Below are 72,089 nucleotides of genomic sequence, written 5' to 3'. Positions count from 1 at the left end.
TTCTCTGTTTGCAACTTTTCAATGGTTTGCATTTTCTTTTAGGAGGAAGTCTATACTCCTAAACCTCACTTATAAGAGCCATGATGATTTGGCCCCTTCTTCCTTCTCCAAGCTCGCCTCTTAAACTAATATCCTTTACCCTCTATAATCCGCTAACTATCCCTGGATATTTATTTCAGTCCTTTCATGGTCCTATGTTTTTCTCATCTAAATCTTTATGCTCTCTCTCTGCCAGGAATATGTATCGCCACTCTGTGTGATGAGTATAGTGGGATGGGGGAAAGCATGTCTGTTGTATTACCATTATATCCCTACCCACAAGACAGGGCTTGGCATTGAGTTCGCACTTGGTATAAGAGTGCACAGAAATACTCACACTTATCAGTTACTCTGTTTCTGGATATTTTGACCCTAGAAGTTTTTGTTGTTGCTGTTATTGCGAACTTTTTGCTTGCTGGTTTTGAGGCAGACTGAAGAATTTTTTAATGTGCCTTTATGGAATGCTAAAGAAGCTTGAGAAAGAGCAGGTACAGAATTTATCACAGTGATGTTCTGCAAAGTCACCTTGTTTTGTTTTGCTTTGTTTTGTTTCCCTCTGGTGAGGATTCGCTCTGAGCTAACATCTGTCCCAATTTTCCTCTTTTTTTTTTTTTTTTCTTGTGGGATGCCTCCACAGCATGGCTGATGAGAGGAGTGTGTCTGCACACGAGATCCAAACCTGCGAACACTGGGCTGCTGAAGTGGAGTACGGGGAACTTTAAGCATTCAGCCGCTGGGCTGGCCCCAAGTCTCTGTGTTTTGATGAAAAGCTCCAATCTTATTTTTTAGGGTCAGAACTCCAACCCTGGCTGTCCTTACTGTACGAGAGCCACCTTCCCAATGACAGCTATGGGGAAGAGTGGTTACCCTTAAAGGCTGCTACCTTGGACACCACAGTTCCTGACTGTTCTTTCAAGTATCAGAAAATTATGTAGATTACGTAAGCCAACGTCATGATATACCTGCACAGGAAAGGTCATATTTTCAATGATTTTACATATGTTGCAAATATTTTGTCTATTCCCCCCACCTATCTTACTTGTTGGGTTTATTATTTGACAATGTAGTTTTAAAATTTTAGATGCGTAGACTAAAAACAAAGAAAGAATGTTAACATTATTTTAACTTTCGTATTTCTAGCTTTAAATTGGTGTTACTAAATATGAATTTGAAATCGTATATATTTTATTTACTTTGTAATATTCATTTTTTAAAATAGCTGCTTCTGATTTTTAACAAAGAATATTCTATATTCATAATGGTAATAATAAACTTACCCAACATTTTTACTAGTTTAGGTGGTTGAGGTGCTTGAAGACGGCAATGTAAACATAGGCAGTATGCTCAGCTTTCTTCCACATGAGGTAATACAGACTTACAGAAGTTCTCAGACATTGAAACTGATACACGCCCGTCCTACCAATGCATTAATACTGCTACCTTTCCAAGCAAGTAGTCCTAATTTTAGTCTATTAGATTCTATAACTGCAACCAAAATAAATTAAAAAAAATAGGCATCAAGATAATTTGGAATGACGTGTGCAATTCAGTTCAAACCCAAAATATTCCTTCCAGCTTTTGCAGATTTTGCCACTATCACTCTTAGATTTTAAAAGTAATTTCAATAGCAAGATGATTATGTCAGCACCACTGAGCCCATCAAAGTGAAAGAATATCTTAAAGAGATACTAATACATGTGTATCATTAACCATTAAAAATTTCCCCCCCTAGTTATGGGACCAGATGGTGGGAGAAGCACATCTTGGAAACTACTTGGCTAACAGGATCATAACTTATCCAGAAGAAATAAAAATGCAAATTGACATACTTTGCTCCAAATCTTATTGAAAAGATATTCAAAAATAGAAAGAGTAGAGATTTGAAAATAAAAATTACTTTTTTAAAATGCAAGGCAAAACAAAAGATGGAATATGACCTAGGAAAAATATAGAAAATTAAATGCAGAAATGAAGGCATATAATCCACATGAAAACAACTATGGTAAGAGGTGGCTATATCTGTTGAATACACTATGGCAGTGGCAGAATGTCCAGACAAAAGCAATAGTATTTGATGAAGACAGTTACTATTTAAGCAATGACTACTTTCGATGCTGCTGCTACTAATATGAACAGACTTTTAACTTCACACAATTCAGCGAGTGATTGGTGATACACATGCCTATTAAATTTAATTCTGTCTATAAACTTTAACGGTGTTAGGGTTGAATAAACACAAGTTTTTGATGTAGATAAGGCAGTTCAGTGTTTGGAAGAGCCACAAATTTATCAGCTGACCTGCTGACTTACTACATAAACTTATCAAAGTTAATTATTTCCTGGACCTATATGATGAGCTCTTAAAGCATGGTGGTAATACATTATTTGCATAAATTGTGAGAAGGTGTGAAATTCCATTTATTTTATATCAGAAGGAACTTTTGTTCATTATAGTAAAGATGCTATGATAATTAGAAGGTATCGTGGATAGAATGTTGTAGATGACAACTATTTTCTTCCATCACGGCCCAGGTTTATGATTTATATATTAAGTTAGCACGTACATATCACACCTGTGCAAGTAAAAATAACGTATACTCCTAAGAGATATAACATTTGAATTATAGAATGTATAATACCATAAGGTTAATTTTCTTGTACTTATTATTTTTTAAAATGACAAATGGCTTAGAAAATTGATCAGCTTGGATATACGAGCCTCACATGCTCCTATAAATCTTCAAATATATTTGCAAAGGTCTCATGTTCCTGTCACAAATACCAAGACCCGTCACCTCTCTGGTTGTGCTTCTCTCGGGACAGAAATAATTCAGCTGCCAGAAATAAGGATAATCTATTGATCACCCCTACCTCTACCATCTGCCACAGCAAAGAATTTGTTCTGAGTTGGAGACAGATTTTAATCAACAACAAATTTGATTTCAATAACTTCTCAGGAAAACTTCTCACCAATTCCATTTTCTCGCTAAATGACAGACTAATGATCTCCTTTCATATTAAAGGGTTGGAGAGGAGAGTGAGTTTGTCCTAAGGCAGAGAGAACTTGAGCAGAGAGAGAAACTGATGCTGCAATTCCATCCCATCTCTGTCCTACTAGTGGTTTCTCCCTCTCTCTCTTCATTCCTCTTATAATACTTTCTTTTCCCCTAGTTCTTATCATCTGGCACACTATGTAGTAGTCCCTTTATTTGCTTATTATCTGTCTCCTTTCTAGTACATAAGCTCCATAATGCCAGGATGTTGTCTGTTTGCTTGACTACCATATGCCCGGTACCTGGAACATAGTACTGCCTGCCAAATAGTACACACTTAGTAAATATTTATTGAATTAAACCTTTCCCTTTATCCTGAAGTTCTTACCTCCTTAATTAATATCCCAAGTCACCTATGACCAGATTGTTTACTGCCTTTGCCACATTTCAAAAACAAGCTGGCTACTTAATTTATTGAGCCCAATAAAAAATAAAATTTTTCAAAGAGTTCTTAAGAATTTCAAGACAAAGAGAGCAGAGCATTCTACCAAGTGTGGGCACTTCTGAGTGTGGGGTCCTGTGCAACTGTAAGGGCTCGCACATCTGAAGCCAGATTTGTTCAAAATCCTTTATGTTTATATTTTTATATAACCAATAGGGGAACAAAGATATTCTTTCACATTCCTGGATATGCCATCATTTATGGATACCTGGCTAGAAAAGGGATCAAACTTTGGATAGGTGTTTGTTTAAGTGAAGTAGATGAATCAACAGAGAAGAAAAAGCTTACAGGGAAGTCAAGATAGGGTGATATTGCCATTTAAAGTACACTTAAAAAAAAGGAATTTTATGTACCTCCAAGTTCACTGTTAATTATACATTAATATTAGACCTCTATAAGATTAATGATATTACATCTCAAAACTACACACATGTTGAGCTATGACATAGGGTGCTGTGCCAGCTGATGGTGATTCTATGTAAAGTGGTGTTTACTCTCAGTTTAACAGCCAGTGGATACCCAGGACTGGTGGAGTTCAACATCTTTCTAACTTGAGGGGACAAAGTTGAAAGATTGCAAAGAAGACAATTGATATGCCAAGTAGGACTGCCTCAGCAGAAGAAGAGACAGAGTTAATCAGGACTCAAAATTAGTGTGGTACAAGGGAAAATGAGATATAATGGATCAAATGAGAAATATTGGTGCTAGTGTCAAATTCCCCATTCTGTTGCAGCCTTCCTTTTGTGAGCCCTTTGGCACGTCACGCAAAGGTGAGCCTAGCAGGGTCAGAAGACAAAATTTAATCATGTGCATTTCAGAACCCAGATTTTTCCTGGAGTTTAGCATTTACATAATCACAATCCCATAAATGCCAATCACAATAATTGCATAAGTGTATTTAATCTATTGTAAAACTACTTTAACTTAATAAAATGCTATGTTTAAACTAGATGTACAATTTCAGACTTACACCTAGGATTTATTCCAACGCCTTTAAGTGTCACTCCAAAAGAAAACCCATTTTGCTCAAGCTTCCACTCCAGGACCTTAGAATCCCATTCTGTATGTGGTGCTTCTGAATATTCCAAGTATCTGGAATTAGAAAATATAGCTAGTCAAAGGACACTATGAAGGAGAAGGAGCACTTCCTTTTTAACGTATAAAGAAATGCTAACTATTCATTTTAAAAAGAAAAGACACATTCAGGATAATGCAGTCTTGCTTTCTTATTCCAATGTGAAGTTTGTGTCTTGTCTATAAGAGTAAAAAGAAGAAAATGCTATAAAGACGTGAATTAAACATGTTTATACGAATTTAACCATTTAATGATATATTCGTAATATGTTTTGTTTCTTCAGTCTAGAAGTTTCTCTACCTTAACCTTCTAACAATAAAATACTACCATGCCTGTTTCTGGTGATTTACTTTATAATGATGTGACAGATCAATAATAGTTGTGAACAGCATTTAGTGGCTAATGTTAAGAATTTCCCCAAAGGAAAAGGATTTATGTGTAAAAAAAGGATAAAAGAAATTCTCATGGCAAAATTACATTTGAAAATAGGGTATTTAGAGGTGGGAAAACCGGTTTTCACAAAGCAGTGATCATACAAGAACAGCTGTGATGACTGGATCTCAGCCAAAACCTTCACAAAATCTCAACCCTGTTAGGACATAGCGACAAGGTGTCAAATTCCTCCATTAGTTAACAGCAGATAGGTCTTAATTAAATATTGGGCTCCTGCCATCATCATGTTGAAGGCAAATTAGACAGTAGACTTACGTGAAAATAATCATAAGACAAGGTGAGAAATACACCTTTGTAACAATATTCAATTCAGGTGACTTAGAATTGTGCCCTTTCTGACTTACTTCTTACACATTTTGTCACTTGATTTAGAAACTGAAAATCTAATTTTGCGATTAGACCATTGAGGTTTAAAGAGAAGGTGATGAATCCTTTTGTAAATGAGCCACGTTAGGCCTATGGTTGCATATTTTCTCCTTGAATATTTTTGTCACTTGCGTGGAAGCAAGAAATCAAGAAAAAAAAAAACGCTTTCTTCATATCATTCTCCGCTTTTCAAAGAAAGCCTTTTTGTTTTTTACTATCAGAAAATCAAAAAGTTAAAAGAGAAGGCTGTAGTATCTTTCCAATCAGCCCAAATGTCTTTTCTCTCCTAAGCTTCCTGTGCCTTCATTCAAGCTGCATCAGTGTTCCCTTACATCAGGGTCAAAACGCGATTCACTCTTCATTGAAACTCTAACTTTTTGGAAAAGTTAAGAAGTAACTTGTAGTTGTAAGACCCATGGTGCTCTTACAAACAAAATGTGGGAAAAATGCGGCAAATCATAATATCTAAAATTTTTAAATAAAGGTAATTTAAAACAGAAACTCCACCTTTTAATTTAATTTAATGTTTGTTTTGGCAGTAAAACTCTTATCCACTAGTTACTGTGTGAGATGTGTACAAAACATATAACAGATTTCTGTCTTCATGTACACCATAATCTTAATGAGAAGAAATGATATACCACACGTATTGTTTAATAAAAGGAAAAGAACCTATGAAACAACTGCTCAAATGACTGTCTCCTATACTAGAATGTAAATTCCACATAGGCGGGATTTTGAACTTTTTATTCACTCCTGAATCCACAAATCCTAGACCGGCAGTAAAACACACCCAGACAGTATCTCAGACACATGCACACACGCGCACACACACACACACAGAATAACTAATTTGTCACAGACAATAAACGCCATAAGATAGTAGTTAAGATAAACATAATCAAGGATTAGAGTACTCAAGAAAGTGAATATCCATGCTCGGTCTAGCTCTATACATTTGATTGTTGAAATATGAGCAGTATTTGGATAGATAAAGTCCAGGTGGGCATTTCAGGAAGTAGAAACTGTAGAAAAAAGACATGGGCCATAAAATGGACATTATGTCATTGTAGGATGGTGGTGCAAGCAGACTGGTTGAAAAGGCAATCAGCAGCAGACTGGAGTGTGTTTATGTATGTGTGTGTGTGTGTGTAGAGAAGGTGTAGAAGGAATACACTGAGGACAGATAGCAAAGAGTTTCCAAGTCAGTTTGAAAAATTAGTCAATAAAAGAATAGTATATATATTTCAGGGTATTTTTTCTTAACATTTTATTTCAAGATAATTTGCTTTCCTGATTTTTGTATCCTGGACTTATATTTCTAGACTATTCAAACTGAATATACGTGTAGCAAAAGAAGACAAATGATATAATGATGCTCTAAATCAGAGGTTAGCAAACTACGACCCATGGGTCAACTTCATCAGCCACCTGTTTTTGTAAATAAAGTTTTATTAGAACACAGTCACATCCATTCATATTATCTATGGCTGCTTTCACACTACAATGGCAGAGTTGAATAGTGGTGACAGAGAACATCTGGCCCATAAAGCCTAAAATATTTAACATCTGGCTCTTTACAAAATAAGTTTGTAAGCCCTTGCTCTAGATAAAGAGCAGAAAGCAAGGTGCTCACTGGAGGGGGTGTATTTCTACAAAAATTTATGCACCGTATGAAGATAGTTCACAGAAAAAAGAGAAAATAACTCTTTCTGAATGTGGATAAACTGGGTTTCAGGGAGTGGATTAAGTTCCTAGAGTCACAGTCACATCTTTAATCCTTGAGTCTCATGTCTCAGGACATGTAAGGCACTGCCATCTGTTAAAGTGAAGCCTAGTGTGAGGGACCTCACAGCTGGGAAGAGATGAGTGGTTTAGCAACTACTGCAAGAATATCAAAGAAGCCAGTATGGCATAATCAGTATGATAGCTGTTTTCTGCTGCTTAAGATAACTCTTTGCAGGTCAGTTTCTGTCTCTGTCTCTCACACACATATGAAAGCAGTATTTTACTAAAAACCCCCAATACACTGATAAATTTCATCAATTCAGGGAAAAACATCAGATAATCTGCAGTTGAATTACTTTAGCCCTTCATTTCTGTGTAATTCGGGAAATCTACATTTTAATAAATAGTATTGGAACTTTCGATTTGATTTTGAAGGCACCAGATGTGTGCATTAGGTTTCTTCCAACCCAACAAGATTTGTTTCAGAGTGAAAATATCAAGGAACAAATGGATAAGTAATTAAGTTTAAACCCTTGCTCTCAACTGATGCCCAGTATATATATACATATATATACACACACACACACACATATATATATATATATATACACTGCAGATTATGATACTGGTAATAAAAAATATGACAAAGAAACACAAAATATTATACATGATATTATTAGCCATACTTGCAAAGTTAATCTTCGGGTCTTCTGTATGTCTTTCTTCAAAACATTCCATGATGGAAAGACCATGGTCTTTAGAAACCAAAGAGATTTGGGATTACATTTGAGCTCTCAGTTATTAGGTACATGATTTTTGCAACTTGCTTAAACTCAGTGAATCTCAGATTCCTCACCTGTAAAATAGGGATAATATTCCTGTCAAGTTGGTATTTCAGAGACTAAGAAGATAAAATGATGGAAAGGTCTAACACAGTGACTGACACAGAATAAATGCAGGTACCATGGTTTTTGTTGGCAGGTGCTTATGCCATTTATTTAGCCTCATTTTTTTATAAAAGTTTTGTTCTCTAAAAGTGTCATTTTTTAAGGCCTTGTCCCCCAAAACACAAGCCCACTTATTGTTAGACAGCTATGTATAGAGTACACTATTGACGCTGACATCCCAACAGGCTGTATAGTCCGTGTGGGAGCTCTCACATGAATAATCCTGCAACAGATTACTGGTCATTTTAAAGTGTCAAGTTTTAATAACATATCAGGTTTAATTTAATTTCTTCAATGCCATAGTTTGTATCATGTAGTGCAAACCCGCAATCCAAGTAAGAGCAGTAATCTTTTAAATGGTCTCCCTGCCCCTAATCATACCCTTCTCCAACTCCCGTTCACAGTGTTATCAACCAGGGTAAATTTTTACTACCAAAACCCTGCTTGGAATAGAGAGATGGAAATCCAGAGCCAGTGCTGGCTTTATATTGATTCATTTAAAACCTAAGTTCTTTCTCTCTCTTCTGCTTGCCAAATTGTCAACTTTTTCCTAAAGTAGTTATTTCCCCCCCCACGGTTCTAGGATGGTTGCCAGTAACAACCAGGGCAAGACAGTACTTTTATAAGATTGGCTAGCATTACATTGTATTGCATGATGGATCCAATTTCTTGGGTTGGTTTATCTTTAGACCAAAAGTTGCAACCCTAGAGCTGAGACTACAGCCTCCTCTTAGACACTGGAGCTGCGTGTTATCTGTTAGGATGAGGAGGAAGATAAATGGATGCTAGGTAATATTCACAACACAAAAAACATTTCTTACAATATTGCTTTCATACTCCCTTAGGTCTAGGAGGTCTAAGGCTCTTGCCCATTTGTGGCAAAGATATGGGCCACCTTCAGTTTACAGAACGTGTGGATAAACACATCTCTTATCCTGTGCAGCCCTATTGTCGGCAATCAGAAAATTCAGCCCATATCTTTTGCGGATTCTGTGCCACATGTTTTTCTGTCCCACAGGGGTGACTATGTGTATCTCCTGCAAGGGCTTTTGACACTGTTGCTCTGCAACACCAAAGGGTCCTTCCAATTGGTGTCCTCGATTGCCTTCAATTGACGTGGTGGTGATGTGCTCTCTTGGGTTAGTCTTAAGCCCCGTCCAAAGAGAGTCTGACAGTCCTTTTGCAATTTGGACTTCACTTCATACTCCACCCACAGGTCCTTTACCAATCCTCCTCACTGAAGGAAGGCAGGGGTGCCATCAATAACAAAAGAGACCGTATTATAGGAATGCAATGATTATGACCTAAAGAGCTGGAGAAGACATGGTTGGAAGATAAGTTGTTCTACATTTACGCTATAAAATTCCAAAGGGTAGATTTAACATGACCAAAAAATGAGTCATCTTGCAGTTTCCTGCACACTCCACGTAAGACTTCTATTGTAGTCATCATCAATGAATCTCAGTGACAATCTTTGAGAGAGTCGTTGAAAGCCAGTACTCATGGGTGACATGTTAGATGATGAACATCATCAGTGTAGCAGTTTCCTATGACTGCCATAAAAAATTACTACAAACTGAGTGGCTTAAAACAATAGGAATTTACTTTTTCACAACTCTGGAGGCCATATGTTCAAAATTAAGGTATAAACAGGCTTGGTTCCTTCTGGAGGCTCTGAGAGAGAACTAGTTCCATGCCTCTCTCCTGGCTTCTGGTGGCTGCTGGCAATCGTTGGCATTCCTTGGTTTTTAGCTGCATCGCATCAATCTCTACCTCCATCTTCACATGGTCTTCTCTCCTGTGTCTTCTGTTTCTGTGTCCATATTTCCCTCTTCTTATAAGGACATGAGTCATTAGATTAGGGCACACCCTAATCCAGTATGATCTCATCTTAACTTGATTATATCTGCAAAGACCCTATTTCCAAATAAAGATCACATTCACCAAGGGTTAGGACTAGAACATATCTTTTGGGGAGACACAAATGAGTAATGATATAAGTGACATTAAATACATAGTATTAAGGAGTTTCAGAGGCGTGCAAATCTATATAGTTTAAATATAAGTAGATCCTGAAGCACCATGGCATTATGAGTGCTAACAGCATTGTTGCCTGTATTTCTTGGTAAAAGATATGAAATTAACCAATTATGGCATAATTGACATTAGAGAAAAGATGGTGCATGGGCACTAAGAAGGCTCTTCATGTGTACTGGTTGGGTGATAAATACATAAGAACCTCATCTCTACCAATTACTCAATCTTCATTGACAGATCCCTATAGCTCACACTGTCCTATAAGTCTTTAAATCTAATTGTTTATATAGAAAGGACTATCAAAAAGTATTTTGCTGAAGCTTCAGTCACCTGGCAGACTTAGTAGCAGCCCTAGTTACTCCCTTGATAAAATAATACCAAAGATCATGCATTTCCTGTGGTATCGCCTAAGTTACACAACATTAATTTCTGTTCTTCCAGTACATGAACTAATTCAGAATAGTATTGTGTTGGGTTTAAACAGGTAGCCCATGGAATCTCTGAAAAGACTTTATATCTCCCAGAGTTATTCCTAAGAAAAAACATAAAAAAATTTCCATTTTATCCCACTACACATTTGTAACAACATATTCGTGCATCTTTATTCACACTCACAAATTGTAGTTAGATTACATCTTCCTCTATGTTCCAAATTTGATTTACAATGACAGCTGATTACGTATTTCATCAAGTCTTCTAAGCAACTTATTTGTAAACTATTTCTTTGGAAAGGCACACTTGTGGGTGGTTACGCCATTTGTTTCAGCCTAATTTTTTATAACAGTTTTGTTCTCTGAAAGTGTCATTTTTCTAGGCCTTGTCCCCTAAAGCACAAGACCACTTATTGTTAGATACCTACGTACAGAGTACAATATTGACACTAACATCCCAACAGGCTGTGTAGTCCATGTTAGAGCCCTCACATGAGTAATCCTATAACAGATTATGGATCATTTTAAGGTGTCAGCTGTGTGCTGACAGCTAAACCATATCTTACATGCAGCCAAATCTCTTCATAAGGGGTACAGCACGGAAAGCTGTCATTGAATTCTCATGCTTCAACAGTAAGCTTTTAACTGATTCATTGAAAGTCAAGTCAAATCAAGAACTGAAAGATAACATGAAGCAAACCAGATCAATAACATCCTCGTGTCTTTTGGGAGACCCACTGACAGACTGTGGCTTCAATGCAGCATGAAGCTCCCAACCCAAAAAATGTACTCTTCGCACTTGTCTATTCTACAGCTGCCCAGGCAGGAGGCTAATGCTACAGTTGGACAGACAAGGGACATACATAATGGATGGGGGGAGTGGGGGTGGGGTAGTGGTGGTGAGATTTTTAGGATGCTCCACATTAACTAAATTTTATACCTAGAGTACAGAAGAGAGTTGCAAGAAATATTACCAAATATAACCAATTAGCAGCTTTCAAATCTAATATTTCGGAATCCAACCATTTAGGATGCATAGATGAGGTTTTCCAAAATAACAGCTTAACATTTATAGAGATAGAGGCCTTTAATTGGTTTTAGCCTATCTTTTCTAATTGTAATTCAACTAGAATATAATGTTTCTTTCTAAAATCAGTAGCATATTTGAAAGATTTATGTGACGACATTGGGAAAGGAATTTGGAGAAGAAGTTCATAATGGACAAGTGGTTGTAACTCCAGTTGTAAAAATTAGGCATCCTCTTTGATTTTATCTTCCTGTCACACACAGAACAAAATGACTTTATTATTTACTTTGAAATGTCTCCTCCATGCATTACTTCCTTTCCTATTTGGTGGTCACAACTACAATACAAATGCCATCACTAATGAACTTTTACATATTTTGTAGGACTATTAGAAAACCACTTTTTCAAGTAAGAGATGTAATATAAAGGTAGACTATTTTATTTGTAATAAAGGATAACACATTCAAAGTTACCGTGATAACTGAAATATGAAATATAAATCCATACATAACAGAGTACCTAGAATTAAGTTCTGTCGTAAATCACCTAGAATTTGGTGCTGAAAGGAAAGATATTGACAATGAAGTTTTTTAGTCTAATGGGGTAAAGAGATATCTTGAACAGATAGCATGACATCATGCTGTTTTGAGGCATACAATTCTAACAGCCCTTTAGAAAATTAGGAAATCAAATTAGAAGGAGTTAATTTCAGATACAAAGCAGACATTTTTAAAAGTTTCTCTTTCAAAAATTATTTGATTAGGAATCTCAAATAGGGACATTTAACATTCAGGGGTTCTTTAAGACTAATAAGCTTATGAATAATCTGTCCCAAAATGCAGAGTTAGGGCAAGTTCATTTGTGAAAATCAATCCCTCTTCACAGGAGAGTTTTGTTTTAATGGCAACACCAAGATGGTCAGAATTTTAATACTGCCTATGAATTTTAATTAAATTAAAAATAATTTAATTATTAAATTACTAGAATGTAATAGTTTTAATACAAAATTTTGACATTGACCTAATACTATCTTCTGTTTTAATTTCTCATTTATTTTATACATGTTTATTGCAAACATGACATATTCAAATGCATATAGGAGCCAGGTAGGTAACTCACAGCAGTGAAATTGTTGAAGGAAAAGATGTGAGAATCTCTGGAGAGTGACAAACTGGATAAATGACACAAGATCGGTTAAGGGTGAGGAAGAAGCTTCTCTTTGCAGATACCATTTGGGAATGTATCTAGGTGGGACTAGTGTTTTGCAAATTTTTTTCTGAGAAGCCAAATTATTGTGTAAAATTTCACAAATATTAAATATTTATTCAAAATAAAATTTAAATACTATGTAGACCCAACACAAAAAGTCTGCAGGACAGATCTTGCCCAAGGACAATAAGTTTGCTAGTTCAGGCTGGAGAAAGTCTGCTAAATAATAATAAAAAAATGCCAGGCCTTGGCATAAAGATAATTAAGTTTCTTTTTGTCTTTCAAGAAGTTCACAGACTTAGGAAGGGAGATCAGGCCCATCCATCATATCTGCATTTTCAAGGCTAAAACAAGAGTACAAATGTAGGCACCCGGTTGTCCCCTCTCTTCCTCCAATCCCTGCACCTTCCCTCACCAAACGGAACATCTTAGCCCTCACATCCAAGCTCCATCCACAACCCCTTAGTCAACAGCGGAGGCTCAGGCCCAACATTAGGGCCTCGGGGTGAGCACATTAGCAGTAAAGTTACCTTTATATAGCCTTAGGGAAAAGGACTATGGAGAGACTATAGATGAGTCTAGGGTCTAAGTTCCATGGTGAAGGAGCTGGGGCAGGCAACGGGTTTCAGGTAAGCATGTCTGCTTAGTTCCTACAGTTTACTCACAGTGAAAAGAGTAATGACCACTGGCAGGCAATATGGAGGTCTGTAAAGCATGCTACAGACGGCAGGTTCGCAATGGCTGACTGTAAGGGTTGCACCAAGGGAGAACAACAAGAAATCACATATTTTGGGCATTGCTTGATCACTTACCCTTTGTCCTCAGCTTTTTGTCTAAAGAGCTTTATCCCCTATGTAATGTACTTTGTGGCCACTTATTCTTTCAACAGGACATTCTGTTTGTACTCGGAGGTAGAAAAGTCTGTATAATCTGCTTTCTCATAGCTGAGTGAATGACTAACCTGCTGCATTGTAAAGAAGAATTATTTATTTTGCCCAGAAAATATTCTGCTAAGGAAGCAGCTTATGAATGTGTCTTAGAGGACACAGTTACAAATAGTTTCTCTATGGGGTTTCTTGTCTCTCCATGTTAAAGCGCTCTGAACTCAGTAACACTTCAAAGTCATAAAACATCACCTTCAGAGACATAGTTCTAAATGTTAAATTTTTGCTACCTCCTATATGTGAGTTGCAGGTGTTACGTTTTTGTACCTTTGAAAAAAGAGATTTTTGTAAGATGTTATTAAGGTAAAGAAAGAAAGAGAGGAGAGAGAGAGGAGGGAAAAAAGGAAGGGTGAGAGGGAAGAAGGAAAGAAAGAAAGAAGGAATCTAATATTCCATTAAAAAGAAAGGATGCTTTTAGGGTTGCTTGAAAACCTAGTTTGGAAATACTTTCATAAGATGAACAGAGCTCTCCATTCCCCCTGCTAATGGCTTGTTAGTCCACAAGGAAGACAGTGCAAGAATGAGGTGCACGGGTTAAGCATCTCCGATAGCATAGCAATAAAATTGAACCAGCTGTTCTGAAACTCGTGGCAATTTTCAAGCAGAGTCAGTAGCACAGGTCCAGAAAAGAGCATTCTGGCATCACAGGGAATAATTTTAATAGTTTCGCTTATGCCCAGTGACTTGAGCATCCTCATTTGAGGGCTGAAATAGCAGTCATAAAGGCAACAAAGTTGTGATAAAAATGGATAATGAAGTTTGTTTGCCAGTATTTTCCTGTTCATTTTAATGTTATATTGTTCATAAGCGTTGAAGCATTGGTGTATTTGAAAAATCATTTTCATGAATGTATAAACCCATAAAAACCTTGAACTTAAAGTTTTAATTATTAATATATGTATGTTGTCCCACATGGGAGTACTCAGCAGAATTACGATCACAGGCACTTGTGGAAACTGAAGTACTTATAGGGATAAATGTAATGAATACAAATGATATTTAGAAACAATTTAAAGTTCAAATGTAAATGAAACAATTCTTTAAAAATTTATGAGCATTTTTTGGGTTCAAGAAATATACAGGAAACTTGGTTTCCCGTGCTTGAAAAGTTGAACTATTCATTTATTCAAATTATTTCAGGAAGTCCAGGGTGGAAAATCTCCTTCTGACAAAACCTTGAAATAAAGAATTACATTATGTAGGTCAGATTATCCAGAGGGGACCAAAACTGATTTCCATCCAGTAAGATATTCTATTGGCTGGTTATTTGAATTTTTTAAAAAGTTGTGATATTGAAATATCTCAACTGAAGCTAAGATAATACACCTGTTTGACAACAGAAGTAGCTGAGACTAGACATGAGAAGATAGAAGAGACAAATAGTGAATACAATATTTGTATTCTTAACAATACAAAACCAATTGTAAAATGGCATATGCAAAATTCAAGTACTCTCTTGTGTAATGTTTTATGTTGATTTTTAATTTTTTCTTCTATGGAGATAATTACTTTCATTAATTAATGAGATAATTTAAATTTCTAAATCAGGTACTAAATGTATATGAATAATTATGGGATACTCCCTCTAAAAGTATTGCTTACTTCATCTACGTTTTCATGTCTTCTGTCATTAAGAATACTCATGTAACCGTTAAATACAATTTTATAGCTTAAAGTGCCTAGCAAATTTTACTATCAAGCATTTGGCAATGAACTGCTTATCTATTTGTTTCTAGACACTACTACACATTTTTCCTTACACAATATGTTAATGTAGCACATTGTCATATTGTTTACAAATAAACCACAAAAATAAAACCCTGAAAATGTGGAAATTGCATGTGCAATAGAAGCTTCCTTAATGACCTACTAATGCAGCAGCTTGCTGGATTCCAACCTATTTCCTCCATTCTCTGCAATATATTTACTAGTAAGCATGCCCTTGGAACACTGATGACTATTAGGTTACTTACAAACAGATCTTGGCACCTGTAGTTACCAGGACTTGAGCTGAGTGCCAGTCAAGAGTCCACTGAGGCTATTCTCAACTCACTCGTGCCAGTTAAAACTGCAAAAGGTACTAGGTGATTTAATTAAGTACTACATAGTTTGCAGATATCTATGTGCCAAAGAAACGAGTGTGTGTGTGTGTATTTACATGAAAACTATTTCTAATGCTTTGGAAAGACTCAGTAAAAGAAAACTAATTTTAAAATGCTTTTAAAATATCTGTGGTTATTACAACTCTAAAATGTTGGAGGAAATGATAAAATTTTAAAAAATTTGTATTCAAATTTAATTATGAGTTGACTTGTAAAAGATTTTTTGTTTTGTTTTGTTTATCTCTCCTCTTTAATTTCTCACCTCACTTACTCTAAAAAAGCCTTAAAATCACTGACACCATCTTGAATTATGGGGAGAACACCAATCTATAAATCCATTTTCAATAAAAAGGCTTTGGTTGCACTTAAAAATATTTGCCAGTAACTGTGTATTAACATGCTTTAAACCAAATATTCCAAAAATATGCATGAACATTTAAAAAAATTCAAACTTGTTGTGACTATTTCAATTCAATGGCTTCAGAATAAAATGGTTTCTTCTCTGTGTTCTTTTGGGTCTTTTTAATGCAGGGATGTAAGATGAACTTCTGAAAGAGGAATTAATACTCAAAGAATTTAATATGATCATATTAATTTTCTACAAAGATGAGATGACTTCAAATGTAATGAATTAATCTATATATGCATGAGTAATCTTTCAGAAATAGTTGTGAAAAACATGGAAGCATACCTCTGCTGGGTTTAGTTGGCTCCATGCTCTTATGTTATCCTTCTGCAAAGCAATGTTCATTTTCACTGCATTTGTTCATTTTTCTATTCAACCATTTTACTCATTGCCATGCAGATATCTTACTTAAAAGAAATCACTTTCTCAGTTCAGAGACCTTATTAAGTTGCATTTAGAAGGACTTGGGCAAGGCCAAGATCCATTGTCCAGTAAGAAACAGGTTGAATAAGCTGGTGGATTCAACACGCATCAGGGGAACTTCTGAGGAAGATGAAAACATGAGCAGGTCCTCTAACTTTCTTTCCAAGACCAGAACTAAATGATCAAAGAATATAAGAAGAAAAAACCTTTATCTGTATAAATGTGAAAATCAGAAACGGCCGCCACTTTCTATGCCAAACTCCTAGGAATTTCGTCCTATTAAGTCAAGATTTAAAAAGACCATAAAGAGCAACCTCAAACTTTTTTTCAAAAGAAAGCAGGAAGTCTGTAGAGAAAAGCCTAGCAGGGCCTCTGCAAATGTCTTTAATTGTAGAAAATTAAAGGCTCTGAGAGAATGAGGGACAGTCTAATTTAAATAATTTTCCATTGAACATTAGACAGCATCTGTGGAAGCTAAGAAAACACATCCCTCAGACCTCCCCCCACATAAAGCATAACTGATTGATGACCTCATCTGGTGGTCTTTCTGGATCCATCATCACTTTCACACAATGGTCACCCTTTCCAAAGGCCTCTGCCCGCTAGTGACTAGGCACAGCAGTGGTCCTAATGCAGTTCCAGTTCCATTCCTCTGAGACATGAGACTCCTCCAACTGGAGATTTTGGTTCCAGGACTCCCTTTCAGCCTGGCTGAACCTGCTTTGGAATTGTGTTGCAACTGAGTTGCAGTCTGCATCTCTACAAACCAAGCCCCCTTCCCTCCCTCTCTCCTTCACTGCTGGAAAACCTACATGGTGTCTGAAGGCTCTCCCTGCCTTCTTTGGTTTCCTGCTAATTGTCCTTCACAGTTGTTTCCATACATACATCTCTTGCACATGTAATCTCACTCACTACCTGGCAGGCAAAAAGATACCATTGTGTTCAGTATGTGAAAAGGTGGCGGCCCAATTGTTAAAGAATTAACATGTCCCAGGGTGACCTGAGAAAACCTCTTAACATAGGGAAATGCCCCTTCAGGTGCAATATTTCAGGCATTTTGAAAGATATGGGGGAATTGTGACTACAAGGAAAAAGTGGAATTGACTAGTGACTCTTATACTGAATTGATGCCTATTGAGGAACATTAACAAACAGTTATAAGTTAAACACAAGGACTCTTATCCCTTGCAGTGAAAGCAGACACAACAGACCAAAAGACTGAGGAACTGGTAGTTACAACCACAGAGTTCTAGAGACACTTACATGTGAAATTTAATGTTCAGCTAAAGCAGGTCTAACAGGCTAAGATCAGGGTGGCCATTAGGAATTCCTGAGGTTCTAGAACATGAAATGGGGAAATCTGTAAGGATGCTGTAAGGATTTTTGTTCTGAGGATCTCCTTGGAGCCTTCAGAGCTTGTAGAGGTGATGCATTCTTCCTTAGTAAGAGCTAAAACACATCCATTGTTGGCAGATACTGCAGAGGCCTCTCCCCAGTAAGTCAACAGTTACTTCCCAAAGAAGACTCTCCACTTATTGTCCTCACTGCCAGGCCAATAGCTAGGGTTAAATCCCACCATAACACTGCTGAGGACATGCTGGGCCTGAAGATGGAAGAGAGACATTATTCACTGAAAGAGCTACAAGCATTAGCTAGAATGTTCCATAGGAACCTAGGCAGTAAGAATGGGAATAGATTTTCAGAGTGCTCTATCAAGAAGGGCCGACTGCAGGACTGGATTAAAGAATTCATTGATTTGGGGGTACATTTTTGGGGGACATTGGCAAGTACACCAATGGATGGGGAAAACTGTCTACTAAAGACAGTTTGTCCCTTAGAAACCCAGAGAAAAAGATGTCTGGAGTGAGTAAAATGGAAAGAATAAAGAGGCTGAGGGAAGTGGGAATGCTGGAGTGGAAATATGCAAGCCTAGATAAGCTACTAGAGGATTTCCTTCCATAGGAGGCCCAAATGCGAAATTCACCAGGACCACTAAGAAGTTCAATAGTAGAATTCCTCTGAAGACCAGAGATGACAGAGAAACGGGATTCAGAAATGGAATTGTTAATAGTCATAGGAATGACAAGGTCACCAAAGTAACAGAAGCCTGGGAAGTGAGTACAAACACTAGAAACCAGCAAGCCACAAGTACCCTAAAGACAGGCAAGCCTGTCCACAGGAAGTGGTGGAAATAGCTGATAGAGTATGGATGGAGTCTCTAGGAAGAAAATAAGCATGCAGCCAACAGTCTACCAAGCATGTGCAACCAGAAATAGGAAAGCATAGGAGATTAGACTAATGGCAGCCACCTCAATAAAAAGCTACGATCCCTCATTAAGTTCTCAGACTTTAGACCCAGAAGCCATGAATTGAAAAGGTGTCTGTGTCCCTGGGAGGAAGACACCTATAGTAACATGGCAAATATAAACTATAATGACTAGTCCTTCCCTCAAAGGAGTCTCTGGTCATTCATTCAGGTGACTGTACTCCTGAGAAAGTATAATATTTAGACATTTTAGATTATTGTACATATGTTCTGAATTGACATTGATACCTAGAACCCCAAAGCATCATCCTGTGCCTGCTGGTAGAGTGGGAGCCTATGGAGCAAGATAATAAATGGAATCTTTGCTAAGCCTGGCTCATATTGAGCCCAATGGGTCCAAGCATCACTTAGCAGTTATTTCTCTAGTCACTGAATGTATAATTGGAATTGATATACTAGGCAACTTGCTTAAATCCCACACTGTTTCCTTAGTCTGTGGATTAAAAGCTATTTTTTTTATAAATACCAAATAGAAACCTCTGAAACTGCCCTCTCAAGCCAAAATAGTAAATCATAGATAATAACGCAGGGGTAGAGGGAACGGCAAAGATTAGTCTTGCCACTTGTGTTAGTTTGGTAAGGCTGCCATAACAAAATATCCCAGACTGAATGGCTTAAACAACAAAAATGTATTGTTTCACAGTTTTGGAGGCTAAAAGTCTAAGCTCACGATGTCAGCTGGTTTGGTTTCTTCTGAGACTTCTCTCCTTGGCCTGCAGATGGCCACCTTCTCGCTATGTCCTCCCATGGTCTTTCCTCTGTGCATACATACGTCTGTGTTCTAATCTCCTCTTCCAGCAGGCATATTGGATTAGGGCCCACCCTATAATCTAATTTTACCTTAATTATCTCTTTAAATCCATATTCAAATACAGTCACTCTCTGAGGGACTGGGAGAGAGGGCTTTAGTATATGAATTTAGGGGGACATATTCTAACCCATACCACCACTGAAGCATAAAAGCTGCAGGAGTGGCAGGTGGTCTTCAAAATATCTCTATTTACTTCTCCAGTCTGGCCCCTGAAGCCAGTGGGTGGCTCCTGGAGAATGACTGTAGACTACCACAAGTACAGCAAAGTAGCAGACTAATAGCAGATGCTGTGCCAGGCATGATATCATTTCTAGAGTGCACTGAGAAAGCCTCAGGTACGTAGTATTTGGCCATTGATTTCTTGACTGATTTCTTTTCTATTTAGATTAGCAAGATCAGGAAGAGTTCACAATCACGTGGGGCAGGCAACAATATTTACTCACAGCTTTGTGTCAAAGCTCTGTTAACTCTCAAAGCTTCTATTATGACATAGTCTGAACAGACAGCCTGAAGTAAGTAGTCTGGACAACTTGGACCTTCCACTAAGCTTATAATGATTCATTACACCAGTGGAATCACGCTGATTGGACAGGATAAGCAAGAGGTGAGTGACCCACTGGAAGTCCGGTAGACAAATGTGATCCAGACAGTGCCTGATAACCCTATGAAGATTTGCGAACCTGCAACTTTTGGGGGGAGCAGGGGTTAAGGATGTGCTATGACATACTCTCCAAACTAAAAAGCATGATTGTGCTTTACACTCCTTGACAGAATAATCCTACTCTAGTCTACACAGCAAGTAACAAGGAAGACAGCTGACTTTGGATGAGGACCGGGCTGGGGAGAAGCCTTTCAGAAGACTCAGGTTGTGGTGCAAGTAGCCCTGCTGCTTGGGCCACACAGTTCAGCAGGTTCTTCAGTGTTGACTTATCTATGGTGGGAAGATATGCACTGTGGAGCTGATAGCAAACCCCAGCTAGAGCATCACAACAGAAACCCTCTGGATTTGAGAACAAAGCCATCCATCTGCACCAGAAAATTATATGCCTGTTAAGAAACAGGCCTGGTAGAGACAGAATGTTTGACTATGCTGCTCTAAGTCACAATGTGCACAAAAAAGCCCGTTTTGAGTTGGGTTTTATAAGACTTGGCAAATCATAAATTTGATGAAGCCCAGTAACTGACCATTATAAAATGGAAAAGATGCATCTGGATTGAGCCTCTGTAGGACAAGTGGGCACGAGTAAGCTATATGACCAGATATACCAGACCTTCCTGTCATCTGCCAGGGTTGCATCAGTGCCCTTCTCCAAATTTGTGCTTTTGGCTGTATTGGAAAGGAAGAGGTCCCATTCAATCAGCTGAAGGAGTAGGAAAAAATCTGAAATTGGTTTATGGGTTGTCAATATCAGAATATGAGTGCAAGATGAAAACTGGCATCAGCTGTACTTTGGCCCCATTTCAGCACAGCCTTGAATGACAGTAAAGAGGAAAAATAATCAATATTTCAGAGCTGCAATCAATGCATTTGTTTATCCACTTTATGTGAAAAGAGAAGTCACCTGCTGTAATAATATATATGGAAGTCTGGACAAGAGTAAAGTGGTTGAATATATAGGAATGGGCACAAGGAGTGAAGACTTTTGTATTATAGGTTTATGCCCACCAGAGAAGAGGCACTGAGCAACTAAGTAGACAAAATTACGGAAAAGACAGTTGGTGATAACCAGTCTTTGTCGTCAGCCTCTCTTAAACTGGTGGAGTAGGCAGAGGAAAATAGTGTGACAGTGACACAGAGGGATACTATATATGGGACCAACAGTATTAACTACCATTTATCAATGTTAATCTAGCTACTGATGCCTTTGAATGTCCAGCAAAGACCAATGCTAAGCCCCCAATATAGCACTATTCCTCAAGGAGATCAATGGCCTCTTGATGGCAAGTTGACTATTTCAGCTTCTTTTCATCCTAGAAGGGCTTGTGGTTTGTCTTCAGACATATGGATACCTCTTCTAGATAAGTATTTGCCCTTCTTTTCAGTAAAGTCTCAGTCAGAAGTACTCTCCAGGGGCTTGTGGAATGCCTCATATACTTCCATTGTATGGAATCCCATCTAATATAGAATCTGATCAAGTGATCCACTTCATAGCAAAGAATGTGTGGGAGTGGACCAATGCCCATAGTGTCAATTGGTCATATCACATATTGCACCATCCAGAAGCAGCCAGCCTAACTTAATACAGGAAGAACATTCTAAAGGTACAGTTGAAGTTCAAAATTGAAAGGACTGTTCTAAAGACATTTATATGGTACTTTATCTTAAAAAGCAATTATGTATGGATTGAGAAACCAAGGGGTGGAAACAAGGCAGGCCCTGCTTACCATCATCCCAGTCGCCTCTTGAGAGATTTTGTGCTTCCTATTCCCACAATCATAGGCCTTGAAGGAGTGGAGATCCTGGTCTCCAAAGAGGACACACTCTTACAACAGAATATTGCAAAGATCTCTTTGGACTCTATGTCCAGAGACTAGCGGATGAGAAGAGAAATCATCATCATGGCTTCCTTAACACAACAAGGGCAAGAAGGAACACGTGTGGAACCCAGGTGATCCATTTTGGCACTTCCTGTACTCATTGACCCATTGTATCTGTAAATGGACAGAGACAACAACCTTAGTTTGAAAAGGGCATGATGACCAAGGGCTCAGACATCACAAATGAATGTTTGGGTACAGCACTAGGCAAATTACCGAGATCTCCCAAGGAGATGTCTGAGGATGAGAAGAATTTTGAATAGATAGTGTAGGAGGAAAAGGATAAATATCAGCTGTGACCCAGAGATCAGATGCAGCAAAAGAGGCTATAGTTTGTTCTGCTAGCCCCTTCTTCTAAATTTCTTTTCAGGAAGAGACGTCAAGGAAATCATGGAGCGGCTGCATAAATCTACATGAAGTAGATCTGTGCAACAAAAGGCATGGACTATGGTGGCCAATAAAAAGCCCCAGCAGCCACCTTTTGGGAGCTGTAATCACATTCTTACCAAGGCCACACTTCCCTTGGCCTACTTCCAGTGAATGATGACTGAGCATGGCAACAGGACAAAGGCAGGATAATTCCTACAAGATGTGAAATTCTTCCAATGGGTGATTTTGACTTGAGGCTTCCTCCCTATTTTGGCCAAAATGTTCATAGAACTATGTTATAATCTGAGCTTCTTCTCTACTTTTTCTTATCTCACTCTCCTTCACAAAAGTCAGAACTGCATCACAGACTGAAGGCTCTCTCCAGCCTCACTAGCTTGTTCCTCTTTAACTTTTAAAAGCATTTCCCTCCAATAAATCTCTTTCACATCTAAACCTATTGTGTATTGTGTCCGCTTTTTAGAGGATCTGAACTAACACACCATCTTAGAAGTTGCTCTTGGAAGACTGAGCATTGTGAAATCAGCTTATTTATATTAAAACAAAACAGCTCTTATTTTTACTTGAAATCACATTAAAGCTATAGATCAATTTAGGAAGAATTTTGTTTGGAGTTTTGTTTTTAAAGATTGTCCCTGAGCTAACATCTGTTGCCAATCTTTTTTTTTTTATTTTTCTTCTCCCCAGAGCTCTCCAGTACATAGTTGTATATTCTAGATGTAGGCCCCTCTAATCCTGCTATGTGAGATGCCACCTCAGCGTGGCTTGATGAGCAGTGCTAGTTCGACAGCCAGGATCCAAACTGATGAAATCCTGGGCTGCCGAAGTGAAGCGTGTAAACTCAACCACTCGGCCACAGGGCTGACCCCTATTCAGACATTTAAATCAACAAAACACGAAACGGTTTCTTGAAACACTCAGGTCAAAAAGAAAAGGATCATTTTGAAAATATTAATATAAACACGATGTTTCATAATATATGGCATATAGCATGCTTTGCAGGCAGAGGAATATTAACATCAAATTTTGTACTGTTACATAAAAAATGAAAAAAACAGTATTAAATTCAATAGGTTGGAAAACTAATTAATGAACTTAATGATAGTGAGATAAAGAAAAGTAATAAAAAATGAGAGCAGTATTAATAAAAAATAAAAAAGATGAACTATAAGAATTCAGTTGAAAAATCAAGATCTGTTTGTTTGGAATGGCCAGTAATATTCACGAATCTCTAAGCAGCATAATACAGAAAACAACCTTTCCTGCTCCAGGCTCCACTCAAAGTTGGCTGGCTTCTCCATTACCTGCTCTATGGGCTGCAGCATATTCCTAGGTGTGGAAATGTTGCTTTCAGAATCCAAAGTGGACTGCCAGGAGCTGTGCAAAACCGTAAGTATTTTAATTACGAATAAACTTTACACATAGCTCTGCACTAATAAATGCTGAATGGAGTAGACTGTTTTATGTAAAATATGAATCAGCAATTCATATTGTCTCAGGGAGAAACCCAAAAAGACTAAGAAGGAATAAAATTAGAGGAAGAGTTCAGAAATATTACTATAATTAAAGGTGAGGATTACCAGCTAATTTTAAAAGTATGTTACTTCAACATCTGAAGAAACATTTGACTGATGTTACATAAGCACAACCTAGAAAAGATGAAAACCTTCCCATATCATGTTAACAATTGCTAGCACTCTTGGAATTAGGAAGACATATATATGAAAGGACATTCACTGAAACATTGTTGTGGTTGGGAGAACTTAGAAATAGTATAAATGTTCAATAATAGGAGATTGACTTAATAGATTTTGATACAACTCCATAGTAAAAACTGTATTATAGCAGAGATTTCAATGAGAAATATGAAAATGTTTATATTTAGTTGAGTGAAAATTATAATGTACAAACTTAGATATGCAGCATGATTCCATTTTCTGAAATATGATCATATGCATATGGACAAAGATCATATATATTTGTGTATATATTTTTATATTTTTCATTTTTTTCTGGATGAGTAGCTTATTGATGTTTAGATAAAATTTGTGTACTGAGAGTGGGAAAAATCAGTTCTTTGATTTTTCCAAGCTTATTTGCAAGGGATTAAGTGGATAGATATGTCTGAAAAAATCTCCTGGACGTCCTTTCTTTTCCTATAAAGAAACACAACGATCACTTTCATTGAGAGCTTTTGGTAAAGCAAAATTACTTTCTTGTTTTTTATCCATCGGAGAGCAGTTATACACCCAAAATCAATCAGAGTGAAAAACACCACACAGGGTTCTTTAGGCATTTGTATGCTATACAAATGTTGTACTGGCATTTTGCTGAATAGCAGCACAGGGTGATAAAATCATAAAATAGTCCCTGAAGTCCAGTAAAATATTGGACATAGGACACTGGTTACTGTGCAGAGCTGTTGGCCAGCACTACTTTGCAAATCGATAAGGCAGAAACAATAAGGCTTAATCCAGGAGAGAAAAAGACAAAAATACGCAGAAAAAAAAAACTGTGTTAAAAATTAAACTTTCACAAAGCAAAGAAGAAATATATTCCACAACACTGAAATTAAAGGAATGATTATTTTAATAGTATACAGTGACATTATATCTACTCACCATCAATATGACGTTTTTATAAGTAGACAACTAAATTATTTATCTATTCTTTATCAAGAAAGCTTTCTTCAGTAATTGATACCTGATACTAACCAGCTTTTAGTACAATTTGGGCCAAGTGAGCAGTGGACCAGGAGAGATGAGGGCTGGCGCCAGTGCTCTGAGGCATTGTTACATGGGGAACTTAGGTTTTAACCTTTGTGAAATCATGGAATCGTTAGTCTTGACTTTACAATTATGCTCAGACTTTCTCTCCTCTCCTTTGTCTTGCCCCCAGCAGAGAAGCAATTCAACCTTTTAATATTTAAAAAGTCTATTTCTGGGCTATTAGGAGAGAGATAGAATGTTGCAAAGGATTGTTATTAATTTGATCTGTAGTTTTAGGAGTAGCCAGGGGTGAGAGCTGGGGATCAAGTGTAAGGATTTATAATACAAGAATAACTTAACCAGGCTGTTCTGTGACTCAACACACACAGACACAGACACACACACACACACACACACACACACACACTGTTAAGCTATTTATCAGAGAGCTTCTGGGAACAAGAGATATCTATACACTCAGTTTCTAGGAAGACAGTAAATATGGAAAAAGGGGTAAAGGTCATTATTTTACAATTGAGTGCAGAAAAAGAAGACCCCTAAATACCAATTTCTTCTCGTACTTTCTGCTCCCTTGCAAGATAGGAAATAGCGGAACCGAGTGCCCAGAATGACTTTAGACTCTTGGCTTATAAAATATTGGTGCAGAACCACAGTATCTCTAATAACTGAGGGATATAGATCTTGTTAGATAAGCATTAATTCATGACCAAGCAATTGTATGTTAAAATGACATATTTAGGGTCTAGTTTCCAGTTCTGCATATAAGGATCTTGAAAGTTGCCACACTGTCCTAATACTAAGTAAAAAGCTGAACAGATTTAAAAATTAACAACTCTTCTTGGATCTCTCAGAGAGGGGAGGACACAGGGCATACCACTGCCCCCTAGATTGGAGAGTCAGACAGAATCCAGGGAGTCTGGGCTGACCTGACAGAGATCCCTAGATGAAACCACCGTGAGGACCACAGTGGGGAGGGAGGGTAGGAAACCTGAACTGTAATTGAAGACTTGCTGGAGGCTCAGTGTGGACAAGGCTGAGAGTTAAAAACTGCAGGGGAACCCAATCATAGAGGTGCCCCCACAAGACTATAAAATGTACTTTGAGGAACTTGACCGGATTCTCACAGTAAATATTAGAGAAAAATCATCCGGCAAGAGGATAGAAAAAGGAACCATTTTTAAATACTCCAGGGCACTCTGTTCTTCTTAACAAGACATGCCCTCTGGGGAAACTAGTTAACTAAAGCCTAAGAAAGAGAGAAAGGAACCGAAGGAACAATAATGACTGAGAATCTCCCCAAATTAATGACAGACTCCAAACCACAGATCCAGGAATCTCAGGGAAAACCAAGCAGAATAAATGCAAAAACCACCCCACAAACTACACCTACGCATATCATTTTCAAACTACAGGAAATCCAACATAAAGAAAAGTCCAAAAGAAGCCAGAGGGGGAAAAAACACCTTACTGACAGAGGAACAAATATAAAAATTACCTCTGACTTCTCCTCAGAAACCATGAAAGCAAGAGGGCAGTAGCAAGAAATATTTAAAATGTTGAGAGAAAAAGACACCAACTTAGAATTCTGTACCCTACGAAATTATCTTCAAAAGAGAAGAAATAAAGACTTCCTCAGACAGATAAAAATTGAGGGACTATGTTGCCAGGAGGCTTGTCTTGCAAGAAATATTTTGAAGAGTTCTTTAGAGGGAGAGATGCAGCTGGGAGGCTGGCCCAGTCTTGGCAAGAGTTACGCCCAGGGCTCTGGGGTGCCCTCAGGCAGGCCTTACCTGAGCAGTGGAGCATCCTGCGGCAGCAACGAAGGAGCTGAGGCTGCCAAGTGCCCTGGAGGCCACAGTCTTGAACTGAAGAGGAAAGCTCTTCAAGCTGGCACTGCCCAGCAGAGCACTTTTCTTCCCATAGCATGGCCCAGCCAGGCCCATTGAGGTGGGTGCAGATCCTGTGTTTTCCAGTCCCGGGGGGCCGGTGCACAGCCTTCCAAGCTGCCTAAGCTCATGGAGACAGCAGGCAGAGATGAGTGGTCCTTTCTAGGCCAGACCTGTCTCTTGGTCCCTCTGGGTCCTGGCACTTGGGTCCGGACCTTGCCCCCAGCGGGACCCGAAGTGAACACCAACTAAGGTGAAACTATTTCAGGATGCCTTCCATCTTTTTTGTATTTTGGGGGAAGATTAGCCCTGAGCTAACATCTGCTGCCAACCCTCCTCTTTTTGCTAAGGAAGACTGGCCCTGAGCTAACATCCTTGCCCATCTTCCTCTACTTTATATGTGGGACACCTACCACAGCATGGCATGCCAAGTGGTGCCATGTCCACACCTGGGATCCGAACCAGTGAACCATGGGTCACTGAGAAGTGGAACATAGGAACTTAACCATTGTGCCACTGGGCTGGCCCCAGGATGCCCTCCATCTTAACTTATGATTTAAAAAATCTCCTTAGTACCCAAAATGGGCCCTCAGGTTTTCTATAAGACCTCTGAGTTGTTCCTCCCAGCCAGAAGATGCCCCAGCCATCCAGACCAAATTGAAGAAGACTCTAGCCAAATCTAATATAAGGAATATTGTGGTGGTGGATGGAGTTTGACACTCCATTTTTGCTGTCAGGTACTTCATATAAAGACCTGATGCCACATGATTTGGCTAAAGCAGCATTTTCAAGTTTGTTGCATTGGACCAGTGTCCCAAAGGAAGCTGTTGATTACATCATCTTTGGCACACTTATATTGGAAATGACAACAAGTAATGTGGCTAGAGAGGCTGCCCTCGGAGCTGGCTTCTCCAACGAGACTCCTGCTCACGCTGTCACCATGGCTTTCATCTCTGCTAACCAAGCCATGACCACAAGTGTTGGCTTGATTGCTTCTGGTCAGTATGATGTGGTCATGGCAGGTGGTGTAGAGTTAAAGTTGGGTGTCCCTATCTATCATTCAAGGAAAATTATTCCTCATCTCAATTTGCCCAAAACTCTGGCTCAGCAACTATCTTTAATCCCTAAATTCAGATTGAATTTGCTATCACCTGAGTTCCTTGAGGTGGTTGAGTTGCCCACTACTGAGACTGTGGGCCACTTTGCAGACCTATTGGCCCCTGCCTTTGATGTTTCACTACCAGCACAGAATGGGTACATGCTGCACTTGCACAGCCTGGCCAAGAGGGCACAGGATGAGGGACTCCTGTCTGATGTACTGTGCAAAGTAAAGTACCAGGAAAAGATACAATTACCAAAGATAATGGCATTCATCTTTCCTCCCTGGAGCAGATGGCGAACCAAAAACCTGCATTCATCAAGTCCTATAGGATAGTGACTGCTGCAAATTCTTTCCTGACCCATGGTGCCTCCATAGTATTGATTACAACAGAAGAAAAAGCTCTTGCTATATGTTATAAGCCAAGGGCATATTTGAAGGACTTTGTGTACATGTTTCAGGATCCAAAAGATCAACTTTTACTAGGACCAACATACACTACTCCAAAAATTTTAGAAAAGGCAAGATTAACAACGGCTGATATTGATGCTTTTGAATTACACAAAGCTTTCTCAGGTCACATTTTGGGTAATTTTAAAGCCATAGATTCTTATTGAACAAAACTATATGAGTAGAAAAACCAAGGTTGGATTGCCTCCTTTGGAGAAGTTTTTTTTTTTTTTAAAAGATTTTATTTTTTCCTTCTTCTCCCCAAAGCCCCCCGGTACATAGTTGTGTATTCTTCGTTGTGGGTTCTTCTAGTTGTGGCACGTGGGACGCTGCCTCAGCGTGGTCTGACGAGCAGTGCCATGTCCGCGCCTAGGATTCGAACTAATGAAACACTGGGCCGCCTGCTGCAGAGCGCGCGAACTTAACCACTCGGCCACGGGGCCAGCCCTCCTTTGGAGAAGTTTAACAACTGAGGTAGATCACTGTCCCTGGGACACCCATTTGGAACCACTGGCTGCCAATAGGTAACAGAAGCAAGGAGGCAGTATGGTTTAGTGGCTGCCTGTGCAGCTGGATGGCATGACCATGCTATGATAGAGGAAGCTTATCCAAAATAATAGATCAAGAAGAGGTGACCTGGAGTTTCTGTGCAACACTCACACTAGGCAATGCCATTTCAGTGTTTTACTAAATGGCGTCTATGGTTCCTAGAGCCTCTTAGGAAAGCAAAATTTGTGACCTTCTGTTAAATACTTTGCAATTAAGCCTTGCTAGTGTTCTGAGCTTTCCAATAATAATGGCTTATTACTCTTTCCGGGATTTCTTAATCACAAGAATTTCGCATAGTGATATGTTTAAGCAATTGTTTTTGGCCTCTATGTTCATTAAAGACTAAATGAATGGTTGCAATTTGGGAAAGAGTTTAGCTGAGACTCAGAATCATCTTTGTAACATTTGCACATCATACTTATTCCTATTTGTGACCTAAAGATAAGTGTTTTCTATAAAATATAAACCAATACGCCTAAATTAGCTTAATTATGGAAATACAATTCAGAATCTAAACATCACTGAAAACTTACAGTAAATGTTTATATACATAAATACCATGTTGGTTAACCTTAATAAAGTGGAGAAGTATTGGGGAAAATAAAAGTTCTTTAGAGACAAAGAAAATGATGTAAGTCAGAAACTAAGATCTACATAAAGAAAAGAAGATCATCAAAAAAGGAATATGTGAAGATAAAATAAAAACTTTTATTTTTCTTATTCTTAATTGGTCTAACAGATGTTTCATCAAAATAATAATACCAACAATGTGTTCGATTATGTATGCTTATGTATATATCATATGTGTATGCTTATGTATGCTTATATATAAGTAAAAAGAATGGCAGCAATAATACAAAATATGAGAAGAAGAAATTAGGATCATTTTGTTATTATAAATTACTCACACTCCCCATGAAGTAGTATACTGTCATTTGAAAGTGGGCTCAATTTAGTTGTATGTGTATATTGTACACCCTAGGGCAACCACAAAACTAGTAAAAAAACAAAATCCCGCAACCTCCCCCAACACAAAGAAGTGTAAGCTATATGCTAAGAAAGGTGAGAAATTGGAATCATATAAAATGCTCATTTAAAACCACAAAAAGCATAAAAAGAGTGAAAGACAAAAACGGAGACAAAGAACAAGAGCATCAAGTAGAAAACAGTAGCAAATATGGTAGGTGTGATTCAAATATGTCAATAATCACTTTGAAAATCAATGACCTAAATGCACCAATTGAAAGATAAAATTGTCAGAATGCACCAATTGAAAGATAAATATTGTCAGAGTGAATCAAAAAAACAAGACTCAATTATATGATGTCTCCAAGAAACTCATTTTAAATGTAAAGATGCATATAGAGTAAAAGTAAATGGATGAAGAAAAGTATACTAATTCTAATTCTAATCAGAAGAAAGCAGGAGTAGCTATATTAATTTCAGACAAAGTGGTTTTCAAAACAAAGAAGCTTATAAGGGATAAAGAAGGGTATTATGTAATGATAAGGGAGTCAATTCTCGAAGAAGACATAACAACCTTTAACATGTATATACCTAACAATAGAGAATCAGACTATCAGAGGCAAAAATTATGAACTACAAGAAGAAAGAGATGAATCCACTATCACAGTTGGACACTTCAAGACCCCTCTCTCAGAAATGGACAGATTCCTCAGGTAGAATATCAGCAAGGGCATAGTTGAACTCAAAATACAATTGACATCTATAGACCAAATCCTCCAACACCAGCAGCATGCACATTCCTTTCAAACATACATGGAACATTCCTCACTATACACCACATTCTTGGCCATAAAACACACCTTATCAAATGTAAAAGAATAGAAATTGTAAAATGTCTACTCTCAGATCACAATGGAATTAAGCTAGAAATCAATAATAGATAACTAGAAAATACCCAAGAATGTAGAGATTAAGCAACATACTTCTAAATAACACATAGGTCAAAGAAAACATCTCAGGAAAAATTAAAAAACATTTTTTCCTAGATGAAAATGAAAAAATAACATCAAAATTTGTGAAATGCAACAGCAGTGCTTATATGAAAATTTATACCATTGAATGCATATATTAGAAAAAAAGAAAGCTCTAAAATCAATAATCTAAGTTTCCACATTACGAAACTAGAAAGAGAACAGAAAATTAAATCCAAAGGAAGCAGAAGAAAAGAAATTATAAGAATTAGAGCAGAAGCCAATGGAATTTAAAAGAGGAAATCAATAGATTAAATCAACAAAACCAAAGCTGTTTCTTTGACAAGATCAAATAAATTGATAAGCCTTTAGCCAGGTTAAATAAGGAAAAAAGAGTGGACACAAATGACTAACATCAGAAATGAAAAAAGGGACATCACTATAGACCCTATGAACGTTAAAAGGAACGTTAAAGGAATACTATGAACAACTCTACGCCCACGAATTTGATAACTCAGATGAAATGAACCAATTTCTTTAAGGATCTAGTTTGCCAGAATTCACACAAGAGAAATAGACAATCTGAATAGCCCTACATTTATTAGAGAAATTAAATCAATAATCAGTAACCTTCCAAAACAGGAAGCACCAGGCCCAGATAGGTTCACTGGTGAATTATACCAAACAGTTAATGAATAAATCATACCAATTCTCAAAAACTTTTTTTAGAGGATGGAAGCAGAAGGAATACTTCCTAATTCATTCTACGTGGCCAGTTTCACCCTGATATCAAAACCAGAGAAAGACATTATAAGAAAAGAAAACTGCAGACCAATATCTTTCATGAACACAGATGCAAAATCCTCATCAAAATATTAGCACGTGGATTGGGCCAGCCCAGTGGCATAGTGGTTAAGTTCACGTGCTCTGCTCTGGTGGCCCGGGTTTTGCTGGTTCTGATCCCTGGCACGGACCTATGCACCAATTATCAGGCCATGCTGTGGTGGGAATCTCACATACAAAATAGAGGAAGATGGGCATGGACATTAGCTCAGGGCCAATGATCCTCAGCAAAAAGAGGAGGATTGGCAGCATAGGTTAGCTGAGGGCTAATCTTCCTCAAAAAAAAAAAAAAAATAGCAAGTTGAATCCAACAATGTATAAAATAAATTATGCACTACAATGAAGTAGTATTTATCCCAGGTATGCAAGGCATGTTCAGCATTCAAAATCAATTAAGGTAATCCTTCAATAGTCTAAAAAAGCAAAATCACATGATTATATCAATAGATGCAGAAAGAGTGTTTGATAAAATCCAACCCCGATTTATGATAAACACTTTCAGTAAACTTGGAATAGAGCCAAATATTCTCAACTTGATAAAGAATATCTATAAAAACCCTCCAGCTAATATCATATTTAATGGTAGGAAACTTGAAGTTTTCTCACTAGGATCAGAACAAGGCAAGGATGCCTCCTCTCACCACTATTTCTCAATACTGTCCTAGAAGTTCTGGCTAATGCAATAAGACAAGAAAGGAAGTAAAAGGTATATAGATTGGGAAGGGAGGAATAAAATGATCTCTGTTTTAGATAACATGATAACTTGTGTAAAAAATCTGAAAGAATTGACAAAAAACTCCTGAAACTAACAAGCAATTATAATAAAGTTGGAGGGTACAAAGTTAATATACAAAAGTCAATCACTTTCCTATATATTAGCAATAAATAAGTCTAATTTGAAATTAAAATCACAATACCATTTGCATAAGCACTCAAAAAAATAAAATAGGTATAAATTCAACAAGATATGTCCAAGATCCATATGAGGAAAACCATAAAAAATGATTAATAAAATAAAAGAAGAATTAATTAAATTGATAGTCCATGGTCATTTACAGGAAGATTCAATATTGTCAAGATGTCAGTTCTTCCCATCTCAATCTATAGATTCAATGCACTCCCAATTAAAATCCCAGAAAGTTATTTTGTGGATCTGGAAAAAATGATTCTAAAGTCAGAATAGTCAACAAAATATTGAAGAACAAAGTTGGAATACCAAAAATACCTCACTTCAAGACTTATTACAAAGCTACAGTAATCAAGAAAGCATGAAATTGGTGAAAGACTAGAAAACTGATTGGTAGAACAGAATAGAGAGCCCAGAAAGAGACCCACATAAATATAGTCAACTGATTTTTGACAAAGGTGCAATGGCAATTCCAAGGAGCAAAAATAATTTCTTGAAGAAATGGTGCTGGAACAATTAGACATCCACACACAAAAAAATGAATCTAGACACAGACCTTAGACCCTTCACAAAAATTAACTCAAAATGAATCACAGATTTAAGTGTAAAATGCAAACTTATAAAACTCCTAGAAGGTAACATAGGAGAAAAACTAGATTGCCTTGGGTATGGTGATGACTTTTTAAATGCAGCACTAAAATCATGATCCATGAAAGCAATAATTGATGAGCTGAACTTCATCAAATTTACAAGCTTCTGTCCTGTGGAAGACAATGTCAAAAGAATGAGAAGACTAAGCCATAGACTGGGAGAAAATATTTGCAAAAATCCATCTGATAAAGGATTGTTGTCCAAAATATACAAAGAACACTTAAAACTCAGCAGTAATAAAACAAACTACCTGATTAAAAGATGGGCCAAAGACCTTCAGTGAGGTATACCTCACCAAAAAAGATATATAGATGGTAAATAAGCATATGAAAGATGCTCCACATTATGTCACAAGGGAAATACAAATTAAAATGAGATACTACTACAAACCTATTGTAACGGCCAAAGTCCAGAACACTGACAAAACCGAATGTTGATGAGCATGTGGAGCAACATGAATTCTAACTGATTGCTGGCAGCAATGGAAGGTGGTATGGACACTTTGGAAGATGATTTGGTGGTTTCTTAAAAAACTAAACATACCCATACCATATGATCCAGCAATCATGCTACTTGGTATTTACCCAAAGGATTTGAAAACTTATGTCCCTACACAAAAACCTGCACGTGGATGTGTATAACAGATTTGTTCATAATTGCCCAAATGGGAGAAACCAAGACTTCATCAGGAGAATGGATAAACTGTGATACATCCAGAAAATGGAATATTATTCAATGCTAAAAGAGGCCAACTCATTGCCAAAACCCATGTTTTCATAAGATTATTTGGAAGACCTCTAGGCCCCTCTGAAGTTTGCTTTTATTTTTGTCATAAGACATTTCCCATCAGTAGCCTCCAGAACAGACATGTAAACAATAGTCAGTTAAGAAGATCTTTAATTTGTCCTGCAGAAGAATGATGCATCAATAAAAACCTATTACACAATCAATATTTCAGGAAGCCTAGAGAATATGTGCTCGCTGGTGACACTACATAATTGTTTTAAAAGAAAGGTGAACGTTCCTTCCTAGCCTTTTTTATGGATGCTAGATATCCCATCAGAGAATATCAAACTACCCATTTCACTAATAAGGAAGTGCTGTTTGATTGAGGAAGCTATTGGTAGTCCAATGAAAAAAGCAATGACACATTCAGGGGAAAATGGTCACTTATAAATGAATATCCCCTCACATTACTGTAGAACAATTATTCGAGGGAAAGTATCCTTAGCAGAACTAAGGCCATGAGAAATAAGATCTCTACAATTGCCATTCTGACCAATTCCAGTCCTTACATACTTATTCTAAAACTTCCACTTTTCAACAACAGTTCTAATTTCCAAATTTAGGAAAAAAACATCATCAGCACCTTGCTATTTCTTCCTATCTATTTTGCACATGCAAGAGTTTAGGATTCTTAAATACTAACTTCCTAAAACATTTTCAAAGAATATTTTGCTTCATTTATCTCTCCAACCATCTTTTCACCTACCCAACTTTCTACTGCCTACTTACCTATCTTACTTGCCTTATCTCTCTCTCTCTCTCTCTATCTACCTATTTATCTATCTATCTATATCTCTGTCTCAACAAGAGTTTCACATGGCACACCTTATCACAAATTATTCTTTGCTAATATGCTTTAAAACTCTATAAGACTTTTAAAACTCTATACAGAAATTGTCACTGCAATATAAAACTATCAATGTGCATTCAATGTTTTGTTGGGTAAAGTCCTTTTGATTTGTTATAATATTGGTCTGAATTCAAAAATTTACTTGTTTTGAAATTATATTTTCTCTAAGTTTATAGTCAAAATTATTCTTATTTAAATGAATCTGCTATCATTTGAGCTGAATTAATTCTATTCTTAACAGAATGAGAATATTTTTCTTACTAAGCTAAACTCTGTTGAAGACATTTGTACAATACTTAACAATAAAGATGAAAAATTCTTAGGTAGGATTATATCTGATAGCCTTATGTATTTTTAAATCCTCTTTATTTTTAACGCTCCTTGTACATATTCTTACAGAATGCAATTCAGTGTTTGAGGCAAACTCAATTACCAAAATTCACAGTGTATGAGAAACTTTAAGCTATGTTTAAAGATACTATTGAGATGTGGGAAAAAATGTGGACTGCTACAGAAAGCCATACCCAGAAAGTAAGATAAATATTTATCTACTCAAGGAGAGAATGCGTAACTTCTCTTAAGATTTGCAGAATTATTTGATATAATCTGTAATGCTGTCTCATATTATAAAGCAAATAATCGCTGGGGCTTTAAAAATGTTATAAGCACCCAAAAGTTAAAAAATTTCCCTTTTTTTACTTACAGTTTATATCTGCAGTTACTATGTTTTGTAGATTTCTAATATATTTGTTTCCCACTATTTTTATATTATTCCAGAAAGTTTCTATTTATCAGAAAAATTTTATAAATATAAGGATTGTTTAGTATATCTACATCTGATGTTTTATCACCAAGAAGAGGAGAAATGTAATTACAATAATAATGTCAGTGAATACTTTAAATTCCCCTACCCCCATGTACCCAAGTGACTGGAAAGAGGAGAGTGTGGATAGGAAATCAGGACGGGGAAATGAAGAATTTTTTAAAATCTAGTGGTTCTTAGAGTTAAGTAAGAGAGGAAAAAGAATGGAGGGAGGTAAAAGCAAAACACAAGCTTTTGTTTTTAGATCAAACGCCTGCTATTGGGGTAGAGTGAATAGGAATGATTAGACAGATAGATAGATAAATAGATGTGTATCCCACACATTCATATGTTGAAGTGCTAACCAGTACCTCAGAATGTGTCTGTGTCTGAAGATTGGGCCTTTAAAGAGGTAATTAAGTTGAAATGAGGCCATAGGGTGATCCCCAATCCAATCTCACTGTTGACCTTGTAAAAAGAGGAAATTCGGACACACAAAGAGACACTAGGGGTGCACTTACACAGACGGACAACCACCTACAACCATCTACAAGAGGGAGGCCATCTACAAGCCAAGGAAAGAGGCCTCAGGAGAAATCAACCCTGCTGACACTTTAATCTTGGACTTCCAGCCTCTAGAACTGTAAAAAAATACATTTGTGTTGTTTAAGTCACCCAATCTTTGATATTTTGCTATGACAGCCTAAGCAAAATAAAACAATAGATATTTTTCTCTGTCCCCACGTTAGATTCTGTGAGGAGACTGCCTTTTAGAGTGTCCCTCTGTTAACTGAGCAGGCCAAACAGAGAAATGTCCCACCAGCTGTCATGCCCACAATTTCCCTAAGCTCCTGCAATTTAGGTAAGACAGATTTTCCTGTGTGTTCCCTGTGGGACACATAGAGTCAAGGGACTTGTCATTGTGTAGGTCCTTCACTATGGTAAGGGGTAAGGTGACCCAAAATGGAGGTTGTAAGGTCAGATGTCCTAAGTCATAAATACAATAGAGGCTGTGACTGGTGACACAGAAATTTGCAGTGTCAGCAAGAGCTGGCCAGGAACCTAGTATTTAATATGATATGGTGTCGTCAAAACTACCAAAGACCCACAGGGCAGAAAAAGGACAAGCACATGGATCTAAAGCCACCTTCTCTTTGCAGTAGGGGCAAGTAAGATTTCCTCGTGACATAGATACAAATCTGAGAAGGAGGAGGGAAGGAAACATCCTAAAAAAACAGAAAACCCTATGTATTCACAAAATACCAAATAGTGTTTAAAACGGAAGGAATCGTGATATCTTTAAATTATAGCAGTGAGCCCACTGTCCATGTAATGCCCACTACCCTGGCCTAAGAGGACTCATGAATACTGCTGGGTACCTTGATTTTTGGTTAAATCACATACGCAAGGAAAGAAACCATAATCCCCTAGACACTCTCATTTCTCCACTACAAGTGCACATTTCTTTTTTGTTAAACTCATCAAAGGTAATCCTAGGCTATTCTATTAGATGTGTTTGAGCTATTGAAGTTGCTGCTCACAGTAATGTTTGAGTTGATGTTAAAATAACAGAACATATTTTATTATTTCATAAGAAAAGAAGTCTGACAGGAGGCAAGGAAACGAGTCTCTAGAAGGATGACGAATTCCTAACCCCCACTGAATGGAGCGTCTAAAGGAGCTTAAGCACAGCGGTGCCTGCCATGATTGTCTTAGGAAATGGAGTGAATGTGTCTTCAGTGAGGAAGCATAAATAAAGCTAATTATAAGGACAGGAAAGTAAAGAATGGAAAACAAATATTGGGGGTGGGTGGGTGGAGGAAGGGGAAGAAAAATTAGTAAACATTAATGTTTGCACCTTATTTAAATTATATGATTTCAAAATATTCCCATCAAAACATCTTTCTAAACCTTTGTTCCTCAAGGGTCTAGGGCAGGGGTCAGAAAACTATAGTCTGTCAGGAAATTCAAACTTTTGCCAGGCCTTATATCAGAAATGAGGGGCTGGCCCAGTGGCACAGCGGTTAAGTTCGCACGTTCCGCTTCTCAGTGGCCAGGGGTTTGCCGGTTCGGATCCCGGGTGTGGACATGGCACTGCTTGGCAAGCCATGTGTGGTAGGTATCCCACATATAAGTAGAGGAAGATGGGCACGGATGTTAGCTCAGGGCCAGTCTTCCTCAAAAAAAAAGAAATGAAAGAGGGGGCTATGATTACTGATTCAATGGACACTAAAAAGGTAATAAAGGAATATTATGAATAATTGTATGTCCACAAATTAAATAACCTGGATTAAAAGGACCAATTCTTTGAAACACGCAGCTGCCAAAACTCACACTGGGATAAATAGAAAGTATGAATAGTAGTATAGCTTTTAAAATAATTGAATCAATAACTAGTAACCTCCCCAAAAAGAAAACATTAGGCCCAGATGGATTCACTGGTGAATTCTACCAAATATTTAGGGAAGGAATGATACTAAATCTCTATACCTTGTTTCAGAAAATAAAATCAAGGGGCCTATTCATCCTATGAGTCCAGCACTACCCTAATACAAAACCCAGACAAAGACATGAAAGAAAAACTACAGATAAATATCTTATAACATAGATGCAAAATCCTCAATAAAATGTTAGCAAGTGTAATCCAACAATGTATAAAAAGAATTATACACAATTATCAAGTGGGATTTATTTCCTGTATGCAATGGAGACAGGAATTGGATTTATGTAGCCACAAACCAAGGGATACCTGGAGCAACCAGAATCTGGAAGGGGGAACAGAGGATTTACTCCTAGAACCTTTGGAGGAACCACAGTCCTACTGGCACATTGATTTCAGACTTCTGTCCTCCGGAACGGAGAGAATAAATTTGGTGATAATTTGCTATAGCAGCCACAGGAAAATAATACAATGCTTAGTAAAGTAATCCAAGTTTTTGAAACCAAATGTCTTATATTCCTTTGTAAATGTCCGTAATGTGCTGAGGATTGTTGAGAGAGCTGCTATCCTAGTCATTCTGGATAACCCTACCCAGCATCTCTCTTCGACACAGGTTCAAGTGGGGAAAGGAAGAGGATTTCTTTGTGTTCTGTGTTCCAGTGTACCACTGTCAGAGCTCTTCTCAAAACCTCCTCTCTGATGAAATTTGGAAAGAATAAGTGTGATTTGGATATGATTGCTTAGTGCAGAAAAATAGAAAATTCACAGCAGGCATGATATAAAAGCTGGAAGTGATTCTTTCAGCAGGGAAAGGAAACAGAGTAACAAGTAAACACTACTGGCCTTCTATTTAAAGATAGTAAGAAGACGACTAATTTTACTAGGCCTGAGCTAATTGCCATATTCTGGATTGAAATTTAAAAAGTTGGAACAAAATCGTTTTTAAACTAGGAAATCTCTTATGTCTTTTTTTTTCTTTTGAGGAAGATCAGCCCTGAGCTAACTGCTGCCAATTCTCCTCTTTTTTTTCTGAGGAAGACTGGCCCTGAGCTAACATCCGTGCTCATCTTCCTCTACTTTATGTGTGGGACGCCTACCACAGCATGGCTTGCCAAGCAGTGCCATGTCGGCACCCAGGATCCCAACCAGCGGGCAAACCCGGGGCCGCCGAGAAGCGGAACGTGCGCACTTAACTGCTGCGCCACCAGGCCGGCCCTCCTATGTCTTTATTGCAGGTGGGATGTGAGTTTTGGAGACGTCTTTAGTAACGTATTGAAACAGATTGTTTGAAAAATATGTTAAACAGATGGTGTAATGAATACAACAACTCAGCAGAGTTTGTCCAGTCTTAAAATGTCACAGCAACACTGGTTGTTGTGATTTTATGGACTTTTTTCCTAAATTTTTCAAAAGTATTTAAAAACATATTGTGCAAAAAAAATCATTCCACAATTAGGTATAACTTATTAATGATCAACAAGATAGGTAACCATCTCTTTATTATAAATTTAACTACTTTGGCCACTAATAAAATTAATGTTAAGTATCTTTTGAATTTGAAAATAAATCTTTACATACTGGGGTATTGTGTGCTTGTTTTATAATAAGATCAAGATTAGTTTTAGATAGTGCAAATAAATATATTGATGTCCGGCAATCTGCGATAAGTAATATTTCTAGGATACATTTGATAAAGTACTATGGAAAATCATGCTGAAAAATATTACAATAACAGAAATATTGCAGTAATATGTCATTAAGAGAAAAAATACAAAATAGTTATATGACATGATCCATTATGAATAACATATCTGTATGTGTATACATGTACATTTGTGCATTTTTCCATAAAATACACTATAAGCTTCAACATATTCACAACGATCATCTCTATAGTTGGTTTTACTTTTCATTGAATTCTGTATTTTCTAAATAATTCTGCTTCAATAAAAATATTATGTCTTTGCATTCTAGGTCATTCTAAAATAATTTTGATTTGCTAAATCTAAGTTTCTCTGCACATCCTCCAAAAAGCCATACAGATCAACAAGGAGAGCAAATAAAACTAAATATAACCCATATCTCAGCAGATCAGGAGACAGAGATTACTACAAACCTCAATTTATGCATGATTGGAGAAGTAAACATATTCCAGTAGGTGGCTCATAGCAGAGCCCTGAGTTGAGAATGCATGGAATCTGAAGAGATGGCATGTGGAAGAGACTAGGGGAGCAGAGGGCTCAAGGGTGATGGAGCAAAAAGAATCATTCCAGAAAGAAAAATTCCTTTTGCTATATAAGAAAACAAAAACCAAAAAACTACTGAGAACAAGTCTCAGACCTGATAGATCTCAGCAGGAGATAAAGGGAAGACCTTTGAACACATATAATGACTGAGGTGGAAGTCATAAATACCAATTGCTTCTGGAAGTTTAGGGAGTAAATAGAGAAGGGGCAGTAATGTGTGGACATGCAGAAGTGAATAGAAGGAAAGAAGAAAGTGGTGAAATTAGGGGACACTGAAAAAGTAAATTACGAAGTTGAAAGACACACTAAATGGTCCCCTCAATACCATCAAAGGAAAAAGTTATATGTTAGAAACCAAAATTACACTTCACTATATTGACTGAAGAGGATAGTCTTGAACTGATGGTCTTGTGAGATACTTCTAACCCCAAACAGCTGCCCCTCAAAGAAACAACAAAAAGGAATCTAAAATTGAGCAAATAGCTATTAAGAAGACAATAGAAAAGAAGAATCAAAATATTTCAACAGGTGTAAATTCTTCTTTAAAAAAAAGCAGAAGAAAACTCCAGTGGAAAACTTCAAGCTCAACTAAATATAATTAAGCAAGCATTAGAAAATATTAGGAGAAAAAAGCCCCATAAATAACTTCAAAAACTAAAAACATAAATGGACAAAATCCAGGAAAATACAAAATGGTGATTGAATTTAAGATCAGAAATGAAGAAAAAGATAAAATTATATCAGAAATAAAGACTAAATTATAATATTCATAAGGAGGAATAAATTCAACACAAAATTATTGCATTTGAACATCAAGAAGACAAAAATCATGACTACAGAAGAGCTACACAACTTTAACACAGACAATGAAGACGTTGAGATTACTAAAGATTTTGTTTCCCTTGGTTCAGTCATCAATTTAAATGGAGAGTGTGGCCAAGAAACAAAGAGAAGACTGAGACTCGGAAGGGAGTCAATGAAAGAATTGGGAAAGATCATCAAGTGTAAAGAGGTGTCATTAGAGACTCAAGCCAAGATTATCCACACCCTTGTATTCCCAATCACTAGGAGGGTGCAAAAGCTAGACAGTGAAGAAGGCTGATGGGAAAAAAAAAAAATGATTTGTTTCAAATATGGTGTGGAAGAGAGCTCTATGGACGCCCTATGCCAGAAAGACGAATAAGCTGGTCCTAGAACAAATTGATCCTGAACTGTCGCTGGAGGCTCCGTAAAGGCATCTATAGTCATGAGTCTACAGAAGCTGAGTAGGGCTGTTGAGGACGGGACATTGTGGACATCATTCAGTCATAGGATCACCAGGAGTCAGAGCTGACTTGAGGGCACATAACAGCAACACTGAAAAAACAGTAAGAAAATCAAGATAGTGAAAGTGGGAGACAGAGTTTGAAAGGATGAGGGAGAAAGTAGCTCAAACTGAAGAGAAGGAAAGACAAGTGTATAGGTAACTGCAGATTCTGAAGAAGAAAAATAAGGAAGTAATTATAACTATGATCCAAGAAAGATCTCTGGAGTTAAAAGAAGATTTGTATCTACATACTGACAGGGCCCACCACGTGCCTGAGGAAACCGACCTAGAGTAGTTGACTCTAAGCCACATCCCAGCAATATTTTTAGACCAAGAGCATTATTGGACTTAAAAGAAAGAAAAAAGTGTCCTGGATTCCTAGGGAAAAGAGCAAATTTCATATAAATGTAAACTCTCTGTAAGTAATTTGCTGAAGGATGAGCATCATTCAACACAGACATCACTGGGAAAATTTCATCAAAAGAACTGATAGTGGACGTTTAATATATGCAATTGTAGATTTATAATTAAAAGTTGGAGACAAGAATAAGGTATAAATGTCCTAACAAAGGAGAAATAGCACGTCTAAATTATAGAAGAGGAGAGAAATGTGAAAATAGAATAAGCTCATTGCTACATAGGAGGTAGCAGGCAGGTATCAAAAGACACTGTTTAAAAAGTAGCAAATCGGATGATATTAGGTTGAACATATGAAAGTACTGATATCCAGCCATTTTTGAAATAGCAATTCAACTCCTAGGCATGTCCTCTGTGTAAACATTTATGTCTACCAAAAGATATACACAAGAATGTACAGAGAACTTTTATTTATGCTAGTTCCAAACTGGGAATGACTCAAATGTCCACGAACAGGATAACGGAAAAATTAATTGTGGTATATTCATACAGTGGTATAGTACAGGCAACAGCAAGGATGGTTTATCTCAAGCTCTAACTTGTATGAATCTCATAGACATTATGTTGAACTAGAGAAGACAGACAAAATGAAGTATATGCTGTGTGACTACATTTATTTGAAGTCCAAAAGTAGGCAAATGAATCTGTGATAATAAAAGTTAATATAGTGGCTACTTTTGCAGACAGATGGACTCGAGGCTTACAGGGCTGTTATTATTTTGTGTCTTACAGTGAGTGGTGACGATACAGGGGAACATATTTGCATGAATTCATCGAGCTGAACATTTAATTTTTGTAAACTTTATGCATTTATATAAAATTTTAAGAAAAAAATTTAAGCTGAGTAAATACTATAAAAAGCTTGTATTGTTAAGGTAAATAGATGACAAAAATCATTCAGAATAATTTTTCATAGTTAGTTTCTTAATTATGCTATTTAGCAACTGATCAACTTGTGAGCCTAGGAATTCCTAGTCAACTTTATAGGGTGGCTTTCCCAAGCTCCTCCCTCTCCGTAATCTCCTCTAACTGTCTTGTTCCCTGAGAATCTTTTAATGTGTCCTCAGGTCAGAAAGTTGGGCTTTAAATAGCTGCTGTGCCACCAGTTTTCCCAACTGCTCTCTGGGGCAAAAAGGTGGGAGAACAGAGAGGGTTTGCCCCATCCTCTTAAGGTTATAGTCACTGGTCAGAGCTGAAGTTTCTCTTTCCTGAGCTCTTTGTAGTCCTTTGGACTCCTGTATCTGCTGCTGCAACTGTGGATGGCACCATGGGATTGTTTGGGACCCAGTAGAATGGAAAACTGAAAATGAAACTTCCACGTATTCCTGCACTCTGAATATTAGGAGCTCCCTAGCATATAAACCCTGCAGTTAGCATTAGGTTATTGTTCAGGTTAGGATATAATGAGTGTCCAAAATTGTATCTGTTCGTATACATTGGTGTGCTTGGATTTATGCATGCGGGACAACTTTCACTCAGTAATCCCGCAGAAAAATATAAAATCATTTTACATATATATCATTGAGACTATGTTTCAAATTCTTTGTCATTGTACCCCAAATTCTTTTATGCTTTTGCTGAAAACAGCAACAAATCAGTGTTTAAATTTTAATAGTGAAGGATTTTTAATGCATGAGGAAATATAAGAACACTTTAGCACTATTCACAATCAAATAAAAATCAGTCCCAAATTTCTGCACTCTTTTTACTTTGGTACGTTTGAAACTTTTAATTGTTTAGTTTAGTTTAAATCTCTCAGCTGTGAAGTGTTTGTATTGCAAGAGAAGTCGTATTCTTCCTACAATAAGACTGCTACACAAGAAAATCAGTATCAAGTGGAGTTATATAAGTCATAATGGCAAAAAATAAGTATTTTGAATTAAATATAATATGTCCTGCTAAGAAATAAAATGACATATTTTGATCATGCCTTGAGGAAAAAATCAAGCAAGTCCATTTTAACAACTTCAAAAGCCTATCTTAATAATATGCAGTCCTCTTTATTTTATGTTATCCTGCAGATTTTATTAAAAGCGCATTTAAACAGAGAAAGAAACCATATGTGCATGTAACTTCTGCTTAGTTTATTACTGACAGTATTTATCCTTAACATGTACTAATTCTTTTATCAAAAATATATGAGGAGAATGTATAATGTACTTTTATGAATGCAAAATACAAATTAATTTATTGGAGAATACAGTTGATGTTATCCATTTGAAATTAAAGAAAATAAGAAGGTTTTTAATATTATTCCTGTACATTTTTCACATAATAAAATTCTATTTTAGAATAGTTTTAGATTTACAGACAAGTTACAAAGTTAGTACAGAGTTCCCATATACCCCACACCCCGTTTTCCCTATTAGTAACATCTTACATTAGAAAGGTATATTTGTCACACTAATGAACCAATACCGATACATTAATTAAGTCCATACTTTACATGATTTCTTTAATTTTTAGATAATGTCTTTTTTGTTTCGGGATCTCATCCAAGATACAACATAGTCATCAGGTCTCTGCAGGCCCTTCTAGACTGTGACATTTTCTCAGATTTTTTGATAACCTTCATAGTTTTAAGGAGTACTGATAGTATTTTATAGACTGTCCTTCAATTTGGGTATGCCTGATTTTTTTTTCTCTCAATATTAGGCAAGGCTTATGGTTTTTGGGGGAGGAAAATCACAAGGTAAAGTGCTATTCTCATCACACCATATGAAAGGTACATGCCATCAATATCACTTACCCCGTTGATATTAACCTTCATCTTCTGGATGACATAGTGCTTGTCACGTCTCTGCACTGTAAACTTACGATTTTTTGCTTCATTTGCATACTGTGCTTCTTGGAGGAAGTCACTTTGTGCAGTCCACACTTAAAGAAGAAAAAGTAGAGAGTACTGACATAAATTGTTTGAAATTATTCTGCGCATATTGGCCTATCCTCCTCCCATTTTATTTATTCATTTAATCATTTATTTGCATCAATATGGATTCATGAGGATTTATTTTATCCCTTGAGTTATAATCCAATTTAGTATTAGTCATTTTTCTGCTCCAATTATTCTGGCTTCGGCTATTGGGAGGTCTCAAAGGTGGTTCCTGTGTTCCTTTAAAATACCTTAATTGTTTTATATTTCCTTACTTCCTGGCACTGCAAGATGCTCCATGTTAATCTTTGATTTTCCATGCTCAAGAATCAGCCGTTTCTCCATGAAAACTGAGTTATTTTTAAATTTATTTTTATTATTTATTTATTCATTTATCCATTTTTTTTTATGAGGAAGGTTAGCCCTGAGCTAACATCTGCCACCAATCCTCCTGTTTTTGCTGAGGAAGATTGGCCCTGAGCTAACATCTGTCCCCATCTTCCTTGATTTAATATGTGGGACCCCTGCCACAGAATGGTTTAATAAGTGGTGCATAGGTCTGTGCCCAGGATCCAAACCAGTGATCCCTGGGCCGCAAAAGAGGAGAGAACAATCTTAACCACTGTGCCACCAGGCTGGCCCTCCAAGTTCTTTTTATTAGAGAATGGTGTTAGAAATCAAGACCTTTGCACTTGTGTGTTTTTCTTATTTTATTTATTTATTTACTTTTTAAGGTATGCTTTTTTTTTGGTTGGTTGAGGAAGATTGGCCCTGATCTAACATCTGTTGCCAGCCTTCGTCTTTGTTCTTTTTCTCCCCAGAGCCCCAGTACATAGTTGTATCTCCTAGCTGTAAGTCCTTCTAGTTCTTCTATGTGGGAGGCCACCACAACATGACTTGGTGCATGGTGTGTAGGTCTGTGCCCAGGATCCAAACCAGGGAACTCTGGAGAACTGTATTCTCCAAAGTGGAGTGTGCAAACTTAACCACTACGCCACTGCGCCGGCCCTGTTCTTATTTTAATGACAAGACAGTACATTAAATTGGTTAAAAAATCCACATCACAGAAAATGTATTCAATGAAAAATAAATATTTCTCTTACATTCACATTTCTCTTTATTTTCTCAAATTTCAGACGTACCTTGATATTTTCTAGACAATTACACATCTCTCTAAACATCTTCTGATCTATTATTTCTAGTTACATAAATGGCAAGGTAGGTGGCCCATCCACTGAGGTTTCTTTCTTTTCACATCATTTCAGATAGAAACAGTAGTTATAGGTGGAGATAGATAGCCCATTGTTAAGACAGACTCTAATTTTTTAAGTTGGAAAAATGAAACTCAACAATGGACCTTTAGTTTGTTTCCATCCTGTTGATGTTTTACAAACATCAGTATGATAAGTATATAATTTCATAAATTGATTAATATTCTTTAATGAAAATAGGCAAATATGGATGGCTTTATAACTACGTCTGGCTGCTTAATAAAAATCTAGCTAAACAGAACATAAGCCTTTTGGATGAAACCAGCAGCCAAGTCCTAACAAAGCCTTCTTGACCAGGAAGCTCTAATAATCAGACAGTTGAATATATGTTTCCTGCCCCCCTTTCAAGTCTCCTATAAACATGTAAATTATAATAAGGTGGAATCTCTTTTGTGAAATTCTCTTTATGATTTTTCAGCCATGCCTGGCCCCAAGTAGTCTTTCTGTAGGATACTTCAAGCTTCAGAATTGTGAGATTCTCCAACAAGCTCTACTTTATATTACCACCACTTGGCAAGAGTGGTTCATGTCTATGTACCCCTGAGCAGAGTATTTTGAATCCTGATAAGGATTTATGTATATTACTTGTATGAGCTCAGCTAGAAGCTATAATAGTTACAATGATGGTGAAAAACAAAAGTGTAAATACCTAAACGTTAAATCAAGAATGGATTTGGTTGCTTTGGCTAGGCAGATACTCATGTAAGTTGATAGGCTAATGTGAAAATGGAGAACCGATTTCCCTTTTAAGGTCAGAGGCAAGAGACAGACATTGAAAGTCAATTTTCCATTCCCTTTCCAGGAGGAGGTGAAACACTTTTATGAGCTTAGTATATACTGAATCTTACAAGCTTATAAAGATGGTTATTATTATTATCATCATTTACATAGACTACACTTACTATTTTTAGAGAGCCTATATAACTTATGTGGTTATTCTGCAGATGCAGGTGTGTGAATATACTGATTGAACAAGTGCTCTATGACTCTACTGTTTGCTTCTAGAATGGTCACACAAATGCATGACTAAGAACATCTGTATTCCTTACAGCTACCAAAGACATAATGAACTAATGTCTGTGGGAGAAAAAAAATTATCCGTCTCTTACAAGATTCATAGAAGTTGGGTATTATGCATTATTTTCTGGAAGCCATCTCTGTTTGGCACTGTACTGTAAACTATCAAAGCTTTAACATTTTGCTGCCTTTACTGGCGTTTGGATGCAGCCTTTGACATTGCTAATGCCTTTTTTTCTATACTCGTCGAAAAGATAACAATCCATGTGCTTACCTCGAGGAGGGCGTACACATTTCCCGTCCTTCTACAGAGTTATTTTAATTCCCCCAAAAGCATAACATCAATAGGCTGGACAAATCTTTAACATTGTGAACTACTAGTTGGTGGTCAAATATTTAACTATATTCATAAAATTTTCATATTGGCCACCTCCACCAGCATTGCATTTCCTGCTTTCCAAGTGCTGTCTATTCAAGAATAAGTAAAAAACCCCACAGTTGTACAACTTGGGTGTAAAATTCTAATATCTGATAAGAAAGAAATCATGGGATTTGCAGGTATCAATTGTAAATAAGTTAATTTCTTTGACTGTAGAATATGACACAACTCATACCTGGAAATTTAACTAAATCTTCTACATGGAGTAATCAACAAGCAACTCAGAGTGAGTGGGGAGCCCCTAGATATAAAATCCCTAGAAAGAGTCTTACTACCAAAAAAGAAAAAAGCCAGACATTGGGTCTTATATGCCCCTCAGAACTTATGGGATTATAGGTACATGTGACTAATTTTACAGTTGACCTAAGACTTTGGCAACAATGCCATTTTGTCATTGTTGCTTTGTTTCCACAAACCCCTAGGCTTTTTGATTCAGACTTTCACCCAATATTAAAAATAAGATGCCTCTCCTGAGCTGTTCCTTGGCACCAGTGGAAGCAGAACATACAACCAAAAGAAAAGATGAGACTTCCTAACCCATCACAATCTCCTGGCAATGAATATCGAAAGCTCTTAAGTTTGGAAAAATTCCAAAAATTTCCATTGTGGAGTTACAATTGTGCATCCAATTAGAGCCCTAAATGTAAGCCGATGTTTGAAATTCATGGCTTCCCGCCCTCCCTCCAGTACTCAGGCACAGAGATAGTGCAGACCTCTGCCTACCAGAGGACTTCACACACAGGATTTGACACTAGCTGAGAAAATACTCATTACTAATTAAACATCCCACTGGTTTTTAACTGTCCAATAAACAGTTAATTCAAGGCAGCTAAACCTTAGTTTTAAAACTATCCACCATGGTAATGGCAAAATGCTAAGAGCCAGACACTGGATATTCTGCACAATCCTTTAAACTTAAGGCAGTGCTCTCAGCCACAGAGACTACTGCGGCAGTTCTCGTCCAGTGATTGATAGAGGCCTGGGCATCTTGGCTTAATTGAGTGCAGCTCTGCAGAGATGCTCTAGCTCTAGAGCTTCTGAGGGCATCGAGGGAGGGCTTTGTGTTAGGTTGTTGTTAGGCCTGTATTGCAGATTCACTTCTCTCTGTGCTCAGTCCTGCTTCCTTCTCTTCCTTTCAACATGTTTGGATGCAAGGAATACCACTTAATAAACAGCCTGCACCTTAAACTCCAACTCAGAGAGGTTTTCTTTGAGAACTCAACATACGACATCTGACATTCCTGCAAAAAAAAATTAATCTGAAATTATTATTCAATGATGTGTTTCGCAGGGGATAAATGCGCAGGCACGACGAGCCTAGAAGATGAGATGCTGGAGTCAGGTGCTTCAGCTCTATGTAGAATAAGGGTGGATGTGACAGCTCTAAATACAGCTCTGATGCAGGTCTTTGTGTTGGTAATTGAAATACCTCAGGTGTCTAGGGTCATTTTCTGTGATACAATTTTTTGCAATGGTGAAACAAAAGGAAAAATTCTAAACAAAAAGTCAACCTTCTTATCTACTTTATATTAAAACTGTCTAAAAATACTAAGAGGTTATCCAGAAAATGGAGTTGAGTTTTTGGTTCAAGATTTTTTTCACTTGATGAATGCCTAGCAGGAAATTCAAATATTGAGGGAACATGAGAAAAATCATTCTGTGGGACTTTCTTGGACATTGTAGAACATCTAGGATCCCACTAAAGGCCGGTAGATCTCCACAATCATCGATGCCACAAAAATACCCCCACAAGTTTCCAAAACTTCTCCTAGGGGACAGTGTATTGAAAGCCAACGATGTAGGAAATTTTAGGCTATTGAAGGACTGAATGAGAAAGGAAATCACTGGAGGTTATTGAGCAAATGAGCACATTATATAACTTATTTTTAATAGGATTTCTAACCTGTTGTAGTAAAAACTGTCCAAAAGTGAATAGCTAAAAACATAAGTATGCATTTATTGTTTATGTTTCATTTTTTAAATCAAATTTATTAAGATCTAGTCAAACAATAAACTGCATATATTAAAATTGTATAATATAATAAGTTTGGACATATGTGTATATCTGGGAACCATCACAACAATTGAGATATGAATGCATCTATCACTGTGGAAAGGTTACACCTATTCCTTTGTAATCCCTCCACACTGGCCCTTCTGTGCCCTACACTGCCATTACCTGGCAACAATCTGTTTTCTGTTACTATAGATTAATTTGCATTTTCTAGAAATTTATATAAATGAAGTCACATGGGACATACCTTTTTGGTCTGGCTTTCTGAAAAGTATTTCATTGTATGGATATACCACAGTTTGTGTATCCATTTACCTGTTGATGGACTATTAGATTGTTTCTCAATTTGGCTGCTAAAAATATAGCTGCTGTGAATATTCATGTACAAGTCTCTTTATGGGCATATGCTTTTCTTTCTTGAGTAAAAGCCTAAGAGTAGATGGGTGGATCATGTGATAATCTACATTTAATCTCTTGAACAACTGCCAATTTTTCAAGTGGGATTTATCACTTTACCTTCCTATCAGCAGTGTATAACAGTTGCAGTTACTCCATAGCCTTGCCAACACTTGCTATGTTCAGTTTTAATTTTAGACAGTTTTAATTTTAGACATTCTATTAAGCATGAGTGGTATCTCATGATGTTTCTAATTTGAATACTACTAATGACTAATGATATCGAGAACCTTTTCATGTGCTTAATTGCTATTAGGATATTTTCTTTGCTGAATGGTCTGTTCAAATTTTTTGCTTTTTTTACAGAAAAAAATTAAACTGCCTGTTTTTTTATTATTGCTTTGAGAGTTTTTACATATTCTCATTATACCTTCTTTATCAGATATACAGTATGCAAATATTTTCTCCCCGTCTGTATTTTGTGTGTGTTTTCTCTTAAAAGTGTTTATCAAAGAGCAGAATGTTTTAATTTTTATAAAGTCAAATTTATCAATTTTTCTTTTATGGATCAAGCTTTTGGTATTACATGTAAGAAATTGTTGTCATACTCAAACTCACAAAGATTTTCTTCTAAAAAATTTATACCAAAAAATAACTAAAAATGGATCAAGGACTGAAATATAAAGCCTAAAAGTATAAGTAATTTAGGAGAAAACATGGGAGGACATTTTTTATTCTTGTTTATGAAAAGATTTATTAGAATCAACACCAAAAGCACTATCATCAAAGGAAAAAAGTGGTATTATATTTCGCTAGATGTGAATAGTCTTTGATAAACATCATTAAGGGAATGAAAAGAGAGACACAGACTAGCAAAGGATATATAAAGAACTTTCAGGACTCAAGACTCAAAGCAAAATCCAATCAAAAATTGGCAAAAGAATTGAACAGACACTTAGCCAAGAGTATGTATGGGTAGCAAAAAGCACAGGACAAGATGCTCAGTGTCATTTATTCTTACAGGAATACAAGAGAAAACATCAAGAGGAAATACTACATAAATGTTTGAACGGTTAAAATGATAATGAAAAAAAGAAACCCTACAATCTTAAGTTAGGAAAGATGCATAGCCACTGAAACTCCCATGCAGTGCTTTGGGAATGTAAAAAGGTACTGTTACTTTGTAAAGTATTTTGCAGATCTCATAAAGTTGAACATGAAATTATCAACCTCTGTTACTCAGAAGTTTTTAGCAAAGTAAAATGACCACTTTTGTGGAAAATGGAAATCCTGTACAGAAAATCCTTTATTGAAATGTTTATTGTGTTGTTATTTGTAAATGCCCCCAAAAGGGAACTAATCCCAGTTTCCTCCAACAGGTAAACAGATAAATAAATTGTGGTACATTCATGAAATTGACTACTTCTCAGTAATGAAAAGAAACTACTCTTGATATACACAGCAACCTGGATAAATCTCAAATGGATTACGTTAAATGAAAAGCAACAAACTCAAAAGCCTACCAGATCTGAGCACGTGATCAGGTTCCGTTATATGATACTATTTATATGACATTCTGGACAAGGGAAAATTATAGGAACTGGAAACAGATCAGCGGCTGCTAGTTGCTGAGAGTGCTGAAGGAATGAACACAAAGGGTTAAGGGAGAACTGGGTGGGGGTAGGCAGGGTGGATGGACTGCTTTGCCTTGATTAAGGCGGCAGTTACATGACTCTATGCATTTGTTAAAACTCAGAGAATTGTACAGGACAAAGGGAAAATTTTACTGCATAATGATAACCTCTAATATAAAAAGGCGAATAAGGAATTATGCAATGATATATTGACTGTTTGTAGAAAATTGAAATTTATTTGCCATAACCTATATAAAATAGGTCAGTTTACTCCATGGATTTCACTTTTTATATTACATGTGTATCTTTAAAAAAATAAGGTGAAAACATATTTACCCCTAAAATTATAATTTAATCCAAATTGTTGTATTTTTTATTAGGGACTCTTTCACCTTTATTATTTTACTATTAAAATATTTTAATAATCTAAGTCTCTTGTTTGAAAATGGCATTTAAATTATTTATAAAACCTATGTAAATAAAGCAGAAGGTAATTTTACTTTTCAGAAATATAAAAAATGCTACATGATTATTAGTCATTCAAATCACATATATTGCAGAGAATATTTTCATTATATATGCATTTTACAAATTATTGTAGTAATCAAGTAAATTCCTTTTAGGTTTTACTTACAAAGAATGTTTGTTTAATTTTATCTATGTAAAGCGTCATAAATATCACAGTTAAAAATAAGAATTAATTACATTAAACAAAAATTTGTGGCACAAAAAGTGGTCCCCAAATTATTCTGAAAAAAAAATACCCTTTGTACAATTTGGATACTTATCTTTCAGCTTAGATTTTTTTTAAAACAGCCTGAATAACACAGCAGAATACTGTTCCTTGCAGAATGCTGTGGGAAGGATGTTAAACACCGTAAGGACCACGTGACGCAGATGAGGTGAGAAGCAGTCAGCACATTGCTGGTTTAGTATCTGCTAGTGGTATGTTTGCTCTCTCTTTATAGCTCTGGGATGCATACTTTTGAGAAGTTTTATACACTTGGTGTTTTCAGTCTCCACTTCTATAAACTCTCTTTTTCTTAACACGGTAGACTTACGATCCTGGGTATTGTAAAATATGATTGTTAAAATATTGATTTCCCAAATGGGCAAAACAAGTGGCACTACATAAATATTTTATGCTCTCTGTTCTCCTCTATCATTACCTCCTCATTGTTAGAAAACACCTAAGGGTTATGCTATAACTTCCCTTACCATTCTGTTCACCAAGTTAGCAGGAAAAATGGTATAGTTACGCAGCACTGCCTAACTTCAAGACTAAATTAATGATCTATAAAACGTTTCCTTTCTTAAATACCATAAATTGATTATTAGTTCTGTATAAAATAGCAATCATCATAATAATATAGAAATGTTAACCAAGTTGAACTCAAAAATATCCGGTTTTTAAATAATTTTAATTGAAGGGAAGAATATTGATGTTACCTAAGCAGCAAAAATTTGTAATGGGTTATGAAATTTAATTTAAACATGATATGTGTGAATTTAAAGAGATATGTGATGTATTACAGGACAGAAATTTGACTTCCTATCATCCATCAAATTAAACAGTTCTCAAATGTTTTGGTCTCAGTACACATTTACACTCTTATTGAGGACTCACAAAACCTTTTGGTTATGTGCGTTATGTCCATCATTATCCACCACGTAATATTAAAACAGAAAATTTAAAAAACATTTATTCTTCAAAATTATGAAGAATAGCAATAATAAATCTAACTACTATGAATAATTGTTATAGTGTAACACAATTTTACTAAAAATAATAAAACATAGCATGTCTTTAAAACAAAGTATTTAGCGAGAAGGACAGCATTGTTTTACATTTTAGCAAATGTCTTTTATGTTCGTCTTAACAGAAGTCAGGCAGATTCTCATATGTATTTCTTCATTCAATATATTGTTTTGGTTGAAGGATAATGGAGAAAATCTGACCAACTATGCACATGCAGTTGAAAAAGTTAAGGATGACTTTTTCAGTTAATTGCAGATATTCTTTGATTTTCTCCAAAATTTAGCAAGTGATAGTTCCCTAAAGGTTGACTGCAGTATGGGATCTGAAACCATATCAATAAACTATGGTACTCTTTTACACTATAATCCATTGGTTTGTCCTGTTACTTTCAATCAGTTACTCGTGCATAGTTTTGTAATATCATGTATCGTTTATTTTGAAAATACGGATCACTGAGTCATATAAATCTTCAGAACTTTGAGAGTGTAAAATATGAAAAATATATATTTATTAACATCTCTACCCATCTCATCAAAAAAAGTTTTGAGTATTTGAAATTGCCAAACTCACGGTAGAAGATACAAGATTCCAAAATTCTAATTTTTGCTCAAAAATTCAAAATTTGTTATCGGTAATAAATACTGTCGTTTGCTTTTTCTGTAGTGTCAGTCTCACTTGCTCATTTTCTCAATAAAAATCTTTCAATTACCAAAGTCTGAATAATCATATTTTATTTTTCTTTCATTTTTTAAGTAAAGTAACATTTGATTAAAAAAATGGCTACTTCAACTAGAAACTCAAAGTATTCTTTTCTTCCTTGTGACAACCATCATAATTTGGTACTCAGAAGTGCTTTATGCATGCTCCTTATCTCAATGCATGGATATTAGAAATGCATAATTCAGTCTTAGAGATCTAATAAAATTAATAATTTTTACTGTATCATATATGGCATTCTTAGATAAACTAGAATTTTAAATTTTCTTGCAGATGGAAAGTAGTGAAGAAAGCAATGACTACACACAATTTGGTGCCACTGCCTTGTCTCGCACTGAGGTGACTGAAGGCTTACCTATTGTAGACTTTGAGCCGTCAGTGCCAGTGCTGACACACTGAAAATGGGAAATTTCATCTTAGCACTGCCAGGAAAAGAGTTTTATCCCTGCAGAATCTCTTCAGTTGTCTTGTAGATCCATAATGGTGTGTGGACCACACTTTGAGAATGGTTCCTTTAATCCATTATGGAGGTTTAATTATGAAAATAATTACGAAAATACCATCCAGTTTCTTGATGATTACAAAAACACTTAATTTTTGCTTACTTGTTTGTTGATAAGATGTGGAAAATGCTAAGTGCAAAGGGGAATGCAGATTTTTACTATTTATATCATTAAGAATCAGAAGCTTTGAGATTACTTAAAAAATCAGCAAACAATTATGTCTAAGAAAATATTTTATTTAATTCTTTAAATTTCTAGTTAATTAAAAGTGAAACTACTGAATGGGCAAATCTTCACACATGTATTTTGATTAAAGTCTCCAAATACTTACATTAAACATCATTCAAACATATTTTAGCTCAGAAAGCAATGTGATGAATCAAGATAATGAAACAAAGATAATTGTTTTAAAATATTTATTATTATATGTTTTGGTTGTACAAGCTACTACGAATTTAATGTTACTAGTTTATTCAAAATTACTTGGAACTTATACGTAAAGTATTGAAAAATAAAGTAGTCTTGCCCTTTAGGCAAACACAAAATAGCATTTATGTAATGTCAAAGTTTCTTAGGAAATTCATTTAATAATACATTGGTTAAAACTGAATTAGAACAGTTAAAATATTAGATAAACGTAGTGACATTTATTGTTCTTATCTCGTTAGTAACCTAAAGCATCGTCACTATTCTCTGAAGTAAGCAGAATGTCACTCAATAATTGCAATTATTAAATTATTGAAAATGACTCAACTAAAATGATTTGATGAAGAACTTCAGCTTCCAGTCATGTTGGATTGTGGACTAAAAAAGGCCATATAAACTCTATTTCTGTAAAATAAAATAAAAAAAACTAGACAAAAGTTAACTAAAAATTATTTTCTGACTTTACATACAGATAACACAAGATTCTGATCCCTAAGAAAAGGAAACAAACTAGTTGATCTCTACCATTCCCTCAGCTTTCTTATAGGAAGCACTTTCCAGAACGCTGATCAAGGAGGAAAATCCTCAACAGAACACATTAGTCACACTGACTTAAAGGCAAAATGATGAGACTTGAGGTCTAGGAGTCGCAGAGAAGAGCTCCAGAGAAGAAGCTATACAGGAAAAGAATACAGATATGCATATGTATTCCTCTGAGTCTCGTCTGAATACTAAGAACTGTAGGCAAAGAGGTTCTCAGCAAATATTGCGAAAGACAGAAGATGAGGGTTTTAAAGTATTGAATCTGTTAACCTAGATTTCTATAATCACTAAAAATATATTTCAAAACTTAAAGATTTTTTTGAACAAAGGTTGAGAGAATTCATTTCCAAAAATCCTGCAGTATAAGAAATGATAAAGGAAGTTTTCAGACAGAAGTAAAATAAAACCAAACAAGTTAAAAAGTTGTATCTATATAAGGAATAAAAATGTGGCAAATAGTAACTACTTGAATAAATAAAAAATATTTTTCTTATTCTTTAATTCTTTAAAAAATAGCCTAAATAGTCTATTTAAAAAAAAAGAAAGATTGTATTATGGGGTTTAAAATAAGCGTAATAGTAAAAGATTTGGCCATTATATGAAAAAGTATGTATTAGTTTCCTAGGGTTGCCATAACAATTTACCACAAATCTCGTGGCATGAAAACAGCTGAAATTTATTCTCTCACAGCTTTGGAGGCTGTAAATCTGAAACCAAAGTGTCAGTGGGGTCATGCTACCCCCAAAGGCTCTCAGGAAGAATCTGCTCCACGCCTTTTTCCTAGCTTTTGGTGGTTTCAAACAATCATTGGCATTCCTTGACTTACAGCTGCATCACTTCAAGTGCTGCCCCCATTTTCGTATGACTCTCTTCCCTCTCTGTGTGTGTGTATGCATTTTTGTACAAATTTCCCTCTTCTCATAAGGACACCAGCTCTGTTGGATTTAGGTCATACCCTAAACCAGTATGACCTCATCTTAACTCAATTACATCTGCTAAAACCCTATTTCCAAACAAGGCCACGTTCACAGGTTTGGAATGGACAAAAATTTTTGAGGAACACTGTTAAATTCACTACAAATTACAAGTAGCAAAATGGATGTACGTCATTGTAAGGTATATACGTTATACACAAAGTGGCATAATATTATTTGAACAAAAACAGTGGTATATTAAAGATGCGATTGTAAATTCAACCAATAAAAAACAAAGAGATATACATAAGAAACCAACAATGAAAACAACTGAGTTCCTGCAAAAATTCAGTTTATAGAACAGAGCAGAAAAAAGAGAGAAAAGGAATCAAAAATACAACCAAATAGTATAAATACAAAACTATAACTGGGGCCGGCTCTGTGGCCGAGTGGTTAAGTTCACGAGCTCCGCTGAGGCGGCCCAGGGTTCGGATCCTGGGCGCGGACATGGCACCGCTCGTTAGGCCACGTTGAGGCAGCATCCCACATCCCACAACTAGAAGGACCTGCAAATAAGATATACAACTGTGTACAGGGTGGGGTTTGGGGAGATAAAGCAGAAAAAAAAAAAAACCAAAAAGATTGGCAACAGTTGTTAGCCCAGGTGTCAATCCTTAAAAAAAAAAGAAAAAAAAAAGGAAGATTGGCAACAGTTGTTAGCCCAGGTGCCAATCTTTAAAAAGAAAAAAAATAAATAATAAAAAAAACTATAACCATGGTGGTATTAAAAAATAATAGCAATAACACAACAAATGTTTAAAGAGTCTAAATACTTCAATTAAAATACTGATATTTTCACACTGGACTGGACAGCAAAACTAAACTATCTTCTGTTTATAAAAACCACATTTTACATATAAAGGCAGATATATATTGAAAGTAAAACGATCAGACTCCCACTGACCCCTAAGTAGCAAGACTATAGGATAAAAACAGGCATAAAATATAAACAGGAGCATCACTGTTGGAAAAAAAGAATCAGTAACCTTGAAGACAACTCTAGAGAGATTATGCAGTCTGAAGGCCAGAGAGGGGAAAAAGCTATAAGGAAAAATGAACAGGGCCTCAGAAAAGTGTGGGGCACCATTGGGTGCACTAACATAAACTTAATGAAATCCCAGAAGGAGAGGAGAGAGAAAGAAATAAAAAGTATTTAAGGAAATAGTGACTAACAACTTTCCAAAATAGGGTGAAAGAACATTAATCTAAACATCCAAGAAACTCAATGAACTACATGTAGGACCATGGCACAGGGATCCACACTCACACATATCCTGGTCAAAATGTTGAAAGCCAAAGATAAAGATAAATCTTGAAATTTATTAGAGAAAAATGATTCATCATGTAAAAGAAAACCCCAAAAGATTGTTAGCTAACTTTTTATCATAAACAATGAGGGACAAAAGGCAGTGGGATGACATGCTTAAAATACTGGAAGCAAAAAATAAATAAGAGCAAAAAATCATAGACCACTTCACAAATAAATTCTACCAAACATTTAAAGAAGAGTTAATAGCTATCCTTCTCAAACTGTTCCAAAACATTGAAGAGGAAACAATGCTTCCAAACTCATTCTAAAAGGCCAGTATTACCCTGATACCAAAACCAGACAAAGACACTACAAAGAAACAGAAAATTACAATCTGATATCCCTGATGAACATGGGTGCAAAAATCCTTGACAAAATATGAGCAAATCAATTTCAACAGTACAGTAAAATCATCATACACCATAACCAAGTGGAATTTATCCCAGAGATACAAGGATGGTTCAATATCTGCAAATCAATCAACATCACATACCACATTAATAAAATGAAGCATAAAATCATATGATCATCTCAATAGATGCATAAAATCATTTGACAAAATTCAACATCCATTTATGATAAAAACTTTCAACAAACTGTGTATAGAGGGAACATACCTCAATATAACAAAGGCCATCTATGACAAACCCATAGCTAACATACTCAACAGTGAAAAGCTGAAAGCATTTCATCTAAAATCATGAGTAAGACAAGGATGCCACTCTTGTCACTTTTCCTTAACACAGTATTGGAAGTCCTAACCACAGCAATCAGACAAGAAAAAGAAATAAAAGACATCCAAATTTGAAAGGAAGAAGTAAAACCTAAAGACTCCACCAAAAAAATACTAGAAATAATAAATGAATTCAGTAAAGTTGCAGGATACAAAATCAACATACAGAAATATGTTGTGTTTCTATTTACTAATAAACACTCAGAAAGGGAAATTAAGGAAACAACATCTTTTGCAATTGCATCAAAAAGAATAAAATACCTAGGAATAAATTTAACCAAAGAGGTGAAAGACATATACTCTGAAAACTATAAGGCATTGATGAAAGAAATTGAAGACAACAAAAATAAATGGAAAGATATACTGTTCTCAGGAATTGGAAGAATTAATGTTGTTTAAACTTACATACTACCCAAAGAAATCTACAGATTCAATGTAAACTCTATCAAAGTACCAATGGCATTTTTCACAGAACTAGAACAAAGAATCCTAAAATTTGCAGGGAACCACAAAAGACTCTGAATAGTCAAAGCAATCTCAAGAAAGAAGAACAAAGCTGGAGATACCATGCTTCCTTATTTTAAACTATACTGCAAAGCTATAGTAGTCAAAACAGTATGGTATTGGCACAAAAACAGACACATAGATCAATAGAACAGAAATAAGTCCATGCTTATATGGTCAACTAACCTATGACAGAGGAGGCAAGACTATACAATGGAGAAAAGACAGTCTCTTCAATAAACGGTGCCAGGAAAAACAGATAGATACATGAACCATTTTCTTACACCATATACAAAAACTAACTCAAAATGAATTACAGATTTAAACGTAAGATCTAAAACCATGAAACTCCTAAAGAAAACATAGGGAGTGAGCTCTTTGACATCAGTCTTAGCAATATCTTTTTGAATATGTCTCCTCAGGCAAGGGTAACAAAAGCAAAAATAAACAAGTGGAACTACATCAAACTAAAAAGCTTTTGCACAATGAAGGAAATCATCAACAAAATTAAATGGCAACCACTGAATGGGAAATGACATTTGCAGATGATATATCCAATAAGGAGTTAATATCAAATTTAAATAAAGAACACATACAATTCAATGTCAGAAAAACAAGCAATTCAACTAAAAAACTGCAAGGGATTTACATACACATTTTTCCAAAGAAGACAGACAGATGGCCAACAGACACATAAAAAGATGCTCAACATCACTAATCATCATAGAAATGCAAATCAAAGCCACAAAGAGATATCATCTCACACCTGTCAGAACGGCTATTATCAAAAAGACAACAAATAACAAGTCTTGGCGAGGATGTGGAGAAAAGGGAACCCTCATATATTGTTGGTGGGAATGTAAATTGGTGCAGCCATTATGAAAATCAATATGGAGTTTCCTCAAAAAATTAAAACTCGAACTTACCAAACAACCCAGCAATTCCACTTCTGGGTATTCATCCGAAGCAAAGGAAAACACTAATTTGAAAAGATATATATACCCCTATGTTCATTGCTGTGTTATTAACAATAGTCAAGATGTGGAAGCAACCTAAGAGTCCATTGACAGACAAAAGGATAAGGAAGACATGGTATATATATATACAATGGAATGTTACTCAGCCATAAAAAGAAGGAAATCTTGCCATTTGTAACAACATGGATGGACCTAGACGGTATTATGGTAAGTGAAATAAGTAAACAGAGAGAGACAAAAACTGTATGATTTCACTTATGTGTGGAATCCAAAAAACAAAACCCACCAACAAAACAAAACAGAAACAAACTCATGATAACAAAGAACAAACTGGTGGTCACAGAAGGGAATGGGTTAGGGGATGGGTGAAATAGATGAAGGGAATTAAGAAGAACAAACTTGCAGTTATAAAATAAATAAGTCCTGGGGATGTAATGTACAGCATAAGGAAAATAGTCAATAATATTGTAATAACCTTGTATGGTGACAGATCATTACTAGACTTTTGTGGTGATCATTTCATAATGTATATAAATATCAAATCACTAAATTTTACATGTGAAACTAATATAGTAAAGTATGTCAACTATACTTCAATTAGGGAAAAAAAGGGTATATAATCTGCAACTGGGAGGGAATCAAGTCCTAGAGATTTAATGTAGAGTATAGTGAATATAGCCAATAATATTATATTATAATCATCAAACTTGCTAAGGAACTACATCTTAATTATTCTCATCACAAAAAAAGAATAGCAATTATGTGACATGATAGAGGTGTTAACTATTGCTACAATAACAATCATATTACAAATTATAAATGTTTCAAAGCAACATGTAGTACAGCTTAAATGTACACAATGTTATATGTCAAATATATTTCAATAAAAAATGCCAAAAAAGAATGTTATATAAATGAAATCATACACTAAAAATATAACTAAAAAACTGTAAACCATCAAAGATTCTTATCCTGCCAAATTATATTTCAAAAATGAAGGCAAAATGTCATTCACAGATGAACAAAAATTCAGAGAATTTGTTGTTGGCCCACTTGCCTTGTAAGAATTACTAAAGGAAAATCTTTGGACTGAAAGCAAGTGACACAAGAAAGTAATTCAAATTCACACAAAAAAGAGTGTCAATAAAGGAAATTATGTAGCTACTACTAAAAGACTGTAAAATTTCATATTTCTTCTCCTTTCTCCTCTGAGCAGTTTTAAAGTAAAACCACATAAAATAATATGTGTATGATCGTATGCTTGGGCTTTTAACAGAGAGAGATGTACAATGTTTGACAGTAATAGCACAAGGGAGAGAGGTGGGAATAGCTGTATGGCAGTAAGGAAATGATGTCCAATGGTAACTCCCATTCATAGGAAGAAATGAAGAGAACCAGAAAGGGTAAATATAAGGTTAATATAACTAACTTTATAAATACATACTTATTTTCCTTTCTTCTCTCAGCTTTTTTAAAAATATAAAATTACATAAAGTAATAATTATAAAAATGTGCTTATAATATATAGATATAATACATATACCAATAATACATCAAAAGGGGTCAGGGATGGGTCATAGAATAGTTGTTTCTATATTTAACTTTTTTTAGTTATTATATATCTTGTCGACGAAAATAATCCAGAACCAATCTGTAAATGAAAATTTGGGTGAGTTTATTCTGAGCTGAAATCTGAGGACCATGGCCCGGGGCCTTTCTTCCCAAAGGAAGAAAGGGCACCGAAGAAGTGGGGTTCACAGAGTGGTTAGATACCCCCAAACAGGGTGTTTCACATATGATTGAAATGTCCCTCCCACAATTAGTCACAAGAGTGCCCTGTCGGCACAGCACTTGATGGACACAGCAGGTAGTGGGTCTGCTATCTTGATGGGCATAGCAGAAGGCAAAGTCTATTGTCTCGAGCTGGGCAGTCACAGGTGAGTGCAGCAATCGGTTTCTAGCTTAAGGAAAGATGCTTAATCCTTAAGGAGACACCAACGTTGGGAGGGGGAGAGAAGTTGCACCTTTACCTCAAGGGCCTTTGGTCTTGCCATAGGGAATCTCCAAAGCAGGTATACAATGCATGCTCAGCGGCCTCGGTCAGGACGTTTTGGAAAGACAAGGTCAGGCCGAATTAGGTTTATACCAAATGGCTTCCTCATATTCTCCAATATATCCTATTGCTTGCCATTTTTATTTGTCAATCTGAAATAGAATATGTTAAGATATATATTAGTCAGGGATCTCCAGAGCAACAGAACCAATAAGATTGTGTAAGTATATAGAAAGAAATTTATTTTAAGGAACTGACTTATGCAATTATGGAGGATGGCAAGTCCAAAATCTGCAGTCTCTAGGTATAATCTATCCTGAGACACAACATCTCTACTTTTGTGAACTTGTGAAACACAAGAAACAAGTTACTTGCTTCCAAAATACAATGATAAGAAAGGCATAGGAAAAGTTACAGACGCTTCCTCTGAAAAGGTAGAAAATGGAAAAAAAAAAAAAAGAAGAAGAAGTCACCAGTCCCGAGAAATTTTGAATTCCCGCCTGGCCTGTCAATTCTATTAGGTTACAAGGCCTGGAAATAATTCTCTGTGGTTCAAAGCTCTGCCCTCTGAGTTCATGGCTTTTCCCTCTAGGCTGTGGCTCCACCCTCAGTCATCGTTCCTTTGTCTTGAAGGGTAGCAAGTGTTTTAAATGGAGTAGTTTTATCAACCTATTTCTAGCCTATGGAATTTTGAGAGTCTGACAACATTCTTCTCTTTTATCCTTGCTCTGCCCCTGTCAGTCTAAACTGGTATAAAATTCTCATGAACCTATGACTCTCCCATTAATGTCACAAAGCCTTACTCCATTAGACAAGAGGCTCCCCCGCAGATCTTCCCAGGATAATCCTATCTCTATTCCAGGCTTCTGCTGAGGTGGCTGAAAGGATCCAAGTCACATGACTCATCTCTTCAAATAGCCCTTTGTGTAACTGATTCCTTTGATTGTTTGACCCTTTTGAGGAACTAAAGGTCTTCTACACTTTTGGCTGTCTCTGCAGAGCATATGTTTTTTGACAATGAATCTCTAAATTTTAGCAACTTTTGCAATCTGGGTAGACTGAGAATTTCCCAAATCATCAAGTACTTGTTCCTTTTTCCTTAACAATTATTGCCGTCTTCTATCTATTTTCTTCACATTTTACTGTAAGCAGCAAGAAGAAACCATAGCAAACCTCAAGCACATTGCTTGGAAAACTCTTCAGCTAAATGTATAAGTTCGCTGTTTACAAAATTTGTTATTCATGTAACTACAGGCCCCAATTCAGCTTAGCTTTCTGCTACTATATAACAAGGATCCCCTTTCCTCCCGTTTCCATTGACATCTAGCTCATTTCCATCTAAGCACCCTGGCAATGCTTTTCAAGTTCGAACTTTGACCAACCGTGTGTTCATGGTGATATATGTTTTCTGTAACATGCACCTCATTTCCTACTACGTTTTTACCAGCAGAGCTAACATTCATACTTTCATTCACACTTTGTTCAAGACAATCTAGTTTATTCTATCATGTTTTTCACTATTCTTTCAGCCTCTTCCCATGCCCCAGTTCCAAAGTCACTTCCACATTCTTGTGTTTGTTACAGTAGCATTCCACCTTCAGATAGCAAAATCTGTTAGTTTCCCATTGACGCTGTACAAATTATCACCAACTTAGTGGCTTAAAACAGCATAAATTTATTATCTTCTAATTCTGTAGGTCAGAAGACTGACGTGGGTCTTGCTAGGGTATGGTTAAGGTGTTGTCAGGGCTGTGTTCTTTCTGGAGGCTCCAGTGAAAAATCAGTTTTTTGGGAAAGGTTCTGAAAAAGATGTTGAAATTTACATAGAAGAAATAATATCTAAGATGTAGCTGAAAATTCCATACGATTTTGTTATTTTCAAAGCCAATTAGATTGCTCCATTAACAGATTTCCTGAGCCAAGTTTTAAAGATGTGGGATTTTTTTAAGCAGTTGAATAAGGTAGCAAGTATATAAAATTCTTTTAAAGTTATATTTTATAATATTGTATAATATTTATAATGTAATACAATATTATATTTTAAAAAGCTATCTTAAGTCTACTTCTCAAAATACTTAGACAACATCTAATTCAAGTATTGTAGAAAATTTTACTTTATCACATTGTTTCATGGGGTATTGCAACATCATTATCAAACAAGTCTTTGTGCACAGGAGTTTTACACAAGCTGAAAACTCTTTTTTCTAGTCTATAGCATTGAAGAGGAAGAAATTTCCTAATTTGTCAGCAACTCATGAGCACCCTATCCTGACACAGCTAGCCCCCAAATCCTACTTCTTCACCAATCTCTGCTAAAAATCAGCTGTTTTTAGGATGGAGATATGTAGCAGAGTGATGACAGGAATTATTTAGTAGCTCACAATCCTAATCAATCATCTTCTTTCTTTCTTCTTTTCTTTTGCACTATAATGTCAATTTTTTAATGAGCTTAATACAATTTTTAAATAATCAAATTGCATTAGTAATTAACTTTTGACAGAATTGCAGAAGTCCATAGCTATGATAGAATAAGGCTTGGCTTCAGCTTATTATCACTCTTTTCCTTAGCCATTTGGCATTTGGCGAAAATCCACATCCACCAGAACTCTTCAGTGAAACCAAGAGGAGAAGCAGTTAAAGAACTAAGCTTCGGAGCGCACTTTTTTTTTGTTGGGAGAGGGTGAGCTGGGAGGGCATCTAAGAAGGAGAAAATACCTTTCTTAGGATTAAGGAGATTCCTGTCAGTCTAGTTTCCATAAACTTAAGAAAATATTGAATTCCTAGGAAGAGTAAAGAATTATATGTGAAAATTTTAATTAGGGATCAAAGAACATAAATAGCCATAAGACATTCTTAACTTTATTTACTGTGAAGTAAACGGTCTTAGAAGAGTAGATTCATCAGAGATAGAAGAGAAGTTAGATTGCAACTAGTTTGGAGAGAAAATAGAAGCAAAACCAGTGGACTACTTCATGAGAACAAGTGAAAGCAACTGATGGTATATTTTCAGTGTGTAGTTGTATATATTCTTTCAAAAATTTGCTAAAGTTTATATGAAAATGATAAGTATCTAAAATATTCAAAACAATTTTGAAAAAGAAGAACAAAGTTGAGAACTTGTACTACCAGATTTCAAAACTTACAATAAAGCCGTAATAATCAATACAGCATAGCATTGGTGCATGAATAGCCAAATAGATGAATGGAGCAAGATTGAAAGTCCAAAAATAAACCACACACTTATGGCTGATTGATTTTCAATAAAAATACTTTGATAAACAGAATGCCCACCAGAAAAAATAATAAAATTAGACCCTTTCCTCATACCATATACTGAAATTAAATAAAAATGAATCATAGGCCTAAATGTAAAACCTAAAACTATTAAGCTTCTAGAAAGGAACAGGAAAAAAGGGCTTCATGATCTGGGTTTTGGCAATGATTTTTTAGTTTCATCAGGAAAATCCATAAAAAGAAAAATTAATAATTCACACTTCATCAATATAAACAATTTCTTCATAAGGGACCACTAAGTTAGAGAAGAGACAAGCTACAGACTGGTAGAAAACATTTGCAAAGCACATATCCAATAAAGGACTTGTATCCACAATACATAAAGAACTTTTATAACTCAATAAGAAAACAATCCAATTAAAATAAGCCAATGGTTTTCATAGATATTCTACTAAGGAAGATGTACAAATGACTAAGAAGAACATTAAGAGATGTTCAATGTCATTAGTCATTAGAGAAATGCGCATAAAACCAAAATAAGATACTACTGCACACCGGCTAGAATGGGTATAGTAAAGTGAGACAGAAAATACCAAGTGTTGGTGAAGATGGGCAGAAACTGGGACCCTCATGTGCGCTGGTGGATATACAAAATGGTACAGCCACTTTGGAAAAGAGTTTGGCAGCTTATCTTAAACATTTTTAGCATAAACTTATCATACATCATAATAATTTCCTCCTAAGAATCTACCCAAAACAAATGAAAACACCAGTCTATGCAAAGACATAAATGTCAGTGTATATAACAGCTTCATTCCTAATAGCTAAAACCTGAAAAGAATAATATATTCATTGACTGGTGAGTGGCTAAAAATATGCAGTATAGACATACAATGAAATACTGTTCAGCAATAAAAAGGAACAGATTATTGATACATACTACAAAACATGTATAAACCTCCAAATATTATCCAGTGAAAGAAGCCACATACCGTATGATTCTTTTTATACAAAATGTCTAGGAAAGGCACTTTTATAGAGAAAGAAAGCAGATCAAATGATCCGAAAGTCTTAGGGAGGGAGTGGAGGTTGACAGCAAAGGGACAGGAAGAAATTTTTGGAATGAAGAAAATGTTCTAAAACTACATCATGATGATGGCTGCACAATTCTATAAATTTAATAAAAATCACTTAATTGTAGATTTACAGTGGGTGAATTTCATGTTACTTAAGTTATCTCACAAAAATATGAAAAGAAAACTGGCATTTCTTGAGGTGTGAACCTCATGGTACTAATACTTTTCAGAATCTGGATGAATCAGGAGTCATTTCCAAATGGGTGTTTATAACATTTCCAAGTATTTAGAGAATTTATCCACACCATTTTTTTTTATTTAATGACCTCAGATGTTATTTTAAAAGTAAGGCAAAAGAAATAACATAGATATCTATAAAATTAGGATTTTGAAAAACTTTCACACCTGTGATTTAATTTACAAACTTCCTCAAACCTAGTTAGATTAGTATCTCCTTATTTTACAAATGAAAAAACTAAATAAGAGAGAGTAATAGTGGTTTGATCAAACTCATTGCTAGTAAGGGTTATTCAGGCCTTGAATCTGACACCGAGTTTGTTGGCATTTTTACTGCAATCCTATTTATGTTATGTCACTAATTTTCTCAAAAACAGTAAAATAAGTAGTATTTTATTATAATTGCTTTGCCCCTCTTTTTGATTTTCCAACATTTAATTTACTGTTTTGTTCACGTTTTGTGCTTATGTTCTGTTTTTATAGGATTTACTAATATTGCTTCTCTTTATAAAAATTGTTCAAATTGTTTGAAAAGTCTGGGTAAAAATACAAAGGAAAATATCACCTTGGATCTAATTATGAAGCCATACTTCATGAAATTGAAGCAGCTTTGACGTTGACAGTTTTATGATTTTACCAGAAGGTGCTAAGGAAGATTTTCATGCATCTATGTCATGACTCCAATTACCTGGCACTCATTATAAAATCTCATTGATATTAAAGTGCACTCATGTTTCAGAGAGGTTAAAACATACATATTGTAGACATTTTGGTAGATTTATTTTCTGGTCTCATATTTCGCTTTCTCTTTAAAAAGATATAAATATGTATATAATTAAACACATTAAAATATACACATTTACCCATATGTAAACGTATATGTTTCATAAATATTTTTCCATTTCATTAAAAAGTTGTCTAAATCCTTTTATTACATATCTGTAGTATTTATTTGTTAGGTGTATTATCATACATTTAACCTCTCTGCTATTTATAAAATTTGGAGATTTTGTCTTCTTTCATCCCTGTTAAAATACACTTAAATGTATATATTTGAGTAAAATATTTCATACATCTTCAATCACTTGGAAATGAATTATTAGAATTAGAATTAGTGGATCAAAGGTAAACTAATTTATGACTTTTGATACAAATTCTGTGTTGGTAACTAAAATTCTTTCTGTACATACAAAATAAGAACAGATTTTCCATGTGCTATCATAATTAGATAGATATTCACAGTTCCTAAATTTTGATTTTAAATTATAGACTTTCACGCCTCACAGATAACATTTTTTTAAAAAATGTGAAATTAGCAATATATTATGAATGAGTTAAAAAAAAAAGAGGGCCCCCTTGCTAAGTTATCTTCCCTTGGAGCCATGTAAAGGCATGCAATGACAGTACCATTTGACACTCAAAAACAGAGGCCTGAGTTAAGGAAATCTCATGGGAAATCATAATACTACTTATGCCTCACGTATTTATTAATTTACTTATACTATACCATGTTCCAGCAGATTTAAGTTTTATAAGATAAAAATGTCAAAATAATATATATCTAATTTGTGGCCCTGACTCTAGCTTAGCTTAAAATCACTTAGAGAATAAGTGACACAAAGTTGTTTTTGGAGTTGGATTTTTGCAGATATTTGTTACTGTTGATGTGTGTGTGTGTGTGTGTGTGTGATGTGTACATGTCTGCAAGCAGGTACAGCTGTGTGTCAACCTGAGACTGACAATTTGATATTGCACACAGTCCTGTAATTTCTGACTCACAAGTCTGCTTATCACCTCATGGGTTTTATGAACTCCTTCTTGAAATGAAAGACTCTGGGTTATAAATATGCTAATATACTAAATATTTGTTCTATTGAACTGAATTGAGTTGACTCTAGAAAGAGGAAAATAAAAGCAGTATCATAATTTAGTATCATTTTGTTTCAGACAAAAATGCAATAGGTTGGGAGCCGGCCCATGTCCAAGTGGTTAAGTTCATGTGCTCCACTTCCATGACCCAGGGTTTCGCCAGCTCAGATCCTGGGCACAGACTTACCATGGCTTATCAAGCCATACTGAGTTGGTGTCCCACACAGCAGAGCCAGAAGGACCTACAACTAGAATATACAACTATGTACTTGGGAGCCTTGGAGAGAAGATGAAAAAAAAAAAAGATTGACAACAGATATTAGCTCAGATGCCAATCTTTAAAAAAAAAAAAGATAAAACTTCAGTAGATTAACATATCTTATGTATTTGTCTCAGTATCATAAAGAATTAAAAAAAAGCAAATAAGTGATTCTGATTTCTCAGATGATTACTTCTAAGTCCTTGAAACTTAAAGTAATTAATAAAACTTTAAAACAACTAATCAATGTTCCCATAATCTTAAAGATTATTGAGACTCTTGTGGTTGAAGATAAAATTTCTCAAACTTTATCTAAAATTTATAAACCATATTTAGCTCTAATGAGAATGACTAAAATGTATGTCATTCTATGATAAACTGCCTTAATTCATTTTAATCAAGAGATGTATTATGAATGACAGAATCAAGTATATCTGTGCATTTTATTGGACATGTCTCTTGGAATTACATTTGTTTATATTAATATTAATTTCATAATAATTTCATTACGTTGTCAGAAAAATGGCACATGCCTAAGTTATATGAATTTAATTATGCACAAATTACTGGAAAGAATACAAAAGGCATTTTTTTTAACCTTTAAAAACAGCTTGCTTTTTCAAAGACTTCAAATGTTAGCAATGTTAAATGGCAGTTTTATGCTTGCACTGGGAGAATAGCAAAGTTGCCATGTGTAATTGATTCAAGATTCCGGCTTATTATACTCTTGCTAGTTTTAATCAGATTTCTGATGAGTAAGATTACTGAGAAATATTCTCTATAGAATGCGTGAAAAATTATTTCTTCATTGCAATGAGTCTATTACTTATGGTGCATAACTTCATGATGGGGAAAAGGGTAATAAACCAACATTTTCATCAAGAGTGCAGTAACATAAAAATTTTACATAACCCATCTAATTTTTATCAATTTGTTCTAAAGAAACGCTTTTCCTAAAATCCATAATTTGTGTAATAAGCATGATGGACATGTGTTGCATGTGTTTGAACCAGTGTAGTTTGCTCAGATCTTGAGATAGCTGCGAGTGCTACACCCAGGTCCCAGGACATTATCTTTGAGCAGAAGCTGCCGCCACCCCTGGTCTGTGCCAAGGAGGGATAGGGAAAGACTTTCAGTCCTGTCTCTGAAAAGATTCTTTTTTGTTCCCCCTGATGACTGACACAAGACCAGACTCCACACCTCTACACTCTTTATCCATAGACTCTGTATTTTAAGATTCGTAATAAAACTACACTACACATCTTTTCTTCCATGTTTCAGGCTGTGTTTTCCTTTGTCAATTCAAATTGGGCTGAGTTCTATTTAGAGAAATTATGAAAACTTTTTTATCATGTAGTACTATAAACAACTTATTCTCTACTTAAAATATCACGTGTATGAAAGAGGATGTGATTTGGGCAGGTGGTATCTGCTTAGCCTGCCATCTTTATTCATTATTGCCTTGCTACCCTAGACATAGATGCATAGTTTAGATACATACATAAGTACATTCATATAGAGGTGGATAGATAATCACAGAAGCTGCTAGAATAATAGCTGTCAGTAACATTTATCAGCAACTATGAAGTTACCATCAACAGAATACATTTCCTTAAGTGACCCATGTGTTGTTGGTGATGCTCCAGTTATTTCCCTCGTCTATACAGTGAATTACTCTATAGATAAAATGAATTGTTTAGAATTTTTCTACTAACAAATACATATTAGATATCTACTTAAGGATATCAACAACAAAAATTAAATTCCAAGCTTCTAAGGGGATTACAATTAAGCTTATAAATCAGAGCTTGCCTGTAAAGAGTAAATACGATAAAGGAGATCTGTAATTGAGTTTCAGATGAGTGTTACTAAGAAATATTTTGAAGGGAATGATATTTGGTAGCAAAGAGGAAAAGTATAGCTTCCTAGGATGAGCATGGCTTGAGTTTGATGAATTTATAGCAGATGCTTGAGATATTTTTTAAATGACTGAATGAAAGCAGTATATTAGTAACTGATCCTTCTATTAGTGAAATCTAATTTTGAATATATTAAACTCTCCACTGATCTTAAAAAATGGAAAGGTCAGGTAAATAGTTATGGTCATACCCACTTTTACTTTCAGGGCAACCAATGTACAAAGAAGCTGTGTGACTGGCTGACTGCAATACAGCTACCCCCAAGCTACCTGCCGTCTAGAAAAGCAGAGAAGGAGAGGAGTTGAGAGCATGCACTCTAGAGCCAGCCTTCTGGGTTAGCATGTCTGCGTCCTCTCATTAACTGCAGGTACCCAGACAGGTTACTTCAACTCTCTGTGCCTCAGTTCTCCCACAAGCGAAAGTTTATTAAAAGTACCTAATCCCTGGCTGTCCCAGTGGCATAGTGGGTAAGTTGGGCACGTTGTGCTTCGACAGCCTAGGTTTGCGGGTTTGGATCCCTGGTGTGGACCTACACCACTCGTCGAGCCATGCTACGATGGCGTCCCACATACAAAATAGAGGACAATCTCCCTCAAGCAAAAAGAGGGAGATTGGCAACAAATGTTAGCTCAGGGCCAATCTTCCTCACCAAAAATAAAAGTACTTTATCCTTGGGGTTGTTATAATAATTAAACATTATAAATTAATATGT

General features: G+C 35.9%; 1 pseudogene; it reads left to right on the top strand.

The window, feature by feature from the left end:
* The first annotated feature begins 27,891 nt into the window (after nt 1-27,891).
* Nucleotides 27,892-29,525, top strand: LOC100071530 (trifunctional enzyme subunit beta, mitochondrial-like; annotated as a pseudogene).
* Nucleotides 29,526-72,089: the final 42,564 nt, after the last annotated feature.

Source organism: Equus caballus, chromosome 2 (genome assembly GCF_041296265.1).
Source record: "Equus caballus isolate H_3958 breed thoroughbred chromosome 2, TB-T2T, whole genome shotgun sequence".
NCBI classification, from domain to species: domain Eukaryota; kingdom Metazoa; phylum Chordata; class Mammalia; order Perissodactyla; family Equidae; genus Equus; species Equus caballus.
The sequence above is the reverse complement of the archived record's forward strand: the minus strand, read 5'-3'. Positions and strand labels throughout refer to the sequence as shown.